The sequence below is a fragment of the Ruditapes philippinarum genome, unplaced genomic scaffold (genome assembly GCF_026571515.1).
Source record: "Ruditapes philippinarum isolate M1 unplaced genomic scaffold, ASM2657151v2 ctg2429_1_1_1_1, whole genome shotgun sequence".
NCBI lineage: Eukaryota > Metazoa > Mollusca > Bivalvia > Venerida > Veneridae > Ruditapes > Ruditapes philippinarum.
The window spans coordinates 1-72,089 of record NW_026857914.1 but is presented as its reverse complement, the minus strand read 5'-3'; the positions used below and the strand labels follow the sequence as shown (position 1 = coordinate 72,089).

The 72,089-nt window shown below is 30.4% G+C and overlaps 2 protein-coding genes across 2 annotated transcripts in view; both read right to left on the bottom strand.

Annotated features, from left to right (window-relative positions):
• LOC132751493 (protein arginine N-methyltransferase 6-like) overlaps positions 1-1,605 on the bottom strand; it is a 10,181-nt gene extending 8,576 nt beyond the window's left edge. The window contains exon 1 of the mRNA XM_060741659.1: positions 780-1,605. Within this exon, the coding sequence (XP_060597642.1) occupies positions 780-925 (146 nt within the window). The 5' untranslated portion in view covers positions 926-1,605. The remainder of the gene's footprint in view (positions 1-779) is intronic.
• A 38,862-nt stretch (positions 1,606-40,467) lies between these two features.
• Positions 40,468-51,552, bottom strand: LOC132751494 (protein arginine N-methyltransferase 6-like). Its single transcript, XM_060741660.1, has 12 exons — positions 50,464-51,552; positions 48,655-48,720; positions 45,916-46,025; positions 44,121-44,221; positions 43,142-43,189; positions 42,803-42,871; positions 42,571-42,641; positions 42,172-42,254; positions 41,874-41,983; positions 41,442-41,551; positions 40,889-40,999; positions 40,468-40,713 (listed from the first exon to the last, which is right to left on the bottom strand). Exons 1-12 carry the CDS (start codon positions 50,607-50,609, stop codon positions 40,629-40,631), a joined length of 1,110 nt encoding a protein of 369 aa, XP_060597643.1. The 5' UTR covers positions 50,610-51,552; the 3' UTR covers positions 40,468-40,628.
• Between the last annotated feature and the right edge of the window lie 20,537 nt (positions 51,553-72,089).

The window sequence follows — 72,089 nt, the reverse complement described above, 5'->3', positions numbered from 1 at the left end:
AAATCATGTGCTCTGAATACTTAGATACCTAATGGATTCATGGAGTTGGCATTTTTGGTATTTACTTAAACAGGTTTAACACACACATATCTTTCTAAAGCTAATTTTGTTTTGCTACTTTTGATATGTGAGGTGTTTCTTAAATTGCTTACAAAATAATAAATAATAATAAACACTGTTAAATTCATAACGGTCTATTTTGGTTTACAGACATTTCTCATACATAATACATTATAATGTGAACAATTTATTAAAAATTTTATTACCGTAAATCAATTACTTTGTGACTTGATTGTAATGTATCCTAAATTCTTAAATAATCGCACTCAGAAAAATAGGGTGTCTGCATCAATATAAGGTGCTGTATCATTTACAATAAATAATTTAATATTAAATATCAATTTCTTTCTGAAAGCATAAAATAATGTTCAATAAGAAATATTTACGTTTCGAAGTCATAACATATTTTATTAAGTGAATTGCTATAACTATAAAAAATTTAAAGGGACTCCACTGAGGTTTAAAAGCCTAAATACATAACATTTGAATTTCTTACATAAATGAGCTGGGGCACTTTAAACGCTTTTCATTTTGGGTCATTTTTTTGGGTCATTTTTTACAATTTGAATAATTATTCTGGAAAAATGAAGCGCGCGAATGATCTGAAATTTTGCACAAAGATTAGTGGTCTAAACTTACATCAAATGGTACAATTTATCTGGAATTTTCTTTTCCGTCCCATCATGTCAAAAAACCTCAGTGGAGTCCCTTTGACTTACTTAAAATAATCTTGGTCATGTTTTTGTCTCTTTTTCCTGTCTTCATTTTCTCCATCGTCAGAATGCCCCACTCTAAAACAGGACATAAAGTAAGATATTATATCCATCATGAAACATGCCATGTTCCAGATCCAAACGATACTCATTATCTCGTTCACCTAGCTTTGTACAATTCTTCTTTCATAAAGAAGTATCCTTTATCTTCCGAAACAAAACTTTGTTCGCTGCTGTATTACAACTTCATACAATGCTGCTATGTAATGAACTATTCTTTTATACTTTCACTTTTGTTTCGTTTATTTATCCCTTATTTCGTTTATTTTTCTATATGCTTACCCCAATCTTAACATAATAAGCGCATTTATAGATTATTTAACACAGATTTTAATGATGCCTCTGCCATAGTCGGATTATATATTATAACAATAACCAAATTGTTATTTGTCTCGCCTATCTTATTAAATACAGTATTTTCATTAGACATACTTCAATGTATAAATTTATAATCCAATTTTCAGAGGATTTCCGCTGTTCCAATATAACCAATTTAGTGTAAAATCTCTTCAAATATGTTCAATAATGGTTATTTTTCTCCAATAACTTAGTAAGTTAGTAATATGTTCCTGTGTTTTATCTGATACTATGTGCACTAGTATATAAATTGTGTGTTGATATATTACAAACCGTCTACTTTCATGTACACTTATGTTGAACCTCTCGGTGTGTTTAATAATTATAATCTTGAAACATATTTGTTTCAACCACTGTTCAACATTTGTATTTCCATATAAAGGTAATCAATACAATTCTTCAACTCTTTAAAATTCTGGAAACAAAGTGATCCCTCGGAAGCATCAATCACAACAAAATAACTGAAGAATTGCAGACTCGGTTTGATTGAGTCTGTACATGAGGGATAATGAATAAGTGCAACATCCCTCACACCCCCTAGCACCGGCTTGAGCGGTACTCAATTCTCAACACTTTATAGTGTTGGCATCAATGATCCCGAAGGACCAGAAAATATAACAACACTGAAGTGAAGTGCGGGGCAACTTTTTACGGCTGCCACACGGCACTTGACACCTGCTGTTGTGAAGTACAAAATTCTGGAAACAAAGTGATCCCTCGGAAGCATCAATCACAACAAAATAACTGAAGAATTGCAGACTCGGTTTGATTGAGTCTGTACATGAGGGACAATGAATAAGTGCAACATCCCTCACGCCCCCTAACACCGGCTTGAGCGGTACTCAATTCTCAACACTTTATAGTGTTGGCATCAATGATCCCGAAGGACCAGAAAATATAACAACACTGAAGTGAAGTACGGGGCAACTTTTTACGGCTGCCACACGACACTTGACACCTGCTGTTGTGAAGTACAAAATTCTGGAAACAAAGTGATCCCTCGGAAGCATCAATCACAACAAAATAACTGAAGAATTGCAGACTCGGTTTGATTGAGTCTGTACATGAGGGATAATGAATAAGTGCAACATCCCTCACACCCCCTAGCACAGGCTTGAGCGGTACTCAATTCTCAACACTTTATAGTGTTGGCATCAATGATCCCGAAGGACCAGAAAATATAACAACACTGAAGTGAAGTGCGGGGCAACTTTTTACGGCTGCCACACGGCACTTGACACCTGCTGTTGTGAAGTACAAAATTCTGGAAACAAAGTGATCCCTCTGAAGCATCAATCACAACAAAATAACTGAAGAATTGCAGACTCGGTTTGATTGAGTCTGTACATGAGGGACAATGAATAAGTGCAACATCCCTCACGCCCCCTAGCACCGGCTTGAGCGGTACTCAATTCTCAACACTTTATAGTGTTGGCATCAATGATCCCGAAGGACCAGAAAATATAACAACACTGAAGTGAAGTACGGGGCAACTTTTTACGGCTGCCACACGACACTTGACACCTGCTGTTGTGAAGTACAAAATTCTGGAAACAAAGTGATCCCTCGGAAGCATCAATAACAACAAAATAACTCAAGAATTGCAGACTCGGTTTGATTGAGTCTGTATATGAGGGATAATGAATAAGTGCAACATCCCTCACTTTGTCATCTAGTGTCACAATAATCGAATAAACAAAAAACGAAGAATATCCTTTCCAAATTAGTTTCATTTTCATTATCAAAAATTGATATATTTTTCATCTTCCCTTCTAGTGCAAACAATGGGTGATGAATTAGCTAGAAATAATTATAGGAGCAAATATTTTCTCTATGCATATTTACATTAGAATTAATACAATTTGTAAAAAGACTAGCCAAATTGACTATAGAAATTGATGACAGTAATATCATTCACTGGTCAACAAGTGGCGTCACGATGAAGACAATATCAATGCTGTAATCAGTATAATTAATTAGATACCTCTTAACAGGTATAAGGGGGCGTTGGGGATTTTGCACTTTTCCGTAATCTCTCATGAACAGACTCAATCCGAGTCTGCAATTCTTTATGTTATTGTGTTTTTGTCATTGCTTCCGATGGGTCATCCCATTTCCAGATTTTTAAACGATCGAATACTTGAATTATACTTTCTACTTGTTTTGACCTCTGTATAATATGTTGTTAAAAGTTTATTAAAACTATAGGGCTCGCAGCCTTTATATGAGAAGGGCAAGCCTTACATATTCAATGAACGCAACCACAGCAAAATTCAGGACCACAGGCAAGGAAACCAGAAGGACATAGAACAAAAACAGTAGAAGATGAATTAAAAACATATTTTTGTTCATACTTTTTAATACTGCACAGACGCAACAAATAACATGAAAACCATTTAGGTACAAGAAATTTCAAATTTCAAAATTGTATCATCAGATCTTGAAATTATCATTGGAATCTTAGCTTATTGCCAAAATGCCAAAACATGGCACGTTGAAAATAATTTGTTGGTTTATAACCCTACTCAAAGTAATATCTGGTAAAGCTTGAAGCAAGATTGAAAGAACAATTTCTAATTTTAATTTTATAAAACCGGATGCAATGATAATACCCAGAAATTTCCTGTTTTACCTGCTACAAGATAAAACTTTTACACACCTGTATGATAAACTTTTTTGAACGTTGCATCATATTGAAATATATAATCTATATAGTTGGGTTGTTTTTCTTCTTTTTTTTTTAAATTTCACCGTCATTCATAGAACAATAACGCAAAACTTGGTAATGATTGTGGAAAATCTTGCTAATGTTAGGTATGCACCATGCTAATATATCGTATTGAAAGTGACATGTTCCATACATTAGACAACTAAATATCCGATACGTTTGCATCCTACATTCCTCTCTTTGAGATGAAGAAAAATAAAATTACTTTTATAATAATTCATTAGCAAGTATTGTAAATGTGATACACCATGAGAGTAGAAAATATTCAAAACGAATATAATGTAAATAGTTAACATTCGTATCTAAGCAACAAAATCATCTTATTATTAAAATGAGCGGAAGTTCCTTTAGGTGCGACAATACACATATGCATGCATGAGATATTTGCGTCTTATAAAGAAACCCGTCGGTTACTTAATAAAGTCCACCGAAGAACAACAACTATACAACTTCAGCATCACAAACAGATGATTATAAGTAACAAGTTCGGACAATGTAGGATACTGGACTCAAATAAGGCTAAACAGAAATATATCTCGATGTCCTGGTAGCAAATAAATATGTTCCTCTATAGTGGTGGCAATTATGATCAATCAATAACAGTGTTTTCACCGGCTAAGAATATGAATCAACATACAGAAGCAATTTTGATCTTGGTCCACACTTAGTTTTCAAACTTTGCAATTGCACTTGTTCTGTCCCGAAACATAATTTCATTTATTGCACGATATAATCTCTTTGGAATTTTGATGATACCTATATTGTCCGCTTTTCATAATTCATGGGGTTCGCATTTTAGTATTTAATGAGACAGGAATAGCAATTCATTTCTATCTATACATTTTTGTTTTGCTACTTTTCGTTTATTTATTATTAAGGTGTTTTTTAATTTGCTTTCAAAATAAAAAATAATCCATTATCAATTGTTTCAATGGACTGTCTATATCTAAAATAATAAATTAAAAGGGTAAGATTATTTATTAGAATAAATATTACCGTGACTAGATTGAAAAAGAATACTACCTCTTAAAATATCGATGTCATTTCCAAACATACAATGAACGTGCTATATTACTGATAAAGTTATTATCTTGTATTTGTGTTGTTGTTGTTGTTATTGAAGATGTATCAGGAATGAACGCTTTAAAACTTCAGTCTTGACGTTTATCAATTTGAAATATAGCCGAACTTACTTAAAAACATTTTCATTATGTTGTTTTTTCTTCTTTTCCTGTCGTAATTTTCTCAAAAATCAGTATGTCTGACTGCTACATAGGATAATAAGTAAGCTATTATATCCATCATAAAACATGCCATGTTCCAGATCCAAACAATACTCATTGTATCGCTCGTAGCTATACATACAATTGTATCCTTTATCTTCTGAAACAAAACTCTGTTCGCCATTGTTATAAAGTTGAAAACAATGTTGAACGATTCCTTTATGTTTAACATTCAAACAACAATAATTGTTGTTTCGCTTCTCTACGCTTTCTGCAATAACCTTGACATTTATTTTATACATGGTCCTGAACACAGTATTGTCTGTATATTTGCATACAAAATTTTTTAAAACCCGAGTCTTAATGTAACCTCTATAATAATCATGTTCGTATTTTGAGATCTAATTTTATAACTGCACTTAAACAAACCACCCCAGCAAAATGTAAGAGGTCTAAGGTGTAGTATTCATCAGATGTATGGTCCTATTCAATAACAGTATCGTCACAGATACATTATTCCAATAAGGTCTTGCTATACATTCTGCGCTTGGTGAAAAACAAAATTCATCTTCACATTTGTTGTCGTTTTTTTTAATGGTGACAATGTTACCTCTCTTAATAATGTTTGTTCCCGTTGATAAATTGCAATGAACTTCTGTTTTACATATGAGCAATAAATTATATCAAACGCAACTTCGGTTATCTATATTCTTCTTCAAGTATTTCTTAGGTGTGATAAAAGTAGGTGATTGATTAGAAATGTGTGTAACAATTCGTAATTTGTCTCGCCTATCTCATTAAATATCTCGTACAATATTGTTATCAGAAATATTTCGATGTATTGCATTTATGCTCAAATTTTCAGAGGATTACCACTGTCTGTCCCAACCATCCAATTAAGTACAATGTTTCTGTAATAAATATTTATTATAATCTCATCCCGATAACTTATTAAGAACTTGAACTATGTTGAACCTTTTTGGAATGTGTCCCATATATTTCTTGAACTTTTGAAAAAATAGCATATTTATTACAGTAATTGTACTGTGCACGACAAGGTTAGAATCAAACATTAAGTATCAGTACTTGAAAATCAAACATCAAAGTAATGAAAAACTACAGAAACTGAAAAAAATATGGTAAGAAAATTTCTCCTTCGTCCGCCTAATTAAACATTAACTCACCAAAATACTATTAACGCATAATTCATTAAACACCAGAATAACACTCACTGACAATAACATTCTTATTGGTAAGGATAATACGTTTCTTATAAAGAGTGATATATTCACTAGTTTTTTATTAGTTGCTATAAAGAATAAATATGTATAAGATATTATTTCTAATAAAGCAAGTTATTCTTTCATTCAGAGTGAACTTTATTTGGTCAGACAAGCCAATTAGAAGAAATCCCCGAATAAATTACAACAAACATTTACTGTGCTTCAACTAATTGCATGTCTTCTTTCATAGAAAAGCATGAAAAAGTTATTTTCATACAGTAAAGTCAATTAAGTAATTAAGTAAATTCTGTATTATAGTGACATGTGTTGCATGTATATACATACAAAAACATACAAAGATAGGACCTATAAGTCATCTTAACAGAAGATTATAATCTGAGAATGTATCTATTTGTATCGGTTTTTAACTCAGAGAAAACGTGTGAGTATATAAGTACTGAAAATAACTAATAACTGATCAAATTTGTATATTGTTATGAAACTTTGCATTTGTGATTTCTGTAGGATATTTATTTGCCGGTAATAACATATTGATAAAACAATAAATTCAAAACGAATTCTTATTGAATAATGTGTATAACAAAAATATATAGGAAGATACATTATGTTAATCTAAATTACAAAGGAAATACATCTTTACCGTGTAAAATGCATACTCTACACATACGATAATTTCGAGCCTTTAAAGTGAATCAATACGAATTTTGGTACTAGATATGACGGTGTAATTTTTGTATCAGCTGTTTAATGTATGTGTGAGATACATGTATATGATCTACCTTTCACCTCCAGTAACTCGGATTGCATTTCGTAAAATACCGGTTAAACTTAAAGGTAACGTTACGAAGCAATTATTCAATTCAGCTCGCAACCAAAGTAACACATCTACGATAACGACATCAACAACTTTTCATCTTGTGTCATATTAATAAAATAATCAAAAAATGAAGATCTTAGGCACGAACGGGCACTTGAGTAGAACCACTCACGGCGATGCTTCGTCTCGTCCGATGATCGAATCAGCGGCCCTTACATTTGTTCTTAAAGAGAAAGTTAAAATTTTACTTCTTTAACTGTTTAAAAAAAAAAAAAAAACTACAGGAAACGTCTTCAACAGGAAACGTCTTTACAGTGAAAAACATACATTAAAATTATTCCGTTTGTGTGGTTCATGTAATTGATATGATTTCATTGTTATTATAAAGAAAGTTGGCGATGCTATAACTGTGCATCATAAAATGTTATAATATAGAGGTCAATGAACTTTGTTTTCTTTATGAAATAAATAATTCTCAAGCTAGGTATTTAAAACACATTTAACAAATATAATTAAAAATGTGAAGACAACTAATTATTCTGTGAATTTGTGATGTTCCAAAAAAACAGAGAAATGGCCCCAACACCATATATTTTAAGAAAGTCCAACAAAAATGTGAACACAACTCTGTTTAGGAGGGGGTGATGATTTTACTGGCCTGCGGCCTTCCAGAATTACAATACCCTGATGATTTCTTTTGAGCTATGCGGTCGGATTTACTTATAAATTCTAAAATCACAACTCTTCGACGCAACCGGAGTATACAAATTAAGATACTATTGAGCTAAAAGTGCTGTGAAATTACTGTTTTAAGCTCACGATCTATATATCTGTACCTATATAACTTCAAATACATCTTTTCAAAATAATTAGAATAATTTCGTAGAATATAGACTCAAACTCATTTACCTCAACAAGATTCAACGCTTGATGTATTTCGACGAGTTTACTATTTTATTATCTGAAACAAATTAGGTTACATGTCATATATCAAATTGCATGGAATATAACTATGTTATGAACCCCCTAGAAATCCAGATATTTAATGTTTATAGCACTATTTTTTGTTGTAGATTTGTTGATAAATTTTGATGAGGGCACATTTACAGTTTCCGGCGGAACTTTTCCAAACATAATAAAACCATACTAAAGAAGAGGATTTATTTTATTTAAAATGTGTTGCACACTATGCCTCAGAAACGAACATTTTTTAAAATTTCTTTCAAAAAGGCAAACACGAACTTTATAGCGTTTAAATAATGCTGTTAGAGCATGTTAGATGGTTCTTACCTGAAGAAAGTAGAGCTAAATGTGAAATGATCTGACATAAAAGTAGCAAAATTTAAAAAAAGTAGAATTTTGACTTTCAACACACAAAAAAGCTTTTGAGAAATAAAAGTAAAGCATTTTTGGAGCATAATTAATAATAATTAATGATCATATGGTAAGCGTCCCTACTATTATATGTTAAGTATATTACATTTATTATTTTATTTGCATAATCAAACAGAGTATCTGAGATTGCCTGTGGAATTTGTATCATTGATCATCTACGATTTTTCTAACTTCGGTTTTTCAATTAGACTGAGATGTTGAATTAAACTTTAATTGTTAATACACTTGTCTCTGGTCAGACACTCACAAGACTGTATCCCTTTTGTTGGAATTGGAAGTATCGGTACGTTGTTTGGAATAATCTGGTTACAATAGATATATAGTGTTTTCCTTTTACTTGTTCTATCAAAGTGTGTATCCACCTTTCTCCTAACAAACTGTGATGCGTTAATTCTTTGCAAAATAGCAGTCTTCTTAAATAGCTGTATTAAATTGCTGATATACGTATCTGTAGTCATGTAGTTAACATTATTATCGTTAAACCTACAGTATTGAATTACGTCAGCCATATTAAGTTCATCAGTAATAAGCCGCTATATCTAGTATACGTAGTATACTTATCCTTAATTACCTATCATAATATCAGTACTTTTATAATATGTTTATGCTTATGTGTATTCGTAGATTATGCTACTTGATGTGTTATGTTTCTCATTAACACCCCTACATGTACATAATCATCAATGGTTTATAAAAGATTGCAAAAAAGTTATGAAGTTATCATTTATATTGTTTCTTTTCCTTAACAGGCCGGGGGAAATGTACCGGTATTACTTATTATGTCGTGCATATTTTATCATTTTTGTTGAGCAACGCATTTATTACTAATACCACCCTAGCACAGCGGCGTACTCATGATTAGCTAGCGATCCCTCACAACCTATCAATGTCAAATTCGTCGTTTACACCTAAACACAAGGCATTAAAGCATATAAGGCTCTTTTAATTTTGTATATTAAATAAATGAAAAATAAAGTTTAGGTTTTTAATTCAAAGAATAATCACTTTATATCAGCTGCGCATGCTGCACTGGATAATTATTTAAAAGCGTACTTATACTGTCGAAAATACTATATGCTTTTCTTGATTCCCTAAATTTTATTAAATGAATTTTCATGTAGAATTACGTCAAAATACAACATTACATTCGTTATTACATTTATTATATGTAACAAAATTCTCATAAATACTTCTACAGAAAGGACAATGAGCGTACATTCTACATATGCAAATTAGTGTGTCTGTTAATGTTAGACAATAATGTACTACATATAACATGGTTTCTAGCATATGTTTATAAAGTATTTATAATCATTAGTACCTTATATTGTTTGACATAAACATTTTATAACAATAATTAAAGACACATAATGTCTCAGAAATATTTTTTTCTTCTTCTTTTCAAAGGGCAAACATTAGTTTTATAACTTTGAAATAATGGTTTTAGAGCATGTTAGATGCTTATCACCTGCAAAAAATATGAATGTGAAATTATTTGTCATAAACGTAGCAAATTGTAAACAAAGTAGAATTTTGACGAAAATGCAACAAAAGCAAAAGATGGTTCAGCTAATTGGCCAATGAGTAACATTTTGGGAAACTAAACAAGACATAAGAATTAAAAAGTTTTTGAGAAATAAAAATAATGTTTATGTAAGTGCGGGCAGAGATAATTAGCCATTATACATGTAATAGTGTTGTTCGTTCTGAGAATTGTATCTATTTGTAGATAAGTATGTGTTCATTGTTTCGCAGTTAAATTTACATGAACATTATCACATAATAGATAATTTATTTACATTTAGGATTCAAACACAGTGTGTCATCCATAATGTCTAACACATATTATGTGTAATGTTTTTAGAATAGTACCCGATCGTTTGTACGAGGGCAACAATCATTGATAATATACAATATCAAACACGATTTGCCTTAGAATGTTTAATAAACAACAAATATTGCTAATTTTGTCAAAATAATTAAATACATATTTGCTCATATGAGTTCATTTATCAGAGTACTGATATGTTGGCCCGATAATAATAAAATAATACCGTTCTGAGGTGTGTTTTTTTGGCTATAAAACACCGGTTTGATATTCTTATGTGCAGGGATATGCCACGAAGGCCGTAAGCATGAGAGGTTAATATTTTTGCATCAAAACGAAACATTGGTGTTAAATAGCCGTTCAATATACCATAACAGTTTAACATTGTTTCCTCACAAAAATGATGATTCATTACATTATCAATTTGATTCAATGTTATTTTTCAGATTGCAGATTGTTGGGTCCTCCTCGGGGTGTATCACTTTGCTTTAATGTGCTTCATTTAATCTTTGTAAGAACTTCAAATGTTATTTTTTAAATTGAATTTATTACTTTAAACAACTGGGGCACTTCAACACAAAAATATACAAAAGTAATGAAGAAATATAATCAGAAATGAATTGAAAATCGTACTTTGTGCTATTCTTAGCCCAATTTGATTAACGCATTCCGATTTTGGATTTTCCTAAATTAGAATAAGTATTATTGAAAATATGGGCGAGCGAATGATCTGAAACTTTACACACAATTCATTGTCTACAGTAGACTGACATCAAATGGAACATCAATTTCGAAAAAATATTTCAAGTCCCGTCATATCAAAAAAATCATAGTGAAGTCATTTTGAAGCATACATTGTAAATTTTATGTGTTTTTACCCAAAGTGCGTATATTGTGTATATTATAAATATAAATATTTTATATTAATTAAAGCATTTTAGATTTGACATCATACTGAACTCATAGCTAGGAACATCATTATGAACATTTTAAATAAAAGATGCTCAAGCAACAGTGATAGGTGATGATTAAGAATATTTGGACTGGTAGAAAAACTGTTATAAAAATAGAAAATGGGTCAAAGACAGAAAAGGCCGGGTTGCATTTGTATACCAAATATCATGATGCTGTGATGTTACGAAAAAGAAAATTTACCACTGACCATTAATGTCGAAAATTTAACTAAGTCGATAAACAGGAAGTGGATGAGCAACAGACCTGAAATAAAATCTCAAGGTATGGAACTACATGTCAATGCTGAATGCCAAATATCAAGAGGCTGTGATAAGTAGTTGCTAAGAAAACTGTTACATATATTTCCTACCATTGACCATTAATGTCGTAAATTTAACTAAGTCGATAAACAAGAAGTGGGTGAGTGACAAACCTGAAATCGAATCCCACGGTATGGGACCATATGTCAAGGCTGAATGCCAAATATCGAGAGGCTGTGATTAGTAGTTGCTGAGAAAACTGTTTCGAAAATTTCCTACCATTGACCATTAATGTCGAAAATTTAACCAAGTCGATAAACAGGAAGTAGGTGACAAACCTGAAATCGTATTCCACAGTATGGGACCACGTGTCAATGCTGTATGCCAAATATCAAGAGACTGTGATAAGTAGTTGCTGAGAAAACTGTTACGAAAATTTCCTACCATTGACCATAAATGTCGAAAATTTAACTAAGTTGATAAACAGGAAGTGGGTGAGTGACAAACCTGAAATCAAATCCAACAGTATTGGACCACGTGTCAATGCTGAATGCCAAATATCAAGAGACTAAGAAAAGTAGTTGCTGAGAAAACTGTTACGAAAATTTCCTACCATTGTCCATTAATGTCGAAAATTTAACGAAGTCGATAAACAGAAAGTGGATGAGTGACAAACCTGAAATCGAATCCCACAGTATGGGACCACTTGTCAATGCTGTATGCCAAATATCAAGAGGCTGTGATAAGTAGTTCCTGAGTAAACTGTTTCGAAAATTTCCTACCATTGACCGTTATTGTAGAAAATTTAACTAAGTCGATAAACAGGAAGTGGATGAGTGACAGACCTGAAATTGAATCACAAGGTATTGGACCCTGTGTCAATGCTGTATGCAAAATGTCTAAAGGCTATGATTAGTAGTCGCTGAGAAAACTGTTACGAAAATATCCTACCATTGGCAATTAATGTCAAAAATTTAACTAAGTCGATTAATAGGAAGTGGATGAGTGACAGATCTGAAATCGAATCCCACAGTATGGGACCATGTGTCAATGCTGTTTGGTAAATATCAAGAGGCTGTGATAAGTAGTTGCTGAGAAAACTGTAACGAAAGTTTTTCCCCACCCGCCCGCCTTCTGCCCATCATTCACCATACTATAACCCGGGTTTGCACATGTGCAACCCGGCCAAAAATTGGCAAAAAATTATTGCAAAAGGGTTAGTTGCTAATTTTATAATCATTTTTTTGGGCACTGCAATTAGATAATAGTATTTAGCATTTTTTGTTTGGCAAGTGTAGTTCAGTATTTTCTCTATTCTTGTTACAGTATTGACTGTCGTCTGTGTGATGCACCATTGTCAGCTCTCATTGATGTATGGTAATTGATAGTGCATATCAAAAACCTTCATATTAAGGATGTCCCACACTGCTCAATGTATTTTACATTTATTTTGCAAAGTACACATTTTAATTAAAACTTATTTTCTATTTACGTTACTGATAGGTTGATTTGTATTTACTTCTAGTAATTAGCTATATCTCAATGCATTTTATTATATAGAATCCTCAATAACATTTCAATGATGACTCGGATGACATTCTGTAAGGTTGATGTTTAATGGTAAAAAGACGTACGTACATTTTACATATTTTGAACCTTACAGTAAGATAAAGACAAAAATTTCAATATGTCCACGTCTGGAAGTTTCTATACAAAAGAAAGGAAGCACCAGACTGTCCTGTAAATTAAGAAAAAATATAGCTGAAGTGAATCACCGTGCTATTGATTGGACAATTTCTCAGTAATTGGCGATGTCAGGTATACTTTTTACTACCCTCCTGTGTACAATATATAAAATAATGCATTAATCCTAATGTTTTGGAACGTATGTACCATTACTATTTAATGAAAAAAGCTATTGAATATAGAAAGACTACTTAAGAAGAAAATACATATGTACTTGTAGAAAAAAACAACGAATATGTTATGAGTTAAGTTTGATTGTTTTCATAGCGGCAAATCAATGAATTTGCATTCTTTCGGGAAATGAAAAAAAGGTTTTACTATGAAAATGTTGAATAACATTCAGTTACGACTAACCCATATTTCTTATTAGAAATGAACCAGTTTAGAAACGTATTATCATTATGACTCTGTTAGCTAACAAAACATAGTGTTTGATATGCTCCCATGAACCTGCCATGATCACAAAGCGATAACGTAATTGCCAAAGAGCCTGTTTGACGATAAATAATTATTATACTGATGGCTTCATTATTAAACTCATAGTCATATCAGTATGCTTTCAAGTATGCATAATAAAGTTATGAATTAATTATTCGAAATCTTTTTTATAATGTTTTGATGATGTTATTGAGGTTTTTTATACTAAAAATAGATTCTATAAGCACGAACTTAAAAGTTAACACAAATACTCCTATTGTATCGAACGTGCTGCTTTAATAAACTGTATGATTTCGTTTATATATTATCAGTTACTATGTTCAAAATCTTCATTTTACAGCTTTTAAACAGAAAACGATTTTGAATAAATATCATTATGCTGCAATGAATTCATATTTACATTCATCATACTAACATAATGTGTTAGTTGAGAAGCATTATTTGTTTGTTTGTTTGTTTGTTTCATTTTACGCCTTTTTCAACAGTATTTCAGTCATATAGGCGGGTAGTTTCCTAACCATCGTTCCTGGACAGTTACACCAGTACTAGACTACCTTGAGAAGCATTAACGATCAAATAATTGTAAAAAATTGGATTTTTTAGGAGTTGATAACATCCGAAAATATATTTTAATAAGCATATCATTTTACCATGAACTATATGGTGATAACGTTTGGACATTCCTGTGAAGCATAAACACTAGTTAGAGTACAACGTCAACAATATATATCAAACGAACATCATTTTTCAGATATGATCCCCGAATAGCTTTGAAATAGTGTATGCAAGTTTAATTAACAATTTGTTAGTACATGGCTGTGATTGTAGTGTAATTTTCTCTTAGTATATTCTTAACAAATTTTAAGCAGCTTGTCCCGAATACAAAACTACGGTGGCACAAAGGTGATACGTGTGTGTTTTTATCTATCTCGATCTCGTGCGCTAGGGATACTATGTCGTGGCCATGAGTTACTAAGTCGTGGGCACCAGATAGTATAGTCGTGGGAACGAGATACTATGTCGTGGCCACGAGTTTCTAATTCGTGGGCACGAGATAGTTTAGTCGTGGGCACAAGTTACTAATCGTGGGAACGAGATTACTTAGGCGTGGGCACGATATTATTAACCAAGCAGATTACAATAGTTATATATATATGATTTTTTAAAACGTAGAAATATTTCTGTTTAAAGTTTAATATGCAACATTAATCTTTGAAAATACTTAAGATATTTACTTTAAACTTGATAAATGTCTGTAGGTTTTTATAAGAAAGTCACCTTCTAAGACCCATTGTTAGATTGTTTATGATCGGCAAAACACCGATGTTACATTATGTAAAAAAATGGGTTCTTTATAAAGGTAAAAAACATTAAAAAAACAATTCCTTAATAGCAGAGAACGAATTCTCAAGTAATAATAATCATCATATTGTCTGTTTGCAAACGTAATATAGCATATACATGAATGTGAGTAAACAGCTCCTATCTGCCTAGATCACACAGAGATAATAAAAATGCCAAAGTGCCAATTTGACGATAAGAAATTATTCTGATGCTGGTTTCATTATCAAACTAATATAAATATCAGTATGCTTTCAAGTATGAAATCAAATTATGATTAAATCATACGAAATCGTTTTGATGATATTTTTATATGATTATACTACTAATTGTTGATTTATCATATTCGTTCCGATGTAATTGAAAATTATTGTAATCCTATTTTACTAGTCGTGTGGTTACAGTATTCCTCACTTGAATACTGTTTAATCCCCTTTCAAGATTCCATTTTATTTAGTTTTGCTCATTGTTTTCTCTTTTAGGACACATGCATTTTTTGTACTTGCCGCTTTTCATGGAATGGCACTGACGTGTCACATTAAAGGAAGCACACAGACTCACACAAACATACACACGCGTGCGCACGCACGCACGCAAAGAACACCTTAGATATCAAATGAAGCAGGAGTTTTAACTTAATGATGAATATTCGGCAAGACATTCTATATTTTTACATCTATCATTTGAATTAGATCTTAAAGATTTGAAATATCTTACCCTCCCTACCGATTCCAGATTTCTTTATTCTTTGAAAATTGATTTAATAATTCTGAAGAGCTTGAAAACTGCATCATCACATAAAATAACATTCACACTTGTATCCTCCATATTACGGCCCGGTCCTCGATTTTCGATGAAAGGTGAACAAGATAAAGCGACATTCACTGAGTCATGGTCATTAATTTTGGAAAGATTCATTAAAACACTTGTGCTGGTGGTATTGGTAGTTTTCATGCGTATCAGACAGGATTTTCTCACTAACCAGATAGAAAATCCGTAAATGTCACTAAAACTAGCCGTGTTGGAAAATCTTATCTCACATGGGCTTATCTGCAGCACTTTTAAAAACATATTCATACACATACGCGATTTACTCCTATTTTAACAAAAATGAAACGTCAAAAGTTCAAAATGTATTAAAAATATGTGAATTAATATATTAAATTGTCCACGGAATCAAAATAGATTGATATTAACTTTCACACTGCAATGACTCCTACTCAACCTAGGTCCGCCCTTTCCAATATCGATTTTAATTAAAATAGCACACTTTAAAATATCGCAAAATTCTTCGTAAAATCGGATATTATGACACTTTTCATGTAAAACATCCATGTTTTCTGTTATGATAACGATGCTTCTTGATGACGTATCTCATTTTGATATATTTTAATTGAATATTCGGCCAACATAACCGAATAAGTAGAAAAATATTTGCAAACGGTAAACGCTTTTTGGCAACCATTTAAATATGGACTGAATTGCAATTATAAACACTTATATTATGATACTCTGCAACTTAATATTGATGTGTTTTATAATGATAACCTTGCTTTTTTATGAGGGATCTCATATGAATTTATTTTCATTGAATTGTTCACACATTTTGATAAACTTGATCAGTAGACGTTTTTGAGTGAGAAAAATAATCAATCATTAGGTTAGATAGAGGGTAGGGAAATCCCAACCCTCGGGCAATCGGTTCCATCGGGAACTCGCCAAGGCTCGTTCCCGATAGAACCGATCACCCTCGGGTTGGGATTTCCCTATCCTCTATCTAACCCAATGATAGATTCTATTAATCTACCGGTTACACCGGTACTAGAAAAACCTGTCTTACACCCCCATGTAAGACAAGTCGCGTGCTTAAATGACGTCATTGTCGCGCGCCTTTTATGAATAATTTGCGTTCTTAGGATGACGTCATTTTATTGTTATGAATGAAGTTTTAAGTTCACACGCTTGTATAAGAAAAAAGTGCGTAATGAGAATATCAGTTTTCGTAATTTCTGTCCGTATCATAATTGAAATGTTGTATGCAAGAAAAAGAATCAAACACCGGCTGTTGGTACAGACGGGAATGTCTAGCTCTCGCGTAACTGTTTAGCGGAAACTCGGCAGCGCGTCGTTATCGCAGTAAACAGTTACACTCGAGCTAGATATTCCGGTCTGTACTATACGCCGGATCACGGCAGTAAGTTACATTGAATTTAGCAGAGCACAGTTCATCCACCGCATCGTTCCTGGGCAGGCAGTCAGGCAGTTTTCATGATTTCATGATCAATCACAACGAAAGTGACATGCACCGTCCGGGATCGAATCCGGATCACTCGATTCACAGTTCAACGCTTTACCGATTGAGCTAACCGGAAGGTTCTTTTGAAACACTTGGCGTATATAAACGTAAAAATAATTCACCATTTGCTTGACAATAAATCTTTGTAAGATATTTGCTCTTGCACTTGTTTTGTTCGACAGCCAAATTTTCAATGATATTTCTTAATATCTTTTGATAAAATGTTTTGAATTTAAATCCCTTACAATTTTAAATGCATTTAGAAGAGAAAAAGATAATATTAAAGTGCATATAACAGTGTTATGCATAGATTATGGAAGTGTTGATTTTGCTTTCAGAAATAAAATTGAAATAAATGTTGAGTTAATGTTTCCTAAAATCCACAATAAAGATCTGAATTAAGTTTAATGTTACGCACTCAGTGGTACATTTGAAAAGATAATGTTGTCTGTTTATATAAGACGGGTTTTGATATGAACGCCTTCCTATTACATAGATGAAGTCGTTCAATAATACAGTTTTTTTTTTTAATTTAATAAACATATAAACTGTAAGATATGTTTTGGAACTTTTCGAATGAAATTATACTTGAAATCTTTTAAGATAAAATAAATACACGCGCTCGAGATTTGAGTATACGCTGATTGATGTCTATATCAGTATAATAGAAAACCTGCGCTGATTTACTTAAAGTATCATATTGAAATTTTTAATGAACATGACGAACTGAACGCAGTCCTCGACGACACACAGAAAGACCAAAATGTCATATAGATATTATTATATGTGAAATATAACTTTTTTAAAAAAAATCTCTCTCTTTTTTAATGGAAATGTTAGAAATAATTCTAGGTGAACCGATAACCTTTAAGCTTAAAGCTTGAAAAACCAATGATGTTTATAATTTCATTGTTATCAGTTATAATGTTAAAGATTTTCAAATGTACATTTTACAGGTTATAACAGAAAACGACCTTGAATGGCATCGTGCTTCCATAAAGCAATATTCATAGAAATGTTTATATTGGATTCGTGGTACGTTTATAAGCCTTTTAATGTGTTCGTTTGAAATGTATTGCCAGAGTTTCAAGTTATATGTTTATGTGTGTCTGTTTGTGTGCGCGTGTTCCACAACATCAACCTTTTCTACAGTCTGCCTTTATTACACGTGCAAAAATTAACACAACAAATATTTATTAACGTCTATCATTAACTCTTTGATTTTTGCCGTTGAACTACGCCACGTCTTTTGATAAGATTAGAATGAGAAGAGAAATAACTTTTAAATTTTTGAAGGGTAAACTGTTTAAGTTAAACGTAAACATGCTCTTCTCAAAGTAGGCTCCATTTATTTCCGATCATACAGAAATTATTTAGATGGTACTTTTGAGAAGAAATTGTACTAAAAGCATTTGGAGGGTTTAACACTTAAGTTTATTTACTGTTCCTTTATTATATTTGCATTTAGACAAAAAGACAAATTATTGCATTTTTCCGGTTTTAACGTCTTTTCGCCTCGCTCAAAGATTGTACGAGCTACCTATAAATTACAAATCCCATTTATGCGTGGACTTGTTATCATGTTTCTGTGTTTATCCACTCATTGCGTATAAATTAAAATCAGTATTGTCTCTATGACTTAATTCTTAATGATTGTTTACAAAAACCATTTGTTGTACCACTTTATCAGGCAAGATAAATACGACTTTGTGATTATTAATTAATAAACATGATACTGAAAGTTGTTAATTTCACTTCTTACGAATGCGTCAAGCAGATTCCAGAACAATATTTGAACGAGGTTTTATACGAGAAGTTTTCGAAGAAGTTAACGATGGAAGACCATCAAAGTCTCTCTGTAAAATTAAAAGAAATAAGAACTCTTTTTTAAACAAAGATACTCGGCAGATGTAAACCTGGTTAATTTGTATATGTTATTTCTACATTTTTGATACATATTTATTCATTTGACAAAGTTAACAATGGGGAATTCATTGTATTTATAACTATCCCTTATATTATATTTTATACTGGAAAAAACCATCTTTTACATTTAATTTTAGAACTGTCTTTAATTTTATTTTAGAATGGTCAATGGGATTTCAGTTTGTTATTTTAAAATGACCAATGAAAATTCTTCTTTAATTCAATTCTTCCCTGTAAATTTTACAGGAAATCATACTGATTTCAGATGGCCTTCGGTCAAATAATGTTAATTCAACGAGTTGTTTATTGGTAATGTTATAAATGAACCAGATCATTTAGAATTGCAATAATATTTCATTGCTATAAAAATTATGATGCAGCTTTTCATTTTGAATAGGAAGACTAAAACATTTTTGAGCTTTGAAACAACCGTATTTTTTACTCAATAATGTATATCAGAAAAAACGAAAATCTTCTGAATAGACTTTTATTAATAGTGTTTATATAATTTTTCGCGGCTTATAAATATTTTTAAAGGAGAGACTTTAATCAATGTGTGAAAAAATATTCTGAATTCGTGCATTAATCAATATAAAAATACATTCTTGTTAGATCATTGCTGTTTTATACAGAATATCAAGTGCTCTGTGGTGACTATTCAATTCACATCTTACTCCATCGATAGTAAATACATTCTGATTCTTGGACCTAAGAATTATTTCATTAGTCATTGATTCAAATGCTTTAAACGTGCGTGACGTTTTTAAAATTGCACTCATACATGTACCTAGATTGTTATATAAAATTTGTATATTATTATACATGTGCCCTCCAAAAGTCTGGAGACAGTCATGAAAATTCATGAAATTTGGTAGAAAATACATTTTATGTATTCAAAACAAGAAAAAAGATATTTTTATATACAATCATATATTAGACATTAAGATGAATTAAACCACAAGCTTAAGCAGATTTCCTTCCAAGAATAAATCACTTTACCAAACATTAACAATATTCACCATAATGCATTTTAAAAGACGTCAGATTTAATATTTTGTGTTCACAACCCAAGCAGCTAAAACAGCATCAATTTTCATAGACATACTTGTGATAAGGTTTTGCCACCTTTTAACAGTCATCTCACTCAATTGTCCCTGACATAAGCAGAAGAGTCCTGCATATTGCGATGCTGCTTGTGCTTGAGGGAGACTTTAATGTTATTCCCCTAATATTCAATTGGGTTCAAGTCTGGTTACTGAGGGACTGCCAGTCTTTCACAATCTTGTGGGGTGCACACTCATCTTGATAAAATAATTCATCTCAATAACCTAACAGATGAGCTGATGGAATTGCACATTGGACCAAAATGTCGCAGTATTCTACAAACTTTAGTATTCCTTTCACATATTATAATATTCCTTTTCCACAGAAACAGTCCATTCCATAATACCATCACCATGAAAGATTTCAGTAGGTCAACTTGACACTTGTCGAGAAGAGACTGTACCTGCAGCCATCTGGTCAAAAACTGGTCCATTGACCTGGAACATGTCGAATTTGCTGAAGAACCACTGAAGAAAACTGTACACAAGTTCATTCAGGTCACGTCAGCATGAGCTTGATAAAATAGGTGTGTATGGGTCAACAGTGGTTTCTTGGTAGCTAGATGACGGTTGAGCCCTACTGATTTCCGTTTGCTGCAAACTTGAGTTGCAAACACTAACATTACTTCAGCTGCTTCTCAGAAACTTCTTAGCTCAAGTCATTGTTCCGTCTTTCAAGCACTCTATGATCATCAGCCTGTCTTACCTCTTTAAAAGCTCTTTGTGGTCAGATATGGGCATGTCTTGGTGATTTCATGTGACTTTATCGTGTACCATGTTTACCCAAAACAGAAATAGAAAACAAATGAATGTTATAAATATTTGAAATTATATTGTAGTACACAAAATAAAAGAAAATGAATTTGAACATTTACTAGTGTGGGAGTGGGTAAAAAATCAACTAGTGTTTACATTTTGCTGGTACAGTTACAAATAAGGTTTACCATTTTAATTGGAAAAGAACTTGCTCAATGTCAGACGTCTTTTACACACAAATTTCACAATTCATCAAGGAAATCCATATATTATGAGAATTTTTGACACAGTTGCTGATACCATTTATTAATGGTATGAAAGCTCGTTTCGTCGTATTTTTGAATTAATATTAATTCATTCATCAAAACTTTTTTTAATGTCTCCAATAAACCACACATTTACCAAATAAAGAGAAATAATAGGATGAAATGCAAAAGAATTGGGTTACCTACCCTTTTTTATTTAAAAGAATATATATTTTAATATTTAGGGACTGTCTCCAAACTTGTGGAGCGCACATGTATGAAATGTTCATAAGATGGGTACTTGTTCTGTCCTGATTAAGAAATTGTTTCTGTACAAAAATACAAAATGTTTTTTTTTTTACTGGAAAAGGTTTACGGAATAAATTGGTTTATTTTAATTCTAGTCGACAGCGGCTTATTTTATTGATAGTAAACTGTTATGTTTACTGGTTTCCTAGCAGTTTCCGTCCCCTAGCAGTTTTCCGGCCGTTTATCATCTTCGCCCAGTACAGTCTATTTTTACCAGTAAGGCATCCACATTACTTCGTCAATCAGAGAGACTTTTGTTTTCAATGCTTAACAGCTTTTAAAATAGTACAACAATTTATATGCAGTAAAAACTCGCTAATGAGACCAATGAAGGGACTTTACAAATCTGGTCTTATTAGCGGGTTGGTCTCATTAATGAGTTTGGCCAAACAGAAAACTAGGCAATATATTAAGGGATACCATGTACTGTACACATGTTAAATTCTAGGCTAACCTATTTCAAATAAGAAGATATAAAGCATATACTATTATTTTTTTTATTTTCTTTTACTTTTTAACATTATAATTTTTTTTAACTTCTTTAGAGGTACAAAATGTATTATGAATGTCTTTAAACACAAACATATTTTTAAATTCTTGTTAAAAGAATGACACGACTTACTCTATTAAATCACCATTTTACTACAAAGCACACCGAACAATTCACAGTTTTCATCGCCGATAACAACTTCAAAAACCTAATCGTATTTGTTTAAAATTATGGAACGAAAGAGATAATGATAGCAGCAACACCTCGAAAGTTTTCTGTTCAATACTTTGTTGTTTTAATCCCCCAGTTATGACAATAAAGGTGTGAAATTAAGAAATTATCAACAATATTATTGATCATTTCCGGGTTTGATACAAAGTAACCTTGACCTCTGCCGTAAACTGGCTGTCGTTAAATGTCGTAAAACAGGACAACTGTTGTTTACATCACGTGTCAAAAAGATTTCAGCAATATACACGCATGTCAATATCAAGGTGAGAAAGTGCCCGCGGTCGTTTTTATGGGTTTCCAAATGTACAGAATTTACGAAATGGGACTGAATTAACTGGTCGCATTACGGAATAACGGGGTGGTCTCAAAATCGGGGTTAGCGACCATTAAAATAAAGAATAAAAAATTCGGGTCTTTAAAAAATCGTTCGTATTAGCGGGTTGGTCTCGAAAACGGGGTGGTCGTAAAGCGGGTTTTTACTGTGTTTTGAAGTTTTGCCTGTTATTTAAAGTTACATAGAGAACTTGCGACTTTCAAAAATAAGTAACACTTGGGGAATTCTGGTTTGAGTATCCATGCGCAATAACTAAGACCCCATTTTAGGTAAATCAATACTTCGGAAAATATCGTTGCAGACGACACGGACAAGGTTGGGAAGTTCTGTTTGTCTTGTAAAACCATTTTAACATTGCTTTATGGTACTGAATAATATATTAAAAATAAAAAAGGTCCGGAAAACTGCTATGAATTTTTGAATAAAGGTGAAAAAAGGTGTTACGTTTCAGGCCTATATTCAAATTAAAAAGTAAAATGAAAGTGCAACATTAAGCACATGGCAATGCTGGACAGGTACCTAACTTTGTCCTGTCAAAGTTTTGTACCCCTCCGTAGACTGATTTTTATTTTATTTGTTAAAAAGTGCGATTTGTGGCCGGAAACTGCTAGGAAACCAGTATAGCTTCTAGTTTATGATGATTTCTTTTTTAAATTTCATTTACGGTTTTATTTGTTAGAAATCGCAACAAAATCCCGAAATGATGGACACGGTGGCTCTTCAAAGACTAAACTTTGATATGTGTATTACCTTTTTGATATTACAGTATACCTTTGGAAATGGAGTCTAGTCATGTTTCCTAAATAATATCTTATAAGCTTGACGATCCTACGCGAAATCACAAACTAACTTGAAATCAATTCTGTACAAAACTATGCATTAATCGGGAGTGCGGGGGACATTATGTCTTGTACGAACTCCCAAAGTAATATATCAAAACAATGATTGGGCACTTACGCAAACTATGGAGCAATTTCATCCATTTGATTAGTAAAACACGTTCTTGCTGTCTTTTAGATTGATTGCTTATTAAAACGCATGCTTTATTATTATTTTTTGGTCTTTTTTTTCTTTTTAAGAAAAACATCATAGACAAATATCTAACACTGATTGTACAACAATTGACATGTTAATAAATAGTTAACAGAAAAAGGTATCGGTTCTAATAAAATATAATTCTAGTTTTGTTGCTTTTCCTTATAAGGATAATTTTATTTACTTTGAACATCATGGTATAAAATTTTAACCGACATATTATTTTTTGTTTACTTTTCAACAACATAGTAATAATTGTATCACTTCCTATTCAAATTATTACTTCTGAATTGCAAATAATTTATAGTTTGTTAGTCCATCATTAGATACAATTGATCTGTAATGATTTGCCATTATTACACTCTTCATGATTAATATCATTGTATGTTATTAATTCACTATTTTCGATCACGTGATTCAGTCGTTCATGTAGTTGATCTTAAGATGTAGTTGATCTTAAAATGCGCTTGACTTTCACCGATCTTACACAATACACAATACTGATGAAAAAATGAAAATTTTCAAATATTTCATTCTATCTTACCTGTTATGTTTTCTATACATTTCAAAAGAAAAAATAAAACTAGAAAATAAATAGTGCATGTAAATGAGTCATTTGTAACCACCTTTAAGGAGAACATAATTTTATATAAAGCGGTTTTAGAAAAAAAACACTTAGCACGTCGGATTTTAAACATTTCAGTAAATCATTTAATTTGTAAAAGTATAGTTTATATACCACCGATCACCAACCTCAAAGATGCATTCGGGTGAGGTGTCATAGAAACGCTTGCTTTTAGTACATCGATTGTATAACGGCGAATGCCTAACAAATTGTTTATGCGCTTTTTACATAATGGAATAAAATGACTCAGATTTTGTTTCTGACGAATCACGTAATTTTAAACATATGATTGCCTGAAAATCAGACAATTAAAAAAACAAACAAGATATTATTTATAAGTTATTTTCTTTCATAACTTGAGTTTTTTTAATATCACTTCGCAACGCAATTATTTTTTTTATTAAAACCATCTTCAAGTACAAGGAGGCTATTATATCCTTTTCTGAAAGCGCATCTATTAGAAATATTATTGAAACTAATGTTAGAAGGCGTTAGACTTATTTGTTAAGCTCCCATTAGGTTTTTCATTTAAAATAAGCTTGTGAATTTCGTTTACTTACTTTTTTGTATGTAATTGACCATACACTACCTATCTTTGTCAAGATGCTATGTGTGAGTTGCAAAAAGACACCACTTTCCTTCTCTAAGTTTTGTTATTTTCGCTTATTTGCTGTAATTGATGTCCATTACTATTGCACTGAATTGAAATACTGTTAAGAGTCAAAAGTAATGTCTTCACTATGATATGATTTTACCACACTTACAAACCGTAAGCCGACACTCTATTTTTCTTTTGTGTCTTCTTATACTGCATACAAAATATGTATTTTTTTGTAATTTCATGAAAACAACCTCTTATTTTTTTCTTATAGAACCAAACCAGGGAATAAGTTTGCAAATACAATATCATCTTGTCTGTGGGCTGTACACAAATGTAAATTATAGTAGAGGTATTACTTGAATTACTTCATCGGCGATACATGCCAAGATTTTAATTGTTACGAGTATCTTTTTTCTTCATCTTAATAAGCCAAAACTTTGCTACTACTTATAATCGAGGTACCTTTCTTTAAGAGTAAAGTTTCAATCTTAATTATACGAATTCATCAAATACGTCATGGTGAAATAGATTTGTTTATTACAGACAATAATTTGCATCTGAAAATACACCAACATCATTAACACCTAAATGAGAAGTTATTTTTCATCTACAACTAATTGTACAAACTCATTACAATTACAGATACACGAAATTAAAATCACCACAAGTCGATTATATCAAATCGATATTAAAAAATCAACAACATTCTTAATTTAAGAAAATAAAAAGAACAGACCATGGTCCAGAGCTTCCTTATTTCTTATCATACATGACAAGATCCCCAGATGAACAAAATACATGTATACCTGTTTACTGAGCATAACCTGTTTTAAGAGACTGAAATAACATATCAATTTGTCTAAGTCGTAGAAATATTTAACATTTTACCGAGGTTTTCATGAAACTCAAACGTGTACATTATATTTCAAATCATTTTCAGCTAAGGTAAAATATGAAAAATCATAAACACTCTTATTTTTAACAGTATGTAATGCTAGAAGAATTGTATTATGATTTTTTATCATTGTGACAGTAGCTCCAGTCAATGAAAAGATAAATAAACCAAATGAACTTTATATAAAAAAAAACCCAGATGTTTGAAACAAGTTACTCATTCCAAGTTGTAATCTTATATAAATAATAAATGAAAGGCAACACAATTTAATGCCATTTCTTTCGATTTGAGCATAACATGCACAATTGCATCTTTATCAGCGAGATATCAGGAACACACGAGGTGTACAATTTTCTTTTCTGATTGTATTTTCATTTTACATAAATGCCTTAAGAAGTTGTTAGTGTGAAAAAATATAGCTATAAATTTGTAATCGTGAAAATTTTTTTTTATAAAAGCACAACGCTTTAACAGATTTCATCGTCTTAATGGATAGCCTTTATTAAATAAATCATGCAGAGATGCGTGGGCGGCATCATATATATCCAACAGGAAAAAAGAAAGTCTTTTACATGGAAGTAACCAAATGAATGTGATATTTATGTGATATATGTAAATGTCTTGTACATTAACTGGCTTGATTTGATATGTATTTCACATTTGTTCCGTAGTATGCAAACTTAGAAGGCTCAGCTTGAAAAAGACTAGACGCTGCTATCTGAATACAAGAACACTTTACATCCTTGCGCTATCATATTAGCACGTGCCAAAACTAACAGACAATTTCTACGATAAAAGAGGTTAATTCAGTAATTATTTATAAACGGCAGCAATTAATTATTTATGTTTTTGTTATTTTTAGAACTGATAATCCATCACGCCACATGTCGGACGGTTGATAAGTCAGAATTGAAGAACTAAATTTTATAAGAACTAGCTATGATATATATTCCATGTATACAGTAATATATGGTCGAGTGATTAAAGAAAAGCTGCATTTCAATCTTTCTTAAGGGCAGCGGTCGAAAGTGATTAAGATAAGTTAGAAGAACTTGTTTCTCAGTCGAGCTTAAATAAATATTTTTAAACTAATCTTTCTTTAAATTCCGGTCGACAGAAGATTTTACAAATTAAAATGAACTGACAAGTGTTTTTACACAGACCATAGTTCTTTTTCGCAATGGGTTATTACAACAGATGAATGCTATAACAATGTAGATTAAATAATTTGGATTATATACTAGTATCAGGGGTGTTTTGCGTTCACTTCTAAAAACACAAATCTTATTTCATTGTATAATGCCCAAAATGCATTGAGGAAAAATATTAGCACATGGGATAGTGAATTACTTTAACAATGATAATCTCTTAAAATATTTAAGATTGAATATGTATTTGACAGAAATATGAAATACAAACAATCTATACATATATCCACATTTGCTCTTTTCTTGTAGATTCTATCCGGACGTCATGGTAATATTATCTGACCATAGTGTTAACTTGTGCATGAAAAAGTAGTTTACACAATTTATGCGCCTTGCCCCTGGAGTATAAATAAGCCCTGTCTTGTGGTAACTCCGGCTTATATAAGAAAATAAATTCAAGTCATCCTATGTAAAACTACAATTACTGGAATTGTCTAATATACTTATACAAAAAGGTATAACAATTTATGTCCCTGAGCTTAAAATGGTCCCGACGTAGTTGGGATCGTTTAGTCCACATTGACTTTTAAAATAAACATGACAAAAATATTTCCCTCTACAATAGTTATATAAATCATGACCCTGTGGTCATTATCGATCCCAGCTTCAGATTACTTATTTTAAATAGACTTGTGTTTATTGAAATTAAATAAATGTATTTTTAAACGGCTACAACTATTATACCCATTTTGATACCAGGCATTCATCTCCGAATTAAGATACTTTTCTTTATATTTGAATTGTATCTGCCTGCCAGATTTATCTGTGTTTATAATACAATCAGTTCACAGCATGACTCCGAAAATAAGAACATCAAAAGACATTTATTTATATATAAAATGTACCAGTCAGTGCGAAACGTTAAAAAATTATTAATATCTTAGTATCGACTTTAGAAAACGTTAATATATCATTAATTGTATTAATATTATTTCTGAAAGCAATGTTAACTTAATAATATAAAACAAAACACTTTTATATGCGCTTATATCTTATTTTTGTCTCTTTAAAATTGCAAGGAATTAAATTCAAAATAGTTTATCAAAAGATTTAAGAATTCATTGAAAACTTGGCTGGCGATCAAAACTTGTGCAAGTGCAGTATACAGATTTATCACACACCCGTGCCGATTTTGCGACTCCATAAATATGGTATTGCACGGCCGTGCATATATTTTGACGTGACGTCATTAGCGTTATTCAAACATAGTGTAAAGACGCGCTAAATGTTAGCGTTATACTATAGAAGCGTCAATGAAAAATGACTCTTAATTTACCTTAAACGGTCTTTTTTGGGGTATGTGATAAATAGAATATTAAATTCGTGTAACTTCATTACTGAATTTATTGCACTCGTTGAATAAAATAATATTATGCTCGCCAGAGGCTCGCATAATATAATTTTATTCAACTCGTGCAATAAATTCAGTATTGAACTTACACTTATTCAATATTATCCTCTATTTCTTTTATCGTACAAATGGTGATACATGATAACAGATAACGTGATGCTGTCATCAAATGATGTAATCGACATGTTAGTCAGTATAAATGTAGCAAAAAATAATTGCAATATCAAGACTTTCATTTAAGATATCATCTATTTGACTTCTTACGTATTCTCCTTACAAATGGATGATAAAAATATTTTTTATTTTACTTTTAATTCGTCTACGTTCGGAATATTCTAGAAATGAAGGGAAGCATCAGACCGCCCGGTATATCATCATACCATTGATTGGACAATTCTCAGTAATTGGCGATGTCAGGTAAACTATTACAACCCTCCTGTGTACAATAAATAAAAGAATGAATTAATTCTTATGTATAACAACGTTTGTACCATCGCCATCAAATGAAATTAGCTACGGCATATAAATGGACTACTTAACAAGAAACTACATGTGTACTCGTGGAAATAACAATAAATGTGATAGTAAGTTTGATTATTTTTCAGATCGGCAAATCAACGTCGTTGCAATATATTTGCCAAAAGGTCTTATTACAAAAAAGGTAAAAAATATAAAATTTCAACAAACATTGATGCTTTTATAGCAATGAACGAATTTTATTTAATTATCAATATTTTGTCTGTGTTTGGTTTGCTACGGTAACATGGAATATATATATACGTAAACAGCCCTCATAAACTTGCCACCGTCACACAAAGATGATATAATTGCCAATGAAAAGTAATTAATCTGATGCTCATTTCATTATCAAACTCATATAAATATCGGTATGCTTTCAAGTATGCAATGAAATTATGATTAAATCATACGAAATCTATAATAACGTTTGTGATTAATTATTTTGATTGATCTTTTGATTTGATTACACTAGTAATTGTTAAATTATCCTAACGAGTTATATTATTCGTTCGAATTTATTTTAAATTATTGTAATGCTTTCTAACTATAATTATTTTCGACTTTCGTATGTTTATCTATTTCTTTAGTCGGCTAAATCCGCATATTTGTAATCATCCTGTTGCTTATAAAATATAACGCTGATTGGTTGCATTTTTGAATAACCAAATACGAGAGAACCTTTTTGTTAGGCAGTTGAATTTCAAAGTTTATTTAAAAAGTAATGTTACAATAAGATACATTCATATATTTTGAAACACGTTTAGAACATCTGTTAGATAGGAAATAAAGCCTGTGTTATAACTCACATTATGAATATTCTTCAAGACTTTCTATTCTTCTACATATTTCCGACATTTGAAATCAGATACTAACATATACAAGATATAGTATCCTTCTTTACAGATTTCATTAATCTTTGAAAATAACTCAAATTATCTTAAAAACTATCAACATATATCAACACTATAAATATAACAGTCAAAAATGTATCCTGCATAATACGGCCCGGTCTTCGACTTTCGAGGAAAGATGAACAAATGAAACAGACGTTTTTTGAACGCAGACATACAGTCATGGCCATTTTTCTTTTCAAAAGTTTCATTAAGTCATGCCAGAAATAGCTAACATGATCGTTAATACATTTCACCTTTTTTTCAAAATTTAAATGATAATAATTAAACATAATTAAGATAAAATATTTCAAATTGAATTCTCTTGTAATATTAAAAGTTCCTCCATAAGAACAAGATCAGGTAAAAAATGCATATTTCAGTATTATGTTTTAGATTTTGCAAGTGTTAACATTGCCTGTCAAAAGACAAACATATAAATTAATGTTTTCAAAAATTCATAATAAAGATATGAATATTTTTTAAGATTATGCACTTTTAGAATAAATCCAATCTTCATCGGGACCTTCTAACAATCATTCACACATACATATTCAGAAACAATTACTTAAAACAAAATTAAATCAAACATCAAACTTGCATCACAACTTAAAAGCATTCAGAAAATAATGGTATAATACAGTAATTGTCATTTAGGGAAAACTGCTCCAAACTAGGTATCTTTAAAATTGTTATCTAAATTTGGTCATTCTTTGTTGGGGATGGAGGGGGTGGGTGTTACGTAAAACAACAGGATTCCATACTTGTACTACATAATACTAATATGTATTATTAAAAAATTAATATCTAACATAGGGTTGTACTATCATTCCTTGTAAAGATCGTAGATCATAAGCAGAGCTTAAGATGTCCTATTGCAAGTTTAAATACATCCTTCATGTATGTTGGTGTTAATGTCTTGTATACAAGTTTTCTATCAAGTACTTTGTGTAATAATTGGAATCCATTAAATTCCCTTAATGACAAAGGGAATGAACGGTCAAAATTTTTATCTGGTATCATTCCTGCAGCACGTTTATTGTATTATATACCTTGCTTGTATACTTTATACGATATATTCGGTCATAAAAAATATGTGACGCCGCTTTTCATGGAACAGCACGAACGTGACACAGTCACCGTCATATGAATACTTTTGCTGGTGTTTCTTTACTCAACAATTTCACCATTTTTGTTTTGTGTCCAATTCAGGATTTTGCGTTGAAAGAAGCAAACGTCTAAATACCACTATATAAAACCGAGTCTGTAACATTTTCAATTCTGGGTTTTCATTAGAGATTTCGTTTTTTGTGCTGTAAGTCAATATGAAGTTGGATGGGTTTTCTTCTATTGTTTCATTGCATTTAAGAGAGTCCATTTAAAAGGTTTGTAGATAACGCAAATAAGCTTATGCTAGGAAACCAGAGTGGAAACTATTTTTTGACGGTGTTTCTAAATTTAGATCGGCATAATTGCAGTCGGCGTGACATAGTTTTCTAATAACTTTTAGGATATCATGTAGATGAAAAATTATAACTTTTGTTAATTGCAATACAAACATAGCTATACTTCTTGGATAACAGCTATTACCGATAACACAACACATATCATTTCCACAATCTGCTTTTATAATGCGTGCCAAAATTAACACTTGATAAAAATAAAAGATGTCGTGTCAACAAATACTTACAAATTAAGTAATTAAACCTTTGATGTTTTTGCTATTCCACAATTCATGCACAACACTATATGCCTTTTGATAAGATACACATGTTAGATGAAAAATGTTGAAACGTTTGAAGTGTGATATGTTTAAGATAACGATATTTGTACAAAGTTAGATAAACACGCGATTCGTTCCCTTCTTAACAATTGCCTCATTTTTTTCCGGTCATACAGAAATTGTTGATGGCACTTTTAAAAATTAAATTTGCCTCTGAGAGTGCACTTTATAATTAAAGGCCCATTCTGGCTCAGAAATGCTTTAATCTTTTTTTTTCCGAAAAAAATATTCTTAATTTGATGTTCTTTGATAAATTACAAAAAGTTACTCATTGGTTTATTCCCTTAAAACTTTAAAATCTTTTTTTGTTGCTTTTGGCAATAAGTACAGTTAAAGTGAATTAGTATTTTGTATGGAAGTCAAAATACTTCTTTGTTTAGATTAATTGTATTTAAAAAGCTGGACTAAAAATATTATTTTGAACTTTAATGCAATAATGCATTTGTAAAGAAAGAAATGTGTCTGAAAATTACTTTTAATCAATAGTAAATATGTACGCACTATCACTAGATTTTCCCCTTTCTGGCTTAGAAAATACTTATTATATTAATGTGTTAACACTCTTCGGTAAACGAATATATAAAAATTTGTTCTGTTATAAAAACGTGAATCGTTCTTTTCCAAATCTAAGGTATCAACAATTGAAAACAATCAGCAAAGAGCGATATTTCTAAAATGAAACACTATTATATATTATGCATGAGTGATATCTTAAATGCAAGCATTTTATTACAGACCTATGAATTAATAATTAGAAATGAAATGTCAGTTTAACACGGTGTTCTGTTTGAACAATCCTGACTTTTTATCCTATACTCATGACTCGTCCACAGTGCAAAATACACTAGTGAAAACGCTTTGGTTTGACGGCACGATATTGCAAACGCGATGATGCGATGACGAAAATGCGAAGACACTATGGCCTAATCGCTATAATGCGGTATTATGATGGTGAAAACGCAAGGTTATATCGTTTTTTCATCATCGTATCACTGCACTTTCACATACGTGCCATTGTACTATCATGCCTTCGCAATTCAGCAAACTGCAATCTTGTTTTCACCACCACAATTGTCATTGCGTTTCAACAACCGTACCATCGCGTTTTCGCCAAAGTTCCATCGCGGTTTCACCATCGTACCAGCGCTTTCCGAAAGTTTGATTTATTTGATTCGTCATTGCTGGTTTTACTTTAACTTATCTGGTATTGCTATTGGTATCAATAAAGCTATATATGATAACTTTATATTAACCGGTGTCATGTGATTATTGTTTGTTGTATTAACTCCAAACATCACACTTTAAAGGAGCTCCACTGAAAACCAAAATCCTAAAAATATGAAATTTGAAAATTTTACCTAGTTTAATTAACAAAAAAAAAAATGAAAAAGATAATAAAAAATATAACCAGAATAAAATTGAAAAGCGATATCTAGAAAACAATTAGTGCGATTCTCAGTCCGATTGGCGTTTAAAGCGTTTGAGTCCTTTTAAGATTAGCTTTTATTGTAACGTACAAGACCGCTATAGATCTCAATTCCAAAATTTGTCATTTTCGATAGAACTCTTCAGATAACTTACATTTTTCAAACTTGATTTTAGCATTTTGTAAATACATGTATATTAACTATGTCAAATTGAGGCGATTAAAATCAATATAAACATTATGTACATACACCTTGCAATCTATACAGCTCATATTTGATATGATCAAGTTACCATTTTGTTACTTTGTCAATTCTCTGAAGATTAAGTATCGTTGACAAATGTATCAGCAATCTGATTTAGTCATAGAATAGGGACAACAATATTACATTAATATCGCACAATCGGTTAGATTGAGTGTGTTTATGAGAGATAATGTGAAAGTGAAAAACCCCCTATCACCGGCTTAAGTGATATCCGATCAACAACATGCTAGAGTAAATGATTCCGATAAATAAGAAATTACAATATCACTGATGTATATAATTGTTGATAATTGTAAAGAAAATACTATTGCGTCATCACAATAATGTTACTTTTGATAGAAACAAACCATAAGGCAAAATAAAGAGTACATTTAAAAAAAGAAAAGTAAACAAGAGCGGTCAATGAATACACGTGTCACCTAATGATAGCCAATTGCTTGTTTCAGTTTCTGTGTTGCAGGATACTAAAATCATTAACAGGCAAATGCGTTTTTATTTAAGGGCCATAACTCAGCTAGAAATTATTCAAAAAAAAGAAAAAAACATTTCATATAATACATATAAATCATGTAATGTTTCATTGAAAGTGCATAAATGGTATAAGAGAAGTAGTCCGGAAAACTTTATTAATACCGTCTTTTTATTCAAAGGCCATAACTCAGCCAAAAATCATTCAACCGGAAAACCTTTGTAATAAGCACAAGTATTTGAGCCATCAACCAATCCTGTAAAGTTGCATTCAATATGTCCAGACAAAAAGTAAAAATAAAAATCATTACATTGCCATTACTTTTTAAAAAATCATTGAAACAAAAATGTCGATAATATGCACAACTATATTTGGTACTGATCATTTCTGTAAAGTTTTGATACAATTGTACCAGTACCTTTTAAGCAGTAGTCGGGACAATCTTCTGTGCAGTTTACAACACAAAAAAAACAACACTTTTGATTGAAGGGCATTAACTCAGACCAAAATTATTCAATCGATACAAACACGTATAATATGCGCAAGCACTTGAGCTAAAGATCAATCCTGAAAAGTTTAATTGAACTTTAAAAATAGAAGAAAAAAACATTAAAGGGCCATCACTTTGGCAAAACTCATTGAACCGATAAAATGCCGACGATATGCACAACTACACTTCGTTCTGATCATTCATGTAAAATTTGAATGAAATTGCTCAACTATTTTTTTTGTTGTCCGGTCAAGGTTTCTGACGGACGGACATACATATGACGGAGAAGTGATCCCTATATGTCGACACTACTCTAAAGAGGCGAGATAAAAGCGAACCTACCGTTTGCTGTGCATGAAAACTGAATCAAACCGAGTCGACAACATTTTGGGTGTTATTAAAGTTTGAATAAAAGTGTTTGTGCAATTATCATTTTTTTGCTTTACTTTATGAGGTATTCAATATTTTTTTTACGATTTAATTTGTTTAGTAATTTCCATTATTCTACCAAAAATAATATTTTATCATTGCCTGACAGTGTTACTGTTTGCTATAACTGATAATTGTTCTATTTGAACTAAAGTTGGAATACTGTTGAGGTTTATGAGTATAGTGGCATCTATCTTTGCTTCACTGTGACATGTAATTTTATTACATTTACAGACTGTTGGCGGACAAGCCATTTTCTTATTGCGTCTTGTATACACTTAGAGACATCGAAAATATATTATTGTGTTAGTTTTGTTAAATAAATTTGCATCGAATTATAGCAACAGCTTCAGTTTTCTACAATATGTAAGTCATGTTCATAAGAATATCGAAATTTAAAACAATACGCTGAAAATAATTATCCAAAACAAGAAAAAAAGTTTGCAAATTTACTATCTTCGTGCAACTCTTGTAATTATAGAACATGTATTGTTTTATCTTTTATCATGAAGTAACGTTAAATTATTTTGCATACTTCATGGAAATAAGCCAAAGCTTTGCTACCACTAATAATTGAGGTGTCTTTCTTTCAGAGTAAAGTTCAAACTTATAATAAAAATAGTTATTCTATACGTCTTGGAAGGTAGATTTCTTTATAACAGTCAATAATTACCACCTGAACATTCTGTAACATCATTAACCCCGATACAAGAAGGTAATTTTCATCTACAACAAATGATGCTAATTCTTTATAATTCTCGGTTTACACCAGGTCGAATATGTTAAAATGATATCAAGATTAACCATTATAAATTTTAAGAAATAATTGGGCCGTGGTATAGAATTTGCTGTTCTTTTATCATTCATGTGAAGGTCAAATTTACTACGTTATAAAAACTGTTAAATGAAAAAAAGTGACAACATATGTATTAAACCATTATAAATTTAACAAAGTAAAAATTATAAAGTGATTCTAAAGTCTACTGTATTGATCAAAGTTATCGATGATGTGCATTATATATCTGAGTTTGAGTTACATCTTTCTTGTTTCAATTTCATACACATAGCGAAAGCTTATAATTCAAAACAAATGGCAATGTTGCAAGCTATTACCGGACGACAGTAGTCCATGTAAGTGACTGTCTGTGACACTTAAATAGTATAGACAAATATGTTAAATAAAAAACTTCAACTGTAAAAATAGATGTACTTCACTATCTTAGAATAAATATATTTTTCAACAGCAGCGAGTCGCGAAAATTCTTAAGTAAACAGTGCCCCGAGAAATTTATGAAAACCGTGCATTTAAAAAACATATAGCTAACTAGGGTGGCTGTACGAATCTGTTAATTTATCTTTGATTAAGCACACGCATCCCTAAGTTCCGACTTTGGCGTCATTCAATTTTCAGGAAAAATCTCGTTATAAATGGCATGCCGGAATTGATACAACTGTATTATGCCTGTAATTGATTTGTTTGAATAAAAGACGAGTATATGTAATATTTGTACCTGAAGTAAAAAAAAACCCAGACATTTGACGGATGAAGAGGAGCTTTATAGAAAGTTCTCCATTACAGGACGTAGCCTCAAATAAATAATAAATGAAGGGAAGTAGATATTAATTGCTCTTTCCCTCGATCCGACTATAACATGCAAATATGCATATGTTAGAAATAAACTGTTATACACAGTTAGCTTTTTACTGACTTTACTATACATCAGATCTTATGCTATTGTAAATAATAACATTGTTTGGAAGATACAATATTAGAAATGAAATCATTAGGATTATGTAGATATAATCTTATTTCATTTAATATTGCCATATCAGAATTTTACTATAGATTTTGGTGATATTTTTGGGCTAAATTATTAACTAGTGCATGAAACAATGGTATACAAAATTATATAAATAACGCCCAAGGTGCCAAAATAAGCCCTACCTAGTGATTTTTATAATATATAAGAAAACACATTTAAGTCTTCCGATGTAAAACTACAATAATAAGATCTAAGCATGTAGTACTGTCTAGGATACATATCAAAATGATATAAAATACGTCCCTTTGCTAAAATATTCAATATTAACTCGATAATTTGTTCAATTTCAACAGCTTAGATCACTAATTTAAAGGTCTGTTCATTTATCGTTACCAAATAGTGATTTCAAACACTCATTCGTAATCTTAATTCATCTGAATGGAAATCAAACTCGGACAAAGCTGTATGATACCAACCATTGTCTTGCTAAACCATCATCTCTATCTCTTCTTAATCGCCAAGATCAAGTTTTTCTTCTTAGAATTGACATACTAGAGTTACACATTCTTACCTTTCAACAAGAGATGATGCTCCATTTTGTAAAGCTTACAGTCATTTTACATTTCTTTTCTGAATGGCATGATTTTACACATACTCGTGATAATTTTCAAGACAATTCACTTAGAGATTGTTTTACCTCAGTACCATCCAAGACCATGATCAATGACTTATAAGAAGTAAACTTATATTTTTAGATTTAGATAACTCACTTGCACTAACTCATTTTAGGCCTACAAACAAACAAATTCAAGATTTTGACATGTATGTACCATAACAAAGAAAACATGAGAACGTGACAAACGATATAGAAATACTTTATTACAGAAGTCTTGAATGACTATAGTCAGAATAAACTTATTGAAATATACGTTGTCTCTTAGGACGTTAAGACCATCTTTATGTATGTAGATAATAAATCAACCGTATTGAATGATTCTTGAAACAAAGAACATACTACTTTCATATCGTGAAGTCCAGAGAATAATAAAAAAATGCATTTTTAAATCTTGTTTATTCTAACTATAACTTCTCAAAGCATATTTGTTGAGTGAATGGCATGTGTACAAGTACATCCCAAATATATTCTTCTTTGTTAAAAGATATTGTAAATGAATAGCCACATACTATTCCAGATAGCATGTGGTAAAAGATCGTTGAATTAGTCAAGTACACATTTTGCATTCATAAGATATTTGTTTAACAATTATTTAGAGGAAGATAACAGTAATGAAACATTCTTAACTTACTGCATAATATTTCGTAAACCACCAAATTTCACATGATTCCTTTACAAAGAAAATAAATTAAGAGTAATAACTGTTATTAAAATCAAGTTTATTAAATATGAATACAGTATTATGTTTGTACATAAAGGTCAAGATAAAGAAGTTTAAAAAGCTAGTGATTTAAATATACAATATACAGAAACCCGTAAAAGCAATAAAAATGTTTTTTATGATATCATAATGTCTCGTACTCTATTTTGACAAATTAAAAGGCAAATATAATTACTAAATTTGTATTTCATTATTTGCATAATTACATACATAGTTGAAATTCTACCTTTTGAAAAATGTGTATATACATTTCATAAATAAAATCTCATCTTATTGTACAACTTTAGGAAATGTTAGGCATTCAACTAATTTATAAAACTTGTAAGGTGTACTAATTTATTAAAATATTATACATTAGTTTTGTGTAACTGCCAGTACATTCATACATTTGAGGAACACCCTATCTCAACGCAAATCTGTCGAATTGTGTGTATTTACAAGTTCACTTCCAATTGTGTTTTTGTCACTGATAAACAGCTACTTATTTCTAGTAGGAGTGTAATTCTTTTGAAGTACTTTTATAACATATAAACTTTTTGTAATAATGAAAGTTTCATTAATAAATAATCGAAACATGTCTACAATTCACGAACAGACCCCATTAAACAAATTGAATTAGTTTAATGTGTTTTTAACATTGTTATCTAAATATCCTTTGTTTCAACAACATTATATGATAAAGTTATCAATTTGTTATTCAGGCAATTCTCTGAAGATTAAACGATCACTAACAAATGAATTAACAACGGCTACTTTAATATAACTACAACTGGAAAATAATTAATTAATATCATCAAACAAACATGACGTTTTGTATTTGGAAACAAAGTGTGACACTACGATGTCTCATCTAAAGTAAGGTTGTTATGTTATTTCAGAATGCATATATCGATCCCAACGGATGTTAAATACTCTTTCATCGCTATTAAATTCACCCGCATTTCGTCTTACAGAAAATAATTATATTATTATCCTTGGTAATATTTGATTATAATATTTTGAATATTTGTTACTTTAAATCTACATTTACCTGAATTACTGCAGTTACTTCACCTTTGTAAAAAGCAATTCATTGGCTGAGTGGTATCGAGCATGACTTTGAATCTCACGCATGCACAAACCTAGTCATAAAACCATATTAATAGAAGACATGTCTTGGAAACTGTCTTGTCTATTTCAGTTGTTTGTTAATAAAATTACATGACATGCTATATCATTTTTGCACGCTTTTCAGTAAACATTGAACTTATTTTTTATATTATTTTTGTTGCATATAGGGAAATGTAGCATATAGCAGTAGAAGGACTATATTTAAATGCGGATAACAAAACGCATCACATGTTAGTGCAAATGTCGTCTGGAAGACACTCTGTCGGAAGTCAAATGTGTTTTATTGCGAAAAACACATGAACATTTGAAAAGATATTAAAATTAATTATTTACAACATGAATAATGTGACCTCATGATTTGATGTCATGAATTAGAGCGCAAGTCAATATATATGCGGCAATCATTGGTGGAATTAGAAAACCACTAAATATTCTATTTCACATGTGAACACCAGCTCGTATATTAACTCGTGGCTTCGCAACTCGTGAAAATATTACATCTAGCGTTCACACTATGAAGGACATATTTGAACTTACATGCAAATAAAACATGTTCTCTTTGTAAACTGCAAGAGATCAGAACATCATCTTTGTGAGTCTAATCAATTAGTCAGATCCATACATTGTTGGGAAACTAGGAGTAGGAGGCTCTGAATAGCTCTTGCCATCATTCGAAAATTAACGGGACCAAAAAAAAAACCCTTACCGGACGAAACACCCACTTAAAAAAATTGTAAATGTTCATTTTAGATTGGAGCAAATGAGGAGTGTAGTGCAGGAAGTAAACTTTCTGCTCTTAAGCTGACCTAAACATTTATGCATTCACCTGACGTTTTATAATGAAAAATTTGCAGTTGTGTTCATACGGCGATGCTCATGAAACATTCAAAAAGCGGCGTATTGTCCCCAAACAAAGTATTTGCTTAGTTAAGGAACAATGATTAATGGGGGACGAAAATGAAATAGAAAGCAATTAGAAGGGATAAGAGGTTATTCAACCGAATCTTTCTCTCATAATCCCTATAAATAAAAGATTCAATACAAATGAATAAAGTTTAGCAATTAGTTAATATATGCGAGTTTGGATAACCACCACTTACCTTTACTTATCTTTTATTTAATCATACGCTGTTTCATATAGGACGTCATTGCGATAATGCCAAATCGAATGTAATTGTTGAAAGAAAAATACTTTATTTAAAAAGAATCTGTTTGATAACCAACAATTTTTTAACAAAATTGCCAACATCTGACATCTTGTAAAATATGTAATAAAAAGTACATCAAAAACGATTGTATTACAAAATAATATATTTCGGCATCAATGCACTGGTATTTGTCAGCTATGATATCAAAATCAGTAACAGTACTGCATATATATTTTTAACTCTCCCTTCTCAAATTCTGAACATTTGCTCCATCATTACTCGATAAAACTGTCTGTGGGATAATTAATTTACGTATAAATTTAATTCTGACAAATATCACATAAGGTATTTATCACAGTTGCTTTGTCTATCACGTAATACAGTCGTTCATTAAGTAAGTCTTATAATGTGTTGGACCATCTCCAATCTGATACGTAATGCAGATGTCAAGAAATCTGAAAAACAAAAGATATCAATTATCATAACTGATATGGAATCGTATCATTTTATAACAAAAATAAAACAGACTATTTCATAAAAATTGAATGCTAGAAAGACATTGTAATATATCATTGTATTTTACCTGATACAAAACAACAACAAAAAACGTATATGCCACCGACAACGTACCTGTGTGCATCTATATGCGGTTTGATAGAAATGCTTCCCTTTATCACAGTGTCTTGTATAACGGCACATGGATCATCTATGTAAAATAGTGTTTGTGACCAATGAGTCTGTCTGTAAATATAAACATAAAGTAACATGGAAATAAGAAATATAATGTGATATTTATAAACCATGGACATTTCTTATCTTAACACTTCTAAAGTAAGATAACAATGAAAAAAAGTAAAACTATTCTTGAAATGATAAAAGCATATTTGTTGTTGTTGTGTTTTTGTTGTTCTGTTGTATTTCTGTTCCATATAATTGATACATAAGTTTAATCGTCAATATTTTTGAAACAAGATGGTAAACTTTTGTTCATTTTTGGCACTTGCGTCAACAATCTAAAACAGTTTTATAAAATAAAAGTTTAGATGACCTACATGATTTCTGAATCAGCGGTGTGAGACAAATGAACATTAGACCAAATGTTTGAGATCAATGTCAAGGAGAAAGAGTTATTACACTAGAATTTTACCATAAGTATTATTGTAGATTTTAACAAGAAACATACTCAGCATAAGGCGATGTGGTAAGAGTTATACTTTCTGGAAATCCAACATCAAACCATGTTGTAAAACCATGTATGTTAGATTGACCAAAACAATGGAATGTAAAATCTTTCTGTAAAAGTAAATGTTACAATTATAATTCTGAAGCAATCTTTTCAGAAGAGTGTGTATATTTATTGTTATTGGTTACCCTCTTTACTAAGAATATTCATCATTTGCAATTATTTTAGAAAACATAACATATTACATAATAATTTTCAAAATAGTTGTATATGTTTATTGTCTGATATATTTCAACTTTTCAGAATTTCCAAACATAAATCAAATATATATAGTTAAATTATAATGCCTTGTTATACTGAATATCATGAAAAAGCAATAATTTGCGCCATTTCATTTGTACAAAATACTACAGTGTAAGGAAGCGTAAATACCTGAACGTTTTGCAGGTCATCTGCAGTTGCTGTTTTGAGATTCAAATGACATATTTGTTCAGCATAAGCCTGGATACTGTCTGGTGATATACTGGTAACATGAACCTGTTCTAGCAAAAATATAGTAGATATTTTTTAAGTAAATCTTATTTTATTCTTTAATATAAATGAAATTAGATAAAAAAAAACTTTTTTAAGCAAATTATACATTCAATCTACATTAGCTACACCTCCGTGGTTTTTCGTTGATTTTTATATATCTGTTTAGATATCATTTTCAAAATGTTTATATACGTACTTGATATAGATTTTCGTGCGTACGGTTTCATACATTCCATCGATAACTTGTACACGGATTGAATCTCCGACCAGAAATCAAGCCTGAATGTTAAAAAATGTATAAAAATATTATTTAGTGTATAAGTGTAATAACAGAATAAGATTAACAACAAGCTGAATACTCGATGATGTCTTACAGCTCAAAGTAAAATAGATTAAAATAAGACTTGTGGTGAAGATAAAAAAAACAAAAACGTCTTTTTCTTATATCTGATTTTCTTCATATCTTAGATTGAAGAGAGATAAATATGGTTGTTCGTCAAAGACATATTGATGTGAACAACATAAAAAAGACAATACAAATAATTGACAGGTATTTTCACTCAATAAGTTAGTCAATAAGTCACTTAACACATACCTGTTATCATAATCGTTGTCAGTAAATGGAGCAATGTAAAGGCTTGCCATAGATGGAAACATTTCACCATCCTTTAAAAACAAAATAACCAAATAGTGTATAAGATATAAGCAAGTATTGTATCAGGCATAATATAGTTGAATTTAAAAACTGTACTCAATACATGTATACATCAATTGACATAACCTTTATGTAGGCAATATTACATTACGTTTATAGATAGATTGTTTACCTTTCTCAGCCATCTATCACGGCACTGTAGTACACAAGGCAGCATTGACTCATAAAACAAGCAATATCCCTGGAATTAAACATCACATCTTAAAAATATCAAATGCATTAGAATAAATTAAGATCACCTGTATACAATTCAGTAAAAACAAGGTAATAACAATATGAACTTGTTTTCCCCCTTTCATTTTTAACCTACAACACATGCCGTTTTATATTTAATTGAATAGTTTTAATTGTTACTGTGAAACATATTTTCTGACCGTCATTTGAAAATTGTTTCTAGTTAAAATTGACCAGACCAAAAGAAGAAGAAAAAGACAAAGTTGTTTATACACACCATCCATTCACTAACAATAACATCAAGTTTTTCCGGAAATATTACTTTCTGAAAGAAGAGAAGAGACATTCATGAGAATACACGTCAGAAGCATTTGATAAACATCACAAATTATAGGAAATGTCAAGTGTAATCAACGTATGCAGCAAGTGAAATAAGGAAGCATGTACTTTATCGTCACTGCACTATATAATTTTTCAGGTATTCATTGCCTGTTCTGATCCATCATACTTTACCATCTACCTACAGTTATTGCAAGATATAGTGATAAAATGCTTTCATGCGAATTATTCTTGCTAATAAAAGCTAGGATATTTTCTTCTTTGTCTTACAAATAATAAACGTTTAAATATGCTATCACAATACCAATCAAAAGGTAGATTTGTTAGCGCAAACGCCTATCACATGAAATAATAAATGATATTTTCTTAAATAATGTAAAATTAAAGAAAATAGAAAAAAAAGAACACCAAGAAAGACGTTTAAAATGAAAAATGGAAAGATAAATGTTTTATAATAGTTACATCCCATATCATCTTTCACATTTAAACATTGTTTTAAGTTTGTAATTCATATACCGGACTTCGACTATAGCGGGGTAAAGAGATAAATTGATATGAGAACATTTTAACCTAAAAGCCTACTGTTCCCCTGAAATTCTTTTATTTTTACTAATGCATTCAACTTTTAGTGTCCTGTTATAGTGCCAAAAAGGTACTCATTGGCGAAAAGTTACTCATTTGTACGGAATACAAAAATACAACTCTGTTTTCATTTTGCTACTTTCATGACTAATAATTTCACATTCACCACTACTTTCGTCGGGCAAAAAGTATCTAATATGCTCATTACCATTATTAAAACTTAATGTTTTCCCTTTCTTTATATTCATTACTAAGGCATAAAATTCTACTTAGTCTAGTGTTTAGTTGTACCTCTGCTAAGATTTTTATTGCAGTAAATAAAAAGTATAACAAACCTCCACTGTGTTGTGAACAACCTCGATCCTGTCTGTCATTTTGTTTTCATCTACAATAGCCTGAGTTTGTTTTGCTATATCACTAGCCTCTATTGCATATACTAAAACATCCAAACAATAAATGGAGAAGGCAATTATTTACGTCAAAACATATCAATCACATAATGTACACAAAGAAAAGTAAGATCAAATTTTCTGATATGACATTGTTTCAATTTATTTACGTACAGTTTTTTAGACAATACCGAAGGAAACAAAATGCCCTGATTTACTGATTCAAATATCTTTCAATGTATCAATCATCTATTGTAACTGAATGTTCGTAAGAAATTATCTTATATAGAATATGTAAATAAATCATCTATTATTTTTCATTTAAGCTTCAAATCTTAAAAAAATACAAAATACTATGATATTTATATGTATTAACAAAAGTTTCTTTTGTTTAGTAATTAAAATTTAATCAATAAGACCTCCAGCCCAAACACATGTATAATAAGGTAATGTAAAATACAATGAAATATCAATTAATAAAGTCAAGGATTACCAATAAACCTTTCAGTCTATAATTCATAATTAGCTTGATACACATTAGCATATTTCCAATATTATATCATTATATAAAATGTAAGAAATAAAGGAAACATTTAAGGGCCTTCAATAAGTGATGGCATGGTGTGACTGTCGACTGATTTTCATCAGATTTAATAAGATGTTTTCAAAAAAAATCATTTAATTTTATTTACAAAGATTAAATTTGAAAAAAAAACGTTTATTGCGCCGAACCTTTTTGTTTCGGCGAAAATGTATCTTTTCGTGTTTTGTAAGACATTTGCCTTTTGCGCCTGGACAAAAAAAATTAAGAAAAGTGACCTAGAATGACAAAAATGGTCTAGTCTTAGTGAATAAAATAAAGGGGTGTGTATTAAAACATGTAATAAAATCTTACACCTCATGATCGTTCTAAATGTAGACCCTTGTAACGTTTCCGTATAAAAGTGACTATGAATGACAAAAAATGGTCTAGTTTTTGTGAATAAAACAATCGATGTGTGTTCAAACATCTTATCAACTGGAACAAAAATCGTCTTATACCTCGTCATCACACGTAATGGGGACCCTTTAATGTTTCCTTATTGTCTTCTAATACTTTATACACAAAGCACATCTTCTCATTAGGCATGAAAATTGGTTAAAGCATGAAGTCTCATCATCGGTTTTAACTTGATAATGTATGATACTTAATACACAAAGCATGACATAATTGGTATAAGCAAAGTCATACCATCAACTTTACCTAGTAATGCATAGGAATTTGAACATATCAATTAAATGTAAGAAATACATGTACATGTTCCTACATTCTCAATAAACATGAAGTCATAAACTTACAATGACAGAATTTGACAAACACAATTAAAATTTAATGAATCTAAACACTGAATTTCATAAGACATATTGTCTCTCATTCTAATCCTGTTTGTTAAGAATATTTGAATTGCTCTCTGTAAATTGTAAATTGTAACAAGTATATATATTCTGAGAAATAAAATATGTTTAAACTAAACTAAACACTGACAGAAAGTATTCTCTTTTTTAAAGAGTTATTTATAAACATGGCTAAGTTTCTAATAGCATGTGTAGTGTCACGTGAAATCAATGTGTAGTTTTATAAAACTAAGATTAATATTGTTCAAGTATATTTTATGGACTGTTTTGTTTATACAAAAATTATTTGAAATAAAATAAAATCATGTAAAACCTGCAAAGGCAAACAATATTCTGATTCTTATACCTTTTTTAGCACCTGCTTGAATACAGAACACCGACAAAATACCAGTGCCAGCACCAATATCGGCCACGACCTTTCCCCGAATACTCTCATAATTCTTCAGAATTGCGTATCTGAAATTCAATATAATGAATGTAATTAGCAAAACCTAAAACCAACGCTACTCATATAATTCTACTCTTTTCGTATCAGTAATGTGAATTTTGAAGTTGAAAATATATTGCAAAAACTCAAAAGTGTTATCGAACCATATACCACATTTGTAACACATACTAGTAACCTTCTTTGTACAAATTTTAATTGTTGTTATCCTCAAACAAGTAAGATTTAATGAAAATAACTTTATATTATTTTTTTTCAGATAAGTAAGAAACAAATTTCTCAGTGTTAGATTGTGTTATTTGCAACTGTTAAAGAACCCTGTTTTACAAGCACTCTAATAGTGCTTTTATTATTATGTAAATACGTTGCATTTAGAACAAAGCTTTAATAAGATTTGTCTTTCGTAAAATATCAAATTAAACATTTTATGAAATTACAATACTCCAGCTTAATAGCAGCTGTTTTGATAACTGTTAGAACTATAATCTAAAACACTATCATGATAAATTTCCCGTGATGCTTTGAAAATTCCATGTTTATGCCTAGGAAGAATATACTGAATTAGACTTTGTTCTCAGTTCTTAAGTTTGATATAAGCTAATAGTTTATATCATTACGCATGTAAGTTATGTAATGTAAGTTAAAAAATTAGAACAAAAACATATAAACATACTTCTTATTCCCTTGCACAATTTATCATATACTTCAACTGAGTAAGATACGTTAATACATGTTCATGTATATATGTAATATCGTAGCACATAAAGCTTAAAAAAGGAAAAATATACACATCAAAATCAAAACAAAAAAAATTTCGTACAGTATTTTTCTCATCCTTTAACACCGACCTATGCAAAGATACAGTATAAACTATAACAGAAGCATGGAAATAACCATTAGCTTAGCTACGGACAATAGTTGAGGAAACTTTCTGTCAGAGTATAAACTTCAAATTTAATAATGCGTCTTTATCACATATGTCATGGTAGGTAGATAAGATTATTTCAACTAATAATTAGTAGTTGAAAAGATATTAAACTGTATTTCAAGCAATTATCGGTAAACGATATTTAAATAATAATAGGTTGAGTATTTCTAAAATGTGATCTAGATCGAGCGTTTATTTCTTCTTCATTCATCATTTAAGGATAATATACCGATAGGAGTACATTAAAATCTGGATAAAGTGTAATCCCTCGGAAGCATTATCAAAATTACATAGAAATTGAATTGACTCGGTTTGATTGAATCTGCACATTAAGGATAAAGCTTGAACAGAACCTTTCGCTCCTGTTTTTTTTTTGCATATTATGCCGGATACGTCATATATATATTTTGTTCGTAAATTCGATTACATGTTTTACAAAATATTTTTACACCAATTCTGCATTAGAGTTATAATAATAGACCTAAACATGTGAAATCCTTACAACCTGCAGTATAAAAACAAAAATAAAGTTGTTACAAACCTAGTTTATCATATCTCCATATTTTAGTAAATTACCTACTTAAGTAGATAATTTATCTCAATTGGACTTATTATGTTTGGTAATGCAATCACATACAAGAAAAGTAGCCAAATATATCGTTAAAGCGGGTATTTTAAGATGAAGCTTACTAAAGTGCTCATCATTGTTTTAACATGTGTTTAACCATATTTTCCATAATACCCAAACTACAATTTTTAATCATTCAGTGGTTTTTGTCAATCACATACTTAATATACAGACAGCTTGATATTGTTTACATTCTTAATTATTAAAATATCATGCAGAATTCGTTTATATCGTTAAGCCATGCTTAAGATGTCATAAGTATGAATGTGGTACATAATAACTTTATAATTTACATTTACAATAACTACCATTCTATTGTGCAGTAATAATCTTATATACTCATGATGACTCTGTCTATAAATGTTTTATATATGTCTTAATATAGGTGACTTTAAGTACATTGGGTCAGTGTAAATGATGTTACTCTAAATTCACATGTAAAAAGCAGAAAGAATATTGATACATATGGAACTAGTTCTTTAAGAGATCTTTAACCGTAGGAAACATACCTGTTAAAAACTGTACGGAACATACCTGTAAAAACTAAATTTACCTGTTAGCAGGCTTCTAACCTCGTATATACTTGAATACCCTTAGTTATATAATAATGAGGAATATTCAGTATAGTTTGCAGAATATGTCACAAAACATCAACGTTCCGAAATCATTTCTCCTTTGTATTATTTTGCAAAGCAAATATTTGACTGCAATATTTAAATTTCCATTTACATCTTCTTATTATACCGACGAGAGTTCAGGTGTTTAGCATTATATTTTACTTCATATATATCTATTGATATCATATTCATGTTAAATAATTATTTTTTTACTTTCCAAACCACCTCCCTCCACTATTTTGCTTGATATGTGTTAAATTATCTATTTTATTCAAAGTATACTCAGAAATAATAAAACGATAAGTTTTAAAAATTATAAAATGATAGAAAATTGTTGACAGTTGCTCGGATGAAGAAATCACAGCAAAGTTTAAACCCTCAGACATCAAGTAAAAACAATTACATCATAAAACAAAAATGCTTTCCTAGTCAAGTGTTACATGTTTATGTACTCGTATTTCTCCTACCTGTATGCATTTGTTCTAATAGTGTCACTTAACATTTCCTCGTGAACACAAATGCCTGCATAGCTCCTGAAAAAAAGGATTACAAAAATATAATATGGAATGATCGACAATATTTGAAGAATTTCTTCTGAGATATTATCCTGTGTTAAATTAAATTATATATAATGCATTCGTCAGCATTCCATACTTTTGTATTACACATTTGTGCTTAGATTAATTGTGTGATTTTAATGGCTAACTTGTTTCCCTTATAGTTTCCCGATTAGTTAAGATAATTGTACCTGACTAAAAAAGTAATACCGGTATCAAAGTATATTGTTTTTATAATAGACATATCTTATAACAACATGTTGTCTCTATTTTATGTCTCAGGCCCAATTGCCATCGTATTTCCAAAGTAAAGGTATAAGATATGCATGAAATATGTGTTTCAATAATAATGGAATTGTGATCGATAAAGCTTTAAACAAAGCATTGAAATAACATTTTAGAAGATAAAATTGCATTAAAAAATATTGATATTTTTCGGTAAAAAACAATTGAGTGTATCCTTTTGAAACAATCATGGGACAAGATATAGGAGTTCAAGGTAAAAAAGAACAAAGGAAATACTTTTATGTAAAAAATGATATCTTTAATACTTTTACAAAAACATGAATATTGAAAAATTAGAAAAATTAAGAGGATGTTTAATTGGTGCAGATTTATTTCAAGAAGCTACGTACAGAATATTAAGTAACATAAATATATAACATAATGCAGATTGAGAGCTGATATTAGAAATGAGCTAACAGACACTCTCCATCAACATATATTAACATATTTAAATGTCTATCATATTAGGAGTTAATAAGATTGATTTATAATATAATTGAAGGAAAAGTGAATTGCCAAAAATAAAAAGGCAATAACTAAGAATTAAAAACGAAATAAAATTAAATAAAAATAATACTGAAACCTAATGAAAAATCGAGCGAAACGAATAAAATATGTAGTGATTAGACTGATAAAAGTGTAGATATCTTTCTTTATATCGTTACCGACTTCACATTACTTACTTGCAATTGTATCAAATTGTCACTCTCCATTTACTAGTAATACAATTTTATCATGGCAATGTATTTTGAGGTACTGGTTAACAGGTCTCACAGCATATGTTTATGATTTAAGAAATATTAGGATTCTAAGTACTGAACAAAAGTAATATTGCAAGCGTATTTTTTTTACAGTTTACTGACGTAGGCACAATAGTTACAAATAATTCAAATTCTTTTTTTCAAATGTTTGTGTTTTCTTACCATTTGAGAGATACTTGAAATTTAATAAATAATATGCTAACTAAAGTATAAGGATAAAATGAACAAGGAGGATAAAGCAATTTGTTTAAGGAACTCAAATGTGTTCGAAAAACCAAAAAACTTAAAATTTGTACTTCTTAAAAATATCAGCTGCGGCACTCAAACAGTATGATATACAAGAAATGATCAATACATATAATCAGAAACAAATTGAAATTTGTATTTTGTGCTATTCTTAGCCGAAAACACAAACTTACTACTGTCGCAAATTTTCTATTTCAATAATAAAATTAACTATATAGGTCATTTATATGGTCTTACATTTGTTGAATTTATTATCATTGTAAAAATATTTGTAATACTCATTTCATTCAGTTTATTTGATATTTTGTAAAACATTTATTAACTTTTATTATTCATCATCTCCTGACCTGCGTTTTATATTGCTATAGAACAAACTAATTAAATTTGTATAGCTTTAGAAAAACTTCTCTTTGATTTTTCAACTTACGTAAAATAATCTTCGTCATGTTTTTGTCTCTTTTTCCTTTCTTCATTTTCTCCATCGTCAGTATGTCCAACTTTAAAACAGGACATGAAGTAAGCTATTATATCCATCATGAAACATACCATGTTCCAGATCCAAACAATACTCATTGTTCCGATTCTCTCTTTATTTGATTTTTATCGTTAATCGTTCATGATACAATGACTTCTGTTATGTTGTTTTTTCAAGGTATGTTTGCTGCTGTTCTCCTCATAGAACAAAACTACTATGATTTATACAAACTAAAATCAGTTTTAATTTTGACTAGAATTTATATCCTCCTATATCCATCTGTGTAAGCTTTTGCTCTATATCAATAATAATTCCTCTAAATTTAACTATTTAATATTATTTATTTATTCAATACAATATATTATTCACAGCATTTGCATTACAATCTAAAACAAAAAAGTTTATTTTTCATGTTTCTACCAACTTGTTTTGCAATTTTTCTTAAAGGAATATATCCATTAATTCAAAACTCTTTTGTACCTTTCTCTCATAACTTCAAAACACCTCTCTTCTTGTTATCACCTTTCCCCAATAACTACAATACTACTTCTTTGTAACATTTGACTTAACTTTGTCATTTGTACTTACATACTTTACATTGTGTATTGATTTATTATTTCACAACTTTCTTAACAAACGTTAAAGTCGTCAATACACTTTATATTTCTAACTGCTTAATCACAATTGTTTGAAACATAATTCACACTAAATCAGCTTCTTTCTAAGTGAACGGCATTTGTGCTTTTAAATAAAAGGAAAAATTACTAGTAAAGTACGTTACAATCGCTCACTCAGATACTTAAAAAAATAATTCCGTTGTCCATTTAGCACAAATGTATATTGCTGATTTATCCAAATTCACTCATTCAGTAGTAATATTACTTCCATGTAGTTTATTTCAAAAACCTGTTTGTAAAGGATAAAGTATTCCGACTGATATATCTTTCTTTTAATCAGCATGGTTATTTGGAAACTGTTTTCTTTTCTCGTTGAGCGTATAGTGAAATTCTCCACATTGCTACCAAAGCCGATACTCTTTTAACTGCTACAGCGTATAGCATGTTTATTCCACCGTATCGATGCTTATATAATTAATGCGAAAAAAACCGTTTGACTTCAATATTTTATATCTCCTAGACCTGCGATGAGTGATATATGATTCAAACATTTCATATAAATCTTGCAACTGTTTCTAAATTATTTAATTCAGGAATTCAATAAAAGTCATAGTAAACGATACTGTTGAAGCTTTTTATTGCTCATATTCAAGTTCATAGCAAATACAAAATTGTTTGTATCGTTTGAATTACTTTTTATTACTTTTAAGTACTTATATTGCCTTTGTATATCTTTATTGTCTCGCCTTGACCGACATATTCGAATTTTTTCTCCTTAAGTTTAGAATTAGGCATACTGGAGTTTCAACAGGAGAAGATGCTCCATTTTGTTTAGCGTGCAATTAATACTTAAATGTTAACCATTTCCTTCTTGAATGCCATGATTGTACATGTTCGTGATAGATTTTATCGGGTCAATTCACTTATAAAACTTTTTATCTAAGTTCTATCCAAAAACCCTGATCTATTTATTAGAGGAAAATTAACTTGTATTCTATGATTTAAATAACTGAATTGTACCGACTCTTCTTAGGTCCATTTATTTTTATGTTCGGCCCGGTATGATCAGTTATGTGTCAGTGTCGCCAATAACCACCTCTCGCTAAGAAAACAAAAAAAACAAAAATATCATGATCATATATTTTTGTTCACCGTTTTCTTAAAATATTTACTTAATTTTGCTTAATTGTTATTCTTACATTAAAAATTGTGTTTGTTGCATATTCGAAACAAGGGAAATAAAAAAAATGTTTTCGTTTTTGAATAAATAAGCCATTCCTCAATTCTTAAGTCGTTACCTGTATAAAAGACGCGTTTCCTGTTGGTACAAAATATTGGTATACTTATTGCCTCTAAGAATAAATGAAGTAACGTTTATTTTGACCAATTCTCCTTATATTCATTTAATTTTTTATTTTGTCGTTTGTTTATGATATTTATCACAATAAAAGGTAAACTGCCTTGGTATTTATACATGTCTATAATATCAGAATTCATTTTATGCCTTTTTGCACTTCTAAAATGTACCGTTATATCTCGTTAAAGTATTTGATCTAATAACCCCTTTCCCATTGCGATACAAACGTTAGGGCCCGTTCAAAATAGCTTGCCAAAGCTGGTCCTTTCAAACGTATTCTGCCAGGTGATGCTGCAAGGCATAGACAAAACTAGAATTTAGAACTATTGACAAGCAGCGATAATAATTCTAGTTTACAGTACTTGCTGAATACATTCAACAGATTGTACATAAAATAATTCAAGAATCTGTCTTATCAACATACCATTGGCCAGATTGATTACCAGTTCTGGAAATAAGAAAAATACAAGAAAATAATTGATTAGACTATTACTTGATTTACCTCTATTATCTGTTATTATTGGCAAGTGCTAGTTGAAAAAGGTGGGAAAATGTACGTGTTCTTATACTGTAGATAACAGAATCCTATCTATCACAAACCAAACATTCTAAGTTTGCATAATAGAGACCTTAACGAGTTACTTACTTTCTGTTATATCCGATGTATCCTTAATGCCTAAAAATATACTAATTGTACAGAGCTATATATAGTTGTTTTGTTCCGTATTTAACATTTCTTTCCTTTTTACGTAACGCCTTTGTTGGTTTTGGTTTTCCTAAAAGCACAAAGGAAATTTAGGTCACATGGCGCAGTAACAGAAAAAAAATGATTTTGGCTAACGGGTGTTGCAAACTTAAAGCGGCACAAGAGTTAGAAACAACTTCCCCTGCTCGAGCGAAGAGATGCATAGACTTCAATAATTTGAGCCAATTTAGTCGCCTCTCTAAATCAAGCAGCTATATAAATGGTGGCTCCTATTCCGATGTCTCAACCCTTAAATGCAACCCTTCAGCCACAATGGGACTTACTGAATCTTATTCTTCTTATAAGGTATGAAACAAAAAAGGCATCATTAGATGGTTAAAAAATATAGACTCTTCATAAACACGTTTCATTTTTTATAGGTTTGTACATGCTTAAGGACTGCAATTGCAACGTGGAAACACTACTGACAGTTGTGAGTGGTCTCATTTAATGGTTTTAGTAATATTATTTAGTAAATTCAAGTGATTTTGACCCGTACTCAGCTGACATACATGTATTAGTCTATGTTTACGTACCAAATCGTTGTGCTGCAATTCTGTCTACCAAGGATTTTTAGCACGAATTCGCTCGTTTCCTGATAGATATTTCATGAACGGGAAGGGCTAGAAACTTGGGGTCGGTCTCATTTGGAAGCTTAATACAAACGTGAAATAGTGATAAAAGTTTTTTTTTATTGTCTGGCCAATTGTTTTCACAACGGCCCGGGAAATGAATCCCTTGCTCGTAGGCTCGAAATCGGGAGTTTCCGGCCTTCTCTTAACTTATAGTATATTTTAAAGGGGGTCATTATTTACATTTTTTCTGGGTTTTTTTGACACTTTTAAGATGAACACAGGTCTTTTATCAATCAGGTCATATTTTTTCTTCCCAGGTCCGATACTCGTGCCTGTGCGTGGAAATTGACTATACAATATACGACGTACATGAAACTCAAGACTGTTAAACTGTTTGATGCATATGTATATATTTGGAAACCCATATTTTTCTACGTTCTTGCTAAAAAAACATAAGATTGGCGGAACTTAATTTATTTTTATTTAGAATTTTAAACTCTTACTTTTGTAATTAATTGATTTTTCACAATATCAACTTCTATAGGCATTGATGTAAAAATAGAATTAGAAAATCCTGAATTTCTTACATTTGCTGATAATGGCGTGAGCGTGTATGTTATAAATAAATACTCGAATCAAGAAAAGGGCAATTAATTTATACTGCCTTTCATTTTTTACTTATAAAAATGTTACATGTTAAAATAAATAAAGATTTTCTTCAAAGCTTTATTTTATCCACCAAAAGTCCATTAAATGACATCAGGTACTTATTACTGGATTAACATATTTTTAAGAGATTATTAATGACAGGTGATAAAAAGTTTGTTCGGAAGATGTAAAGCACACCGAAAGTCATAATTCAGTTATTCCCCCAGGATGTCATAAATAACATAATTTTCTTTTGAAGAGTTAATGTCTATATAGCCGGTTCTATGGGAGGTTTTTTGTTCAGAATTAAGAGATTTATGAAACCGAGTCCGCATGTTTTTATTACACTTTTATCATTAATATCTAGGTGAATCTATCTTAATTAGAACATCAGAGACTCGTATATATTGATATAAATATGATGAATATTTCCATCATTATTTTCCCAAATGAAATCATTTTGTGATGTATATAAATCATCAACATATTGAAGTTCAACAACTAAGGCGGTATTAGGGACGCGCTGACAGTATCTAATATGTAAAACTTTCGTCGAGGAATATACGGAATTATAGAATCTACATTATTGTCATTCTATACAGCGGCCTTAATAACCAGGACCCTTTCTTTATGAAATTAAAAAAGGAACATATCTAATACCCCGATATATAATTCACAGCTCAAACCAAGATATATTATTCACAACTTCAATGTACATGATCAATACAGCTGTGCCAGATTGACTATTTATTTTTCTATTGTCCATTTCGCACTTACCACATACATTGTCACCTCTTTACAAATAATGGTTTTATAACATATCAAAGGTGATAGTTATTCACACAATCTGAGCACTTTTCCTCGTTAAAACACAAGATTTTCTCAATTGAAAAAAAATGATGACACTTTTTTATTATATAAAATGTTGATTATATAAAATCCTTTTTTAAAATATTAACCTCTTCTTGTATACATGGTATAATATGCAAATTATGCTTGAAAATAACAATGAATTCAAAATTTAAATGAATTCAAACATATCTTATGCATGTTAACATTGTTTGCAACTTAAATCAGTTTAATTATTTGATACTAACACATCATCTTGTAGTTTCATTAGGTATTACTCATATTAATTATAGCAATTCAAGCATCTTTGAAATTAGAAAGTTTGAAACTGAGCTTTTTTATCCAAATTCTTGAAGTAGTTATACAAAAGTATGCACCATTTGCGTGTATGTATTTTGGCAAATAGGTGTCGATGCTTAAGGTCACACAGATTTTATACACAGTAGTATTTATTGATAGATATAAGCGAAAAATATAAATATTATCAAAATTAGCACACAATAACGCAAAATTTAGTTAAAGCGATACACAAGTAGGAACTGCTTATACTTACTTGAGAACATACAAGACATGTCAACGAGAAACATGTTTGATGTTTTAAGCGAGACCAAATTTGGCCGTGCTTGATTGACAATTGGCAGTGATCAGGCTATCTTTATAACAATAAAATGATTGATTTGAAGCACATAAGATGTGCATGTCAGCGTACGTAAAGATGTAATCACATTGGTATTTTGACTTCAATACAAAGTACTTTGTCACTGTAACTGTACTTATGGCAAAAAAAGCAGAAGCAACAGATGGTGCTGCTACAAGGTAAATGAGATTTTTTTCGATTTTTTTTTTGTTTTGGTGGGGGGAGGGGGTTGGTTGTTTACGGGATTTGTAATGGTCCTTAATAGATCATGTATACACATGTCTATGGAAGGAGTTCTTATATAGAGGATATTTGTTTGTTTGTGTGTAAGATGAAATTTTATTTCATCGAGTGGGCTTTAAAAACAGTATTCTCGCGTAGCCACGAGTGAGAATACTGTTTTTAAAGTTCACGAGATGAAATAAAATTACAAGAAACAAACAAATTTTCTTTTTATTTTATGCTTAGAAACAAGTTAAAACGAAATTTCTATAATATTAACGTTAATATTAAAATCTATTTTTCCCATTGAGAGCCCCATTTAGTCGGAATTTCTCATTAAAAACAAGAAGTCTTGAGCCGAAAAATAAGTCCGACAACCAACGTTAAATGACAGTGATATTATTCATTTTATTAAAAAAATATGAATGATCGCTTGTTTTAATAATAAAGACAAACAATTCTTGTAGGAGAAAAAGTCCAACTTTCCATCCATATTTCTGTTACTTACTGCGAATTTATATTAGACCTGGCTTTTTTAAATGTAAGCGGCAGCCATTTTTCAAAGTTGTTTATTTCAGGGGAGGAAAATAATTGTGTTTGATTCAGAGGGATATCATTTGGATTTGTTAGTCATACACCTTTTTAAAAGAAAGAAAACTTATTTGAGGATTGTAACAGACAAAAAATAAGTGTTAACAGATGTGAAAACATTAAAAAAGCAGCTAGAAAAATGGAAAACTTGGAAGCTGGCTCAGGAACGCTGGGTTGTTTTGTTTATTCTTCGAGCTGATAGCTGCCATTGCTTTTCAATTTTTCATAAAGCATACGGCAGTTATTGCTCGTAGGATACTTTAATATGCCCAAATGTCATCAAGAGCAGTTTTGCATGTGGAAGGAATGCATTTTTCAGACTGTAATAATGAAACAAACAAATTAGAGACGAAATTTGGTGATTGGAATTTTAATGAATAGAAGTAAGTTTTCTTCTTTTTATTACTTTTGACAGTTAAGTTATTTATCAATTTCAGCTTTTTTTTTAAACAACCTTACATTGTCAGAATTATCAGCAAAAATAAAATTGAGGTACCACATGGGAAAAATCTTAAAAAAGTAGTTTTGTCATTGAAAAGTGTGAAATTATATTTTGATAATTTTCACTGTGAAATTATCAAATATAATTTTTACGGATAAATCAGTAATTCACTGAAAAGCATACAATAAAAATGTCTTTTTGGCTCTTTGAAATGACGAAATAAATAAGTATGTGAAGATATAAAATTACTCACAAATAAAGTTTTAAAAGAAATGTAAATTGATATACCTATAAAAGACGAGCGTCTTGTAATGAAACGACTGCTTTGATATTACCTTTTATTGTCTTACATTACGCGACACTGTTATTAAGAAGCTGGAGTATGTAAAAGGATTTTACTCGCATTTTTGACTTATGAAAAATATAGGCAATAAAGTATCACACCAACTTTGATAATCTAATTGATTGTTGGATAAACTGATATTGCAACACATGTGATATCTTTTATAATTTAGAATAATGAAATTGAGAATTGTTAGAATCACCCACTTGAAAACATATCTCATATCACACGTGATTCCTTTGGATGCAGTGCTGAAGAAAACATGATGTAATATATTACATATTATAAAAGTAAAATGTTACATTATCTTAAACCAAATCATAATGTAAACCAAAGTATTTATATCATTACACACGTAATTCCTTTGGATGAAGTGCTGAAGAAAACATTATGTAATATATTACATATTTTAAAAAAATGTAAAATAGTGCATTATCTTAAACCTAATAAAAATTAAAACGAAAGTGTTTCTATTATAACACACGTGATTCCTTTTGATACAAGCTGAAGTAATCCGATAAATGAAATGAGTTTTCCTTGCATCTTACTAACAGTGTATCAAAATTTCCTTAATTAACAAAATTGTTATGTTATTAAAATTACATAAAATTAATTCTCTAAGTAATTAATACAAGATAAATTAATGTGGTATGATAAAAAGGTAAATAATTTTGAAATATTAGAGAAATCAATTCAGGTCGGTTTATTATTTTTGTAGTAGAAATTAACAAATGTAAATGATGTCGAAGATAAGAATGATTCAGTTTTCATTGTTCAGGACAAATATTCATTTTTCCAAAATTTTAAACATTAAGTTAAAAAGAAACTTTACAGACAAAATAACATTGAAATAAACAGTCCATATTTTCGTCATAATTCAGATTTTAATAGATTCTGATTAAGGTAACTATTACCAATCGCCTTTGATTAGAGTAGGTGCTTAACAGTTAATAATGTACCTATAAATTAATTCAATAATATAATTAATTTAAAACATACATTCACATTGAGAAAACCAACAATCAAAGTTCTTTGGGTGACGGTATACATATAAATGTAAAACCTTACCAGTCCGTATCAAATGTAGTTAATTTTCAATATTCGTTCTTGCGTGTTTTGAATTGCTCTGCACGGATATTAAATATTAATATTTGAAAATGTTGGTTACGGTAACATTCAATTCTCCCTAGTATCTATAGTTAAATGATTAATAATAGAACATTTAAAAACGATAAAATAATGTTTTCATTTGGTTTTCAGTCTAACTTTACTGTCGTTAAATTCCCACCGATCATAAAATTTAAAACGGAAATTTGAGCCAAAATTGTATTTGAAGTTGATAATTGATGCAAAAATGCATGTATAGAATTCTTAATAGTGCATTTGTATGTAAATTATCAAACTAGTATTTTTACTGCAATACATGAAATGCATGTATTTGCAAAAAGCTGTATACGTACATGTACATGTGTGCAAGCTATCAAAAGGAAAGTTTTAGTAAGCTACTTTATCTTAACAATATATTTTTAGAACTGGTTCTTTATTTAACATAAAAATTATAAGATTTTAATTAAGACTATTTCGACGATACTGAGCTATTCTTTTTTACAAACTTCACTCAATGTAAAATAAAAAATGACATAAACTGTGATAGATTATCAAAGCGTCAAAAGCTGTGACTTGGACACATTAATACTCAATATAAAATAAAACGACAAAAGTTGACATATTATCAAACATCTAAAGCACAAAATACGTATGAAAAAAGGCCAGCAGTGATTGTTTTTTTAAATGTTCAGGAAGTTCAATAAGGGCTTGAGTTGTGCCACGTATCACTAAATATGCTAATTTAAAGTTTGCCTCGCATGATTGCAATACTTTTTTATGTGTTCTGTAATTTCTACATGCGATGGTTTAATGCCTTTAAAATTATTTATTTATTGAAATACACTATAATGTACGTACTTAATAATATATTAATATGTGGAAATAGAGCTTAGTAAGAATTGATTATAGCTTGAGCGTTGATAACACAATTGTAATAAAATATTTTGGAAGTTTGTCAAACATAAATAATACAGCAGGCTCATCAAATAATAATAAATAATAATAAAGAACGAAATCTAAAAAAATACATTCAGACAATACTAAATATATATTTCTTTCTCTTGACTTGATATTAATTTACCATATAATAATAATGTGAGCTTGTATAAAGTAGTGTGCAATAACCTCCGATTGCCTATGAAAGTCTGAAGGCTTATTTCCAACGGGGTCCTTGGATATATACTTACTAAAAAATATATATATGTGTATTCCTTTGTTTTATTTCAAAATATAGCTCATGATAATGTTTGCTTCTTCCTAGTATTTTATATATTAATAAAATACATATCATAAATGGGGTTTCAATCAAACATGACTTAAATGAATTGATTTCTATCAAAAACTAAATTAAACGATTTGAGAGTAAGTGACATTTTGTATATGTAAATTCATCAAAATTAACCAATAAAATTTTCCTGACATACATTTTTTGTAGGAAAGCTTCATACATACATAAATATATTTTTGCGATGGTGTATTGATTGTCCTTTTAAATACCTTATGTCGGCATTGTTCTTTATTTCAGATAAATAAAGATATGTTTTTAAACGTTATAAAACTTTGACAATACTTGGCCTATATTTTACAAAACTTACACTTCATTATTATTATAGAAGACAAACATGAAAAATTATCAAAAACTCAAAGATTGTGTCATAGAAAAAAAGTATATACTCAATGTAAAATAAAATGACAAATGTTGACACATCAAATATCAAATGTTATTACCCTTAGTCGGAGAAAGACTAGTGTACGAATAGTGTTTGTCAACCAAGTTTATTTATTTGAAATTTTCAGGATGTTCTAAAGGTTTCGAGTAATATTTCTGAATAAAAATGACAGGAATTTATGAAATTTAAATGAGACGAAAGAAAGGTAAGAAAGAAACCTGTATATGATAGGCAAAACTGTAACAATGTTTTACAAATAAACATTAAGTGGGGGCTACAGATTATTAAATGTTTAGCTACCAGACAAGACATATACGAAATTAAGTATCTTGTTAGGTTCGTTATGATAAAAATAAAGAACCATGTATTGGACTTACAATCCCTCGTTGTTTTAAATTGTGATGAAAAAAGATAAAACGTGCAAATTAAGGTTTTATGTCTTATACAAGTCAAACCCCAATAAAAATAGTAATAATTATAATAATAATCATAATAATCATTATTAATAATAATATCTTGATCGTTTGCTTTGAAATGAACGGGCATATGAATATAAATTTATTTCTATCAGCTATCTAATTGTTTACATATGAAACTTTAAATTGACCTCCAACCCGTTCTTGATGATCTTGTTTTACATATTATTTGGTCAAATGTTATATATTATTGTTTAACACATGTGTTAGGCAAAAAGAAACAACGAAAATATATTCTGCAAAATGTTAAAAAATTCTCAAAACTGAAGCGTTTTCCAAGATACTACAGTTATCTAAATAGGGAACAAACGTACTTTTACGAGTTAAGTTCATCAGTTAAATAACAAATACTTACGCAGGTTTAAGATTCTTTTTGCCATGAAAATTATTTATAACTTGAATTCTAGGAAATAGCACGAACGAACATGTCATGGCAAAATATATTTAGTCATGTAAATACATATCCCATGTTGATTATTTGTAAAACAATCGCATTTAAAATGTCATCATATACATCAATATGTATCTATAGATATCAACTAACATGTTAAGTATCAAATACAATAAATTATTCATACTGACATTTCATAAGAGATGATTGGAATATTTTCTGATGATTAAAATGCGCTATATGCTACCAGCAAAAATAGGGTTATTATTGTGAATGGAACAGAAGAGAATATTCGGTGATAACTTATTTGTCATATCTATATCCAATAAACTAAGTAAAACAATAAAAGTAGTACATAGGCTTAAACTAAATAAATATAACTAAATCTAAAATGATATATATGCATTTATCTTTGTTTATCATGTTCAAGTTCGTGTTTTAAATAGTTCTAGATTATTTATTATTGAGATTCTATCAAAACAAAATAATTTCTATAGATTTCTAAAGAATGATATCATTTTTTTAAAAAAATATTTAAAAATAGCATGACTCTTATACTTACTTTCTAAAGGTTTGTATCGGAAATGTCTGTGTATCTGTTGAAAAATAGCTTCAAATATCAAAGAAAAACTATTTGATAATGAATTTGTCTGTGTCTTGGAGAAGTAAAATGAAATTATTAAAGTTTTTTTTATAATTTGTACTTGACTAGATTTTAAGTTCAATACCTTAAAAACTTGAGCGAGGTCCAATTGTATGCTAAATAAGAAAGCGTCGTATTATGTTTTTTTAAATTTATTGTTGAATATTATTTCATTTCACTAATATTGTCAAATTCCAAAAATATTTTGATTCCTTCAGATACTCTGCTAACAATATTCTTATTGAAACAGGTAGACACTATAGTTTCAGAAGAGATGAACATGTATGTTGTAAAAATTCCTGACAATGTATCTGTTCCATGTAATAGATGTAAGGACACGTTATTTGGATTTTTTTCAATCAATGTCAAAATACTGTTTCAGATAATTATGTATAAATATATGTCTATATCACTCACTATATATGTATCTATATCATATTTATGTCTAAATACTTATCAATAAAATAAAATCAGCTTTCTGATAAGTTCCACCAAAGATTGTACTTTCCAGTACCTTTCGTGAACAGACTCAGTCTGCAACATTTCTGCCTTGTGTGCGTTTTTTTTTTGGTTTCTGTTTTTGTTTCTGTTTTGGTTGTTTTTATGATTTCAAGATATACTATGCTAAAAATTAATACCTGCAAATATTGATGTTTCTACACAGTCTCTTTGTAAATTTATATGAATATATAGTGCCATTAAAATCTACCATTTTTTTAAGACTTGGTGCAGCTTGTCATACATGTTTTATTATTCTTTATTTACAACAATATAATAAGTAAGAATTTCATAGATTTCAATAAATTAATGTGACTCAAATATTTTTCTCAAAAATAAGCATAGTATATCTTTAAAATTTTGTTTATCTAATGCATTTGTTCTGAAAATGTTCCGAAATCATATCATTATTATGTGATGTATAAAACATTTAAACATGTGATAATGTTATATGGGTTTGACAAATTAAGAATAAAACAAAGTTCACGAAATAATATGGAATATTGTTATGTTGTTATGTTACTGGAAAATGGTAAATGGAGCCATGTTTAATCTTGCTATATTTCCTAACTCTAAAATGCAAAAAAATAATTAGATAAACAAACACCAGAGACAATTGATAAACTTGAAACATCGCCGTTCCGTTCTACTCTTTGTAAAAATTAGATTAACGTCATTTTTGTAACTTTATTGAAGAATACGCCCAATACATATCTCTATGCAGATTCAGTTTAAAACACGAGTTTTAGCTTCATTACAAGTCCATAACACTGTAGCACACAAGGCAGCATTGACACATAAAACAAGCAAGATCTCGAAATGAAACTCACTGTTTTTTTATATTAATATATAAATCTAAATTAAACGAACACCAGTGATTATTTTTGCGTCAATCGTGCCCTTACGTGCTCCAGGACCTTTGTAAAATACTGTATAGAAGTTGAGATCACCAATTATTCAGAAAAAACAACAACAGCAACAAGAGGGCCAAGATGGCCCTAGATAGCTCAGCTGATCCATCGAACTCATCCGAACAATAATCTGACCAAGTTTCAGGTGAGTCAAAAATGTGACAACTAGAGTGTTAACAAGGATTTTCCATAGTTGAGCAGTGTGACCAAGTTTTTGACCCCAAATGACCCATATTCAAACTATAAATCATCAAAACAAACTTTCAGACCAATTTCCAGGATATTTGGTTCAAAACAGTAGCCACTGGAGTGTTAACAAGATTTTTCTATTTTTAGCTCCTGTGACTTAGTTTTTTATTCGAGATGACTCATGTTCGAACTCATCCAAGCAAATACCTAGACAAGCATCCTGGCCAAGTTTGATGACAATTGAGTCAAAAATGTGACTACTAGAGTGTTAACAAGGTTTTTCCATATCTGGGCGGTGTGACCTAGTTTTTGACCCCAGATGACCCATATTCGAACTTGACCTAGAAATCATCAAAACAAACTTTCAGACCAATTTCCAGGATATTTGGATCAAAACAGTAGCCACTAGTGTTAACAAGATTTTTCTATTTTTAGCTCCTGTGACCTAGTTTTTCATCTGAGATGACCCATGTTCCAACTTGTCCGAGCAATTACCTAGACTAGCATCCTAATTAAGTTTGATGACAATTGAGTCAAAAATGTGACCACTAGAGTGTTAACAATGTTTTTCTAGGTGAGCGTAATGTAAACAATGCAAAATGTTCTACCCAATAAACCCACCATATCATGTGGGTGAATTATACATTTTATAGTAAATGACATATATTTGCAATCAGTATATTTGTATTCTCGCTGTTTCTATCAAGTTTTCAAAGCTGTTTCTAAATTTTCAAAAGTCAAAATCAGAACGGTAATTGGAGTAACATAAATAAATGAGTTTTAAATACTACCAAACATATGTTGGTTAAAAAACAGCAAATGTTTATAAATGTTTATATAAAAGGATAATGATAATATATGATATTTACGCTACAACGGTGGAAAGATCACTGCTTTTAATGCAGCACTTTTATTCAATAAATATCACCTTAAAGCAGCTGACCTCAAAAAGATAGCAGAAAAACTGACGTCTTGCTAATATTTCAAAATCCCCCCTCAAAAACATTATATAGTTGAAAGAAATCGAAATGACACTCCAAATGTTCATATTTTAACATCATTGCTCTGAAAACAAATTGTTCGCTTTTCCACCAACAGAAAATACCTTCTTTTATTATACCACGGAAATCTTTCATCCGGGATTGTTTTTCTAGTATCACGTGCTCGTACAGGACAATATCACGACCTGTGCTCCCGAACGCACGGAATCCGGGATTTTATCAAACATATAGGGATACGAATATTTGCTTTTGTTTTTGTATTTTTAGTAATTCATGGCACTAAAAATTATCATTGATTATTTATTTCATATATATGATGACCAATTTATCGATTAAACCTTCAGCTTGAAATGTGATAGGGGCCTACTAAATGACGAACATTGATAAACGATCTCGGGCATACCGGTTTCCGGGATTTTTCCGGCGTTAAATGAATTCCTTCTCCTATTTATATTGGCTACTGCGTTAGTAACGTAGTAGATTATGGAAAAGAAAGCCCGATATATTAACGCTTTTATCAACACTCTTTCTTGAATTAAGGTGTTAGTAATGATGGATTTATACAAATTAAATAAACCAAACAAGATCAGTATTTACCATTTACTTGAAATTTTATTTCATTTTTTTTATTTTACCATCTGGAGGTCAGTGGCTTGAAATAAAACATTTGGGCTTTTGACTGTTAAACAAAAGATTTTAATGCTTAAATTTAAATTGACTTGAAAATGAAAATGTCGTATAAATACATAATCCTCACTAACAATAATATCAATTTTCTCAGGAACAAAACAATATTCGCGAAGGAAACGACGTTCATAAGATTACTTCGGAAGTATTTGATTAACATCAGAGATCATAGGAAATGACAAAGGTAATCAATCGTATGCTTTATCTTTGACTCACTATCTACCTGTATATGTAATTATTGCTTGTACTGTACTGTCTGATTCTACTACCTACAATATCTGAAAGATCTAGTGAAAATATGATAGATCTTACAAATGATTTCCACGCCCTCATGTGCATAATTCTTGCTTATAAACGTCAGTCAAGATTTATGTTGTTTTCTTTCAACAAATCAAATCAAATTTACTTTACTTTATTAAATCCGAAATGCCTTAGACACGTGTGGTACATTTTTGTACAACATCATATAGAAAATATATTACATAGATTTGGTGGTGCATCAAAGAGAACTTACTGTACACGCACAGACTTAATTAATCTGAGCCTGCAACATTTTCAATTTTGTCGTTTATCTATGGAGGGACCCCATTTTCGCTGTTTTAAAAAATATAATTCAATAAATGCCTTAGATGTTAAAAACAGAAAAATACCAAGACAAATAATAACAAATATCTTTAAATTATATCTCGGGCCTCTAAGCACTAGCTTGATCACATAACACCGGCAAAATACCAGTTCAAATACTAAATCTGATACTACCTTTCCCTTGTGCTTTTTATAATTCTTTAGAATTGCGTATCTTAAAGTAATTAAGTCTTAGAAGGTTGCTATAATTACAGGTAAAATAACAGTCAGATTGAATCATACCCGGATAAAAAAAAACAAGAATAAAGATAAACAAGGCAAAGGCAACGTTAACAGGACGCGGCCCCCGACACACCCAAGCATGGCACCCAGAAGGCACCGAACTAAAACCTTGACTGGACATAAGGGTGAAAGGAGTGGTACATGTAATGTGAAATTATACCAACAAAAACGGGCCCATAAAGGACTTAAATGGATAAGGGCTGCAAGGGTGAAAAGGTGGGGAGGGGGTTAAAAATGGGTGAGGGGGGAATTGAGAAAATACCTACCGTCAACGACAATCCAACAAGACAGACATCACAAAACATGCAAACATCCAAAACAAGTAACAATACAGACATGAAAAACACCTGAAGGAACACTGAGGGGTACCGCCTTGGAACGGTCAGTGGTAGTTAAACCACTGGGGAGTTTAAACCGGTTTTAGGCGCGCCAAACCTCACTCTTAGTCCCAATATGTTCCTAATGACATGAAAGTGTAAATAAAATTAATCCCCGCTAAGTGAAATTCTAACAATGGTCATGGTTACATAAGACGAAATAAATAAAACACATACAAAATTATGTAAATATGTAGAAAAGGTACAGCCTAATGACCATTACCAAAGTACTCGATGCCTTAAAGGAAGGCAGAGCAACAAGAAAATCACCTACAAGGGCCCGACGAAGCAAGACAGAAGACGAACATTAAGACAATTCGGTCCCAAAGGGCTTTAAGAACTGTCCATCATAGAGTCTCCCACTTAGTCCGTCAGATGTAATTAAAAGAGGAAAGCGTAGCGTCCAACTGTAAAAAAGTTAAACACCAAGCATGAGGCATGCCTTAAAATAATTGGGTCATAACCTCTTTTAATAAACCGTTTGATAATTTTAGTGAAGACGGCAGAAAAATTACTATGACCCATGATCCTACGAAGTTTGTAAACCACATCTCCATAGAAGTTAGGTTTGCTAATACCTAGTCGTAAAAGAGTTATTAAATTACAATTAAATTTTAAAACTAAGTTAAAACTTTGTAAAATATTTACGCAATTTATGATAGCGATAACCTTGTTTAAGAAGTTGGTTAGTGATAAATAAATTACGTTCATTAAAATCATCAACACGACTGCACGCCCAAGCAAATCTAATTAATTGAGAAATATACACCCCATATGATGTAGCATGAGGTACATCTCCATCTAAATGTGGATAGTTAACAATATTAAAATCAAAATCATCTCTTTTATCGTAGATTTTAGTTACTGAGGTTTAAGTATTGTTAATGATAGAAATGTTTAAATCTAAAAAATCCCTCTCATAGCAGTAAAGAAATAAACCAGCTATCAGGGGGGCACAATTAGTTCCCATTGGAATGCTTATTATCTAAAAAAAACATTTCTTGGTTCAGAACAGGCATTAAACAGCTTATAAAAAGTCTCCAACTTCATCAACTTCTTATAATGACTTGATCGTTTTCATCTGCAACTAATGCTGAAAATTGTCTATAAATATTGATAAACGAGGTTCGTATAAAATACGAAAACAAAGATGGACAAAAAGGGCGGCATGCAATGAACGCATTCCTCGACAAAAACCATTGCCCAATGACCATCGGAACAGAGCACAGAAGGGCACCAAACAAAACAGGACGGGTCACAAGGACAAAGCACGGACCAGGCGTTATTACAAACAAGTCAATAAAAGTAAGGAAAGCTTAGAAACCGACAAACAAATTAAAAAGCCAAGTGCTTAAAAGGCCAACAAAACGAAAACCTTAAAGGTGTAGGTGAAAGGGAACAGGGGACTGAAGTTTGGTTGCAAAATATGGCTTTATAAAGTTTAATGCGCTTTAAAGTGCACTAAATCTCACTCTTAGCACTTGCATGCCCCTGTTCAACGAAAAAATGTAAAATGAATGAATCACTGCCAAACGAAAAACGTTTTAATGGTTGCAAAAGTGGAAATAAGTAAAACACAGTAATAAAAATGTGCGTACATATATCAAACAGAAAACCCTGTGACTATAACAAAAATACTCACCATATTGTATATAGAAAAAAGCTTTTAAATATATCATTAGAATATAAATAATGAGTACATATAACAACATAGATTTCATTTCTGTCTAAAAGGGACAACACACATGCATTTTGTAGGTATATCGATCTTTTCAACTGTTAAGTTTTGCTTTTACTATTTTTACATTGCTTTTTTATTTGCTGCGTTTTATACCTGAATCTTTAAAATAATGATTTGTTTTATTAAAAACGAATGAATAGTTCTTCAATCTTCAAACCGTGAAATATTTAGGTAACGATTATTTAGCAGATACGTTGTTCAAGACCAAAATTCTTCAAATCTGTCTGATCAACATACCAGTGGCTTGATTGATTGACTGATTTATCAGTTCCAGAAATAACAACAATACAAATAATTAATTGATGTCGTTTATCTATAAATACGGGATTTACCTCTATAATCTGTTATTATTGGCACGTGATGAGGCGATAAAGGAATGGAAACGTAGGTGTTCTTGTACTGTTGAAAACAGCCTCGTATCTATCACTTATCGACCTTTCTAACTTTGCTCTATAGAAAATAAGTAATCAAGCTTTATTCAGGTCTCTTATACAATATTTCAATGCAAGGCAGTTTGTTCAAAGTCACATTATACCTCAGAAACGAATGAATTTTCTTTCTTTAAATAGAGCAAAGATAGCTTTTATAATGTTTAAATAATGGTTTAAAAGCATGTTGAATGCTTATTACTGGAAGATAGTAGCGCTAAATATGAATTAATATTTTTAAAGTATCAAATTGTAAGCAAACAAAATATTTAATAAATGCAACTGTATTTTTCCCAAAAAGCAACACAAGCAGAAGATGGTTCCGGTAAATGACCATTGAGTTATTTTCTGGAAACTATAACAAGACACGAAAAATAAAATGCTTTTGGGAAAGAAAAATACAGCATTTCTGGGGCATAATTGGCTTGTAAGATGTTTTTCCCTATCGTTCACGTGTCAAAAAGTGAATTTATATCCTAGGCCGGGATAACATGACTGATAGTCAAACTCGAAGATAGTACATGTATATGCATTATATACAGTTGCACGAGGAGCCAGCCGAAAAAAGTGGGAACCTGTTACATCTATCTATTCAGCATTATATAATCATAGAACTTCAATACTATGTTAGAATTTCATAATACATAACATCATCCTTTTTATATATGTAGTTAAACCTTGTATAAAATGTATTATTCATATGTAAGTATCTCCTGTTGATGTAATTAATCATGATTACCAGGAAATAAACATTAATTACATGCTCAAGTATGAGTAAATCAGATCATGTCAAGACATTTTGTCCTCTACACATTGTACGAGTATATAATGCTTATAAAGAGTATATTGACTGCTCGCATATGTTAAGAAAATCGGATTTTAAAACAATGATCTGCAAATGGTGAACGGTTGGTGCATTCCATGATTTTAAAGCTTTCTTAATTAGATATAAAGAAATCCAATTAAAACGAATACAGCCATTTTAGAAAAAGCACTCTGTCTGAAATGGTTTGAAATTATATTTTTTATAATTTAAATTTGTTTAGAATATTAAAATACATGCTTTGTAAGATTTTGATAATTTTATTTCTTTGTTGTTGTTTTTATAAATTCAAATCCACTCAGTTTTCAAAGCATGTTAAATTAGATCGAAATTATATAAGTTTCTTTGCGTTGCATGTTAGAAAAATTGGGCAATATTGTTAACATTAAATAGTCATTTTGTAATTTGAATTCATTATACTTATTACCTAATATATAAAAAGAAATCGGTGCAGCTCATTTTTTCGTTGCTGTTCAAAATGTAAATTGGACGTTTTATTCCTTCTGTTTTTTTTTAAAGCAGCATGCCTCCAGATGAGCGAAATATATTTCAATACATCAAACTTAAAAAATGTACTATAAGTTTAGGAAAAGCAAAAAGACTCAAGATTCAAGTAATCATTTTATCATGTTATGAGCGATTAATAGTGAATTTTTCATTATGTGTAACTATATTTCTACTGCGTTACTAACGCAATAAGGGCATATTTTGCATATTTTGACCTCTTTTTGTAATTAACGTGGGTTGTGTCATTGAAAATGTGTAAATTGCTTTCTTTAGTTTACTTTACAATATTATAGATTTAATTTCATTTTCAAAATTTTCATGAAAATAATCATTAATCTGGAGGCGTGCTGCTTTAAGATTAATAACAAAATAGCTTAAAATTTTAAGATTGTCAAACATTTTTGTATTGTTTAAACAATAATCAAACAGCTAAATAGTCAATGAAAATTAAGTCAGTTTTATTGTTAAAACAATTATCAAATACGTAAATAGTCACAAAAAATAGTTAGTAAGTAGATTTCTTTTACAAGCGAAGTACATATTGGTTAAAATTTGGTTCTTGTATTATTTGTAAGGAAATCAATTTAAAAGAAATGCATTCGCAACATTGAGTTTTATTTATCATCCTATGGGTAAATGTCAGATAAAAATCAATCAGGAAAAAAAACCTTCGGTTTCATGTAAAATGATCATTATAAACATTGATATTTCTAAGGATTAATTATGCATGAGCACCATTTCAAGGGTGAACAGTTATAGAACTGGTAATGTATACGGTGTATAACTAAATAAATCATGAGAACTGTAATGTCTAAATCAATACAACATATAACAATGTGATTAAAGTTTCATTAAGAAATAAACTTGTTCATAGAGCTTCCCAGACTGCATGTTTGTGTCCATATACTATCAAGAATCAAACTCGATATACTACCAAGAATCAAACTCAATGATACATTCACAAATTTATTTCCCAACAAGCCAAATAGATCAAATAGGCCTGACCATCTTTAAAATCTGGACAAAACCATGCATCGTTATCAGGAAACATTTCAAAATGCTTACTGACTGAAAAGCAAAGAGTGCAGACCACGATCAGACGACTCAACCTGGTCTAATCCGACGCATGGGTAAAATCTGTTGGTCGTCATGATTGATTGTTAGTAAGTTAACCAATCGGAAATATATTGTTGCAATTCACGTAGGACTTTACATGCCATGTAAAATAGGTCCATCCCGATGCTAACAGAGTAAGGTCTAGACGAATATTCAAAAATCCTCATTGTGCAGTAAATCTATTGTATTGCGTTCGCATCGAATGTATGTACCAAGCAATTGTTTATAAATACATTACTTGTGATCTTTATCAACAAAATATAAATGCAAAAATTCTTACGAAATGTTGGAGATATAGGAGCATTTGTGGAAATCAAATTTTTTACAGTCGTTTCAAGTACAAATGCTAATTTATTTATCAACATTTATTGTGAAAGGGTACATGCAATATTGCGCTACTCTCATTTAAACATTTTCCTTATTCTAAATTTAAGTTCAGAAAATATTTTTATATACTTTTCACAGAATACATTAATATTTTTTGATACATCCTATTTACCACTATGTATAAACGAAATAAAGCGTCACTTAAAGCATGGATCGGACCATGTTAAATCGGGGAAGTTACGTGAGGAAAAGACAAAGTTGGCCAAAGCTATACAAGTGATTGAATGATGAATGATGTCCTGCAACAAACAAGAAAAACGCTGCAATTCACATTAAACTAGAAGTCAAATATCAAAATCGAACAAAAGGCAAAAGAACACAAATACATGTATGTGAAAGTGTGAACTTTTAGTCGTTAGTAAGAAGATTATCAATTGAATATAAAGTGTGTGGAAGCTGCACAGAAACCATCTGTTACATATAAAAAACTTGCGAAACAGTCTCTTATTAAAACATGGCTTAGAAAAAATGATTATATACATGTAAATTTAATAGTAATATGTGTAATTTATGCAGTGCAAATTGGATTAAAAAAACTTATACATTTCTTGAACTTGTAATTGATTTTATTTCTAAATTGTTTACTTATCTGGAGGTATGCAGCTTGGAATAGATGTTATATTTCAATAAGACAGACAAAGTCATATTTTATTTACCATTGATATAGCTAGCTATTCATATACTCAAACTTTGTTATAGAAAATAATTCATTCGTATTGATATTGTAGACAAT

Excerpts from the sequence above, each read along its gene's own strand:
- LOC132751494 (XM_060741660.1), bottom strand. The coding sequence starts at position 50,609 with ATGAGTATTGTTTGGATCTGGAACATGGTATGTTTCATGATGGATATA. Across the intron at positions 42,255-42,570 it reads GACAACGATTATGATAACAG|GCTTGATTTCTGGTCGGAGA; the intron begins GTATGTGTTAAG and ends TTTAACATTCAG. Across the intron at positions 41,552-41,873 it reads ATGACCTGCAAAACGTTCAG|AAAGATTTTACATTCCATTG; the intron begins GTATTTACGCTT and ends TTACTTTTACAG.